Genomic DNA, 72,089 nt, shown 5'->3' on the forward strand with positions numbered 1-72,089 from the left:
AACGAAAGTTTGATTTTGCGTTTGAAATAATAGAATTTGATTTTGATTTTGAAAAGAGTGAAAGAGGGATTACCCTAAGAGGTGCAAGTGTGATTGTGTTTTGATTCAGATATTTTATCTTTGAAGTTAGTAATCTAACGATTCAATTTTAATCTTCGGCATACACGCAATTTTATATGTGCTGGAATTTAAAATGTGGAAATGTAAAATGCGGAAAGTAAATCTACGCTATTACATCGATTTTGCAGGAAACGTAAACTACGCTATTTACATGAATTTGACAACCTATACATTTATCTAGGAATTTAAATTGCAAGAAAATAAAGAAATATTTTTGGATTTTTTGATGATTTATTTTAATTAGAATTAATGCATGATTAATTTAATTAAAATAAGAAAAAGATGGAAATAAAATTTAAACCTAAAAATTAAGTTTAAAATATGTTCAAAATACTTGTTAATTAATCTTAAAACAAAACTAATTTTTTTGGAATTTTTGAAATTGATTTTGAAATTATTAAGTTAATTAATACATAATTATACAAATAATTAAAACTTAAAGAGAAAATTATTCTAAATATGTACAAAATTAGCTTATAATATATAAACTGTATTTAATATAAAGAACAAATTTTTTTATGATTTTTTGATTGGTTGAAAATAATTAAAAGATAAATATATGCATATTATCTAATTAATTATACAAAATATTTAAATTATGAAGAAAAATAAAATATTTTTATATCAGAAAATAAAACATTATTTTATAAACTTAAAAATATTTTTTGGGTATTTTTTGGATTTTTAGAACTATTTAAATTAATTTTGCGAAGAAATTAAAATAAAAATAGAAAATATGAAATAAAATAATCAGGTGTGGTATTTAAATAAGGTCCATGATATGGGGGATGTTCTGATGCGTTGGATGTGCTGAGATCATGATCCAATGGCTTAGATTGTGAGGGAACATGATATGATAGTGGGGGACATGTGCTGAATCCAAGGATGATTCAAACTTCTGACTGGGACCCACAAGTGCACGTGTGGATGGAAGACAAGTTGACCAGCCAATGATAAGAAGCCACGCGAGCGGAGGGAAGAGTCAGCTTTGACTGACGAACCACGCTTGGACGCGTGGTCATCTTCAACCTCCGGCTCCTTCATTTTTTAACATGGATAGCGGCGGTTTTAAACCCCCTCTATTTTTACGATAAAAACACCATTTTTGGTAGCTTCACAAACCTGCAAGAACAAACGTTAGGAAGAATAACAAGTGACCCATATCCCCTAATTAGGATGCTCTGAGTCCAAATATGGTATTAGTTTCACTGTTTGAGTGCTGTAGCCATGGGTTCGATGAAGTTGAAGTTTGAACATGCATGAACACTTGTTAATGGCATAGAGCAATTCTCACGTGGAAGCTAACATGTTAGAGCCCAGATCTACCTTATGGGACCTCATGAACTCATTAGAATGATTAGATTACATTGATATTGATTAGATGTATGAAAACGAAAATCAATTAAGCATGAAAGTGAAGAGTATTATGCATGTGTTACAACCCTCATAGGACCATATTATAAGCTCATTCTTACTCTATGCCATTTCAGAAAATGATTGAAAGTGTTTGTTTGTATTGATAATGATTGGAATATGGAAATTGAAAATTACAAAGTTATGGAATTTTTTAGAGAATTTTGGTGAGTTTCCTTGCTATGCCTTGGCTATATTTTCGTGTGTTTTATTTGTGGAGTATGCTGCTTCATTTATAAGCCAAGAGGTGCTTAGAAACTAAGCTAGAAGCATTGATGAGCTTTGTTGAAACTTTGATTTTTAAATATTAAAAATCTTTGAAACTTTGACTAAGTCTTGCTCTTCTTCACTTCTCTTGCCTTGTACTTCCTCTTGCTGCAGAAAATTGAAGATTCTTTGGTGAGTCATGCTTAGGAATTAAGCTATGCATTATCCTTCCATTTTCCTTTTTCAATTTAATCTTAAATATGATAAAATTAAACCAAAAATGGAACAAAAATGATGTGGGCTTTGTCTTGGTCGTGGGAGGCCCTTTACATCATGGTAGACATTTTTGGATCATGAAAACTTGGCCCCATTTGGAAAAAATACATTTTAGATCAATGTTGGTTTCATGCATTTTCCCAAAATTTAGCCAACTTCAACAAGGTGTAAATCCCTCAATATCTATCATATGAAGGAGATCTTGCACTTTTTGGAAACCTCACAGAGTCCTCTAACCAATGTCTTTTGTCTCATGTCAAAATGATTTTCCATGCTCCTTGTGTGTCCTTTTGAAAAAAGTGTCTTTTTGTTGACTTTGAAAATGACCTGTAATGTCTTGGTTCATATTTTTCAAATGGTGAACCTAATGACCATGGGATCAATTGCATTTGAAAGAGAATTGAATTTCCTTCAAAATGAGCTTTGGTTTGAATTTTTTGGATGAAGGATGAGAGAGTTATGACCAGTCAAAGTTTAGTTGACTTTTTAGGAGAAAACCCTAATTTTGAATCTTAGGGTTTTGTTGATTTTTGATCTTTCCTTGATGAATTATGATCATCCAATGATCAAATGATGAATCCTTTGACAAAATATGGATGTTGACAAAAAATTTCATTTTTGACTGTCTGTTGACTTTTTGGTCAAACGGGTCGTCTGTTGACTGTTTGAGCGGCTGACGGTGCGTCTGAGTGAATTGAAGTTTGAAAATTTGTATGATGGTACTTTGAGATATATGGAGGTCCATGAAATCCATTTGAAGTCTCAAAAACTTGTTCTCCTGAAAAAAAAAACAATAAACCCTAATTAGGGACTGTCTGTGTAGGAGACAGTTAAGCGTACCTGATTTTTGTACAGTGCTGAGTCTCTGCTAATCATGTGATATTCAGAAGACTTCTAGAACAAAAATCTTGGAGTTTTGAATTGCAAAAGATTGATTTGATTGATGGTACATAACACGGAGAATTACACTGTCAGCGGTTTGACTGTCAACTGACTGTTCAGGTATTAATGTAGCAGTTAGAGTGAAAAATCAATAGTCAAAGTTAATTTTCTTTTTTGTTGTTGTTTTTTTTTTGTTTTTGTTAATGTTGAAAATTTATTTACATGACTTGTTAGAAAAACACAGACATAATAAATAAATAATATATACTGTATGCGAGCAAAATTACCGATAATAACCCTGAAAATCATTTAATGCACAGAAAAATAAATATTTAACTGGCAGAAAACACACAACATATCATCTGAATAATTAAGCAACAGTATGAAAAATATTACAACATTTAATACTGACAGTACAAATATTACATACTATAATGAACGACACGACGGGTAAACGGTACATTAAGAAAATAAGAGATACGGCAAACTTTAAGAATGACGATTAATAACCCATGCTACAAATAATAACATGTAGATGATTGGGAGTGTCAACATCCCAGGTCCACATTTTTCAGGGCTATGCAGACAGAAGAAAGACATGATTACCACCACGACGGTGATGATCATAAGAAAACACGTTTCTATCCGCTTCGCCATTTTTGCCGGGGGAAGAAGAGAGAATGAATATGAGGTAGAAATTTGAGAGATGAGTTAGAATTTGATGTGAGATTTTATGGAAAAAATGAGAGGTATTTATAGGATGAAAAGAAGGATAGAGACGTTTGGGAATGAAGTGATTCCGTACAAAAGGAAAATTTGAGTGGAAGTAAGATTTGAAAGAAAGTGTATGATGATGTTGGGAAAAAGAGAGATGTATAGAATAAAGTTAGGATTTGATTTTTGAAAAAGAGATTTGAAAAGAAAGGAAAAGATTTTGAAAATAATGAAATATAGTTCAAAAATTAGTGGGAAACAAAAAATTAATAATAATTTACTTGTTACCAGTACAGTCTGATCCCCGGACTCTGCGCCTGCAAAAGATTTAGTTCTGTACCAATTGCGTCAGTACTATTTATCTGTAAATTAATATCAAATAAATAGCGTGTGTGAAGTAATAAACAGTAATTGGCGTTTGCGTAAGAATAAACTCAACAGCGAGCCAAAATACCGTATAAGAAAAATTCTAAAAACCAAGTATTCATAAATCAGGATATGAAAATCCAAGATTATATGAAACTCTTAATTTTTAGATTGAAGTTTTCTTGAAAAAAGATGCGGGCAAATTTTGGGGTATAACAGTTGCCCCTATTCAATCTTCTTAAACCTGAAGAGATTGTTTGAAATCTGAAGGTAGAAGATGATTGAATATTTTAGATGCCCTGAAAATTTGCACTTACCTTGACCGGAAGTGATGCTGGAATTTGTCTTTGAATGTTGTCTGAGAAATGTTATTGGCAGATTGAAACATTACCTGAGATGGGCTTTCAGATGCCATCTGGCAATTGTGTTGATGGTTTGTTCACCAGAATGAATCCATTGATTATATTTTGATGAAGGATTTGAAAACCTCTGCGTTGACTGTTTCGGAACCGTCCAAGGTTACCGCTTTAAGTCTAGGAGGCTGATCGTTACGGAACTGTCCAAAGTTTTTTCGCTTTAGATTTTGAAAGTTGATCGTCGTGGAACCGTCTGAGGTATCAGCTTTAGATCTTCGATGGTAGATCGTTCTGGAACCGTCTGAGGTATCAGCTTTAGATCTTCGATGGTAGATCGTTCTGGAACCGTCTGAGGTATCAGCTTTAGATCTTCGATGGTAGATCGTTCTGGAACCGTCTGAGGTATCAGCTTTAGATCTTCGATGGTAGATCGTTCTGGAACCGTCTGAGGTATCAGCTTTAGATCTTTGATGGTAGATCGTTCTGGAACCGTCTGAGGTATCAACTTTAGATCTTTGATGGTAGATCATTCTGGAACCGTCTGAGGTATCGACTTTAGATCTGTGTTGCTTGTTTTTTGAGCTTGATAGGTGATTTGGAAAGAGAGATCCCTTGAGAGGACTGCTTATCTGAATAGAGTTCAAGGGGAAAACTGCATGTGATTGAGAACATCTTTGCTGAAGACATCCGTCTGCCTGAAAAAATCAAGTTAGTGATATGCAATGTTTATGATGCATGTAATGTATGATATTCTCGAACTAAAGGAGAAATATGCATGTTATGTTGTGTATGAATATGTGTATGATGTATGATGTCTGATATGTGATGTATAATGCATGATATCGTGTATGATGTGTGATGCATGACATATGATGCATGATGTCTTGAGCGTATCAAGCTTCTGGTTGGGAAAAATAAATCCCGACTAGCCATCTGGAAATGAAGGCATTGTGACCGTTGATGATTTTTGTCTTGTTCGAGTACACCCGGCTGGGGAACTTCTTTTGAGAACCATGGTGCTCTGTTGAGGGATCTTTGACTACCGCTCGGGGATGAAAAGTAATTTGAAAATTCTGATTTTGATACCCTTTAAAGTGGGAATGAGGAAGATGCATAATCCTCCGATGCACTATTTGACCAAGTCCTGGTGTGGAGATCACACCTTCTGGAGATAGTAATCTGGAACAGCCCTGCTGGGGGAACAAGATTTCTCGAATCACTTTGTTTGGAGAGAAAAATCTTATTGAGGAATTTGCCGAGAAATGCATTTCTGTTGGGGATTTTCTTCTGAAGCTGGTTTCAGAATGATGTCCAAATGATTGGGACATTACCTGAATGCTATTCCTATTTTTCCTGGTAAACATCAATCATATTCAAATGCACATGTTTATTTTTAATCAATTTTTAAAATTATTATTTTTTATTTAAGTCTTGATTTCATGCTTTTTAGTAAAAAATCCAAGATAAAAAAAAATATTTGATATGATTTTATTCCATTCTATTTTAGGATAGTTTCTATTTAAATTGATCAAAATAATTATAATTTAGAGATCAAATTAAATGTTGATTTCAAATTTTAATTAGGTGATCAAGTGTGATTTCATTCTTTTTTAAGTTTAACCTAAACTTCTTCAATATAAAAAAGGATCTTAATCCCATCATTCCATTTTTATGATATTTATTTTAAATTTATTCATTTAAATATAAAATAAATTATTAAAAATATGAGATAAAAAAGGAAAAAAAGACTAAATATTTGGTCTTGGCAAGCAAAGGATCGTGAGAAATTGGTTGCAAATCTGACCAAGTCCAAAAACAGCAAGATTCCATATGAACTTAAGAAACAAATCTCAATCATAACAAATTAAAAAAGGATTTGATCCAATTTTGATAAACCTAATTCCTTGTGATATAAGTACAGAACACGTTCATATGCAAGAGAGAGGTTTTTCAGAAGGATTGGCAGCTTGAAAAACTCAAACAAAACTCATAAAATCCGAAGGAAAAACCAGTCTCGTTCTTGAGGTCTTGGACCGATTCAAAGGCTTTTGAAGGTTCTTTCACACTCTCACATAGTCCCTGAAGCGATCCAGATTGTCACTGAGTCGTATAACGCCCGGAATCGTCCCCATTGTTGTCACGGTTTGCTTTTCTTTTTTAATCCTCGATTTCAATGTTTTGATCATTATAAATGAAATTGGATTGCATAAAGTTGTTTGGCATGATGTTTGAAAGCTATTGATACCATTCGACTGAAGTTTGGACGCCGGAACCACCAGATGCCATTGTTAGGGTTCCTTGTTCGTGAAAAGGGGGTTCCCACTTAGGAGTGATTTTAGGCCAAATCAATAAGTCCTTTGAACTCGTGATAACATTTATGCTTGGTCTGTATTATTTTGGTGTCTTGGTTCATGTTAATTTACAGGTTTGCAGGGGGATACCTATGGCCACGGGGTAAAACCGTGGGCTAAAGGTTCAGTGTTTTGAAGAAAAACTCCACGAAGAAGAAGAAGCTATGGCGCATGTTCCTTTTTGAATTCTGCCTAAAATTTAATTTTGGTATATATTTTAACTGAAGGCACATACTATCAGCGTGTACATGCAGCACAGATGGTGGAGGGAAGACGCTAGTGAGCCATGAGTCTTGGGTTCGATTCCTGTGGGTTGTTTCTATTTTTCAACATTTTCTTTGGTTACCTTCACTCACAGATTCAGTGCTCGCCATCAAAGCATGCTTATAATACGCCCTCAGCGCTCCACCGTTTGATGAGTATGTCTCCAGATCAAAAGGGCCAGAGCATGCTAGTCCACCGTGGACCATCACAAGCCATACCACACATGATCCAAGCTGAGTTATCCTAATTTCTTTTAATTTTAATTCTACAAATACTTTTATTTTATTTTCTTCTTTATTGCAATTATTATTATTCGTATTTTTATTTTATCTTAGTAAATTAGCTTGTATATATAATCATTTCATACTTATTTATTTTTTATCGAAAACTCGATTTTCTTTCGTAATAATTGTTTATATATTTAAAATTCAATTTTATTTTCATACATACTTCTAATCAATTAAATAATTAGGATTTACATCCAATAATTATTTAATTATTATTTCAATCGAACTTACGATTTTCTTAACCTTAAATGTTTATTTAAATTATTATTTTTTTACACCTTATGGTTTTAACCCTGGTTTGTCCCGGTAAACCAGGGTTGTAGATCAGTTAATGCACTAAGATTTCTCTTCTTCATGCCTAATTGTCAGGGTTAATCAAAGATCCTCCGACTACGCGCTATACCAATCAAAAAGCTAAGTTTCAATCTTTATTTTATTTATTTATTTAAATATCATTTTACTTTTAATTTATGCTTTATAGATTAAATTAGGATTTATTCTTAAATGCCAATGAATTGTCCATACACTCACTTCCTATTATCTTCCTGCTAATTCCCAGATGTTCAGAGTCAATGCTTCAGGCAACCCCCGACCATCAACCTTCATCAATCGGAACTAAGTGTCTTTACCCTTTTCTTGTATTTTTACTTTTTATTTTTATTTTTTTTAGGGTTAGCTTTGTTTGCCTCCGAACCGATAATGCACTCACCCCTTCTTTTGTTTATTCTTTCTTTTCCAATTTTCAGGGTTTGTCAAATTGCCAAAGCTACGAACATTGGTAACCCTAAACCCTATCCTCAATTATTACTTGTGTTAAACCTTTTGCTTTTAATTATATCCCGCTGGTTTCAATTCCCCTCTCCTCCGCTGGTTACAATTTCCCTTCCCCATTATTACTGTTAATATCTATTGCATGGTTAGTAATCCTAGGGAGTGCAAGTCTTGAATTGAATTAGAATCACCTAATTATAAGATAATATAATGAATTAACCACGTGATTGTTGCACACACGCACACTTTTGGGGTAACCTCTCTGTTGCCTTGTTGCCTGTTGCCTTGTTGCCTGTTGCCTTTGTTTTCTGTAGAATAGCCATGTCCCTTGAATACGAAGATACCTCATCCATGCTGCCTCGATAAATAAAGGTCACACGACCCTAATGATGCTGCCTTCGATACACAGATATGACCTCTACCCTCGGAAGTTGCCTACGAAAAAGGCTGAGGTATCTTCTGGCTGCCTACGAAAAGGCTATTTTGATCCTTCCCTTTAGACTACCTGCCTCTCTATGGCATGGGACAGTTTTAAGGCGAACGATAATTCGATGACCCGTTAACCTCCAAACGAAAGGCTTCCTGCCCTCTTATGGCAAGGATAGACCCTTTCATCCTGAAAGGCTAAAAGAAACCTATCATCTAAGTTTAAGGTAATTGCTCTTAATTGCCTTGCTCTGGCTAAAACTGTTTTTTTTCATATTCTTTCTCATAAACCTTCAAAAGGGCTACGCTCATTTACGAGCTAAAGTCCCTATTCTTTTCTTCTACATTTCTAAAAACAAAACGAGCAAAGCAATTAAGAGCCCATGGAAAACCATGGATGCAAAGGGTGCCTTACACCTTCCCTTTGTATAATTACCCCCGAACTCAAAATTTCTTTAAAAGGTTTTTTCTCTGTTCTTTTAGCCTTTCTAACTTGTTTGGATAAAATAAAAGTCAGTGGTGACTCTTGCTTAACCACGACATTTCGATATAAAAGTCAGTTCACCGTATTACAGAACTGGCGACTCTGCTGGGGATTTAATTTCGATAAAGGAGGGGTTACCTTAAAAGTTTAGGATTCACTTAAATGTCTTCTATTGTTTGCTTTGCTTGTTTTATTTTTTAGGACTCTTTTGGGAAAATTGAAGGACGAATCCTATTCCCGGATTCAAGAACACTTAAGATTAGGAGTGGCATAGTCATGGCGACCTCTTTCACATATGTGGGAGATGAGTCAATATGAAGTTCACACTTGAGTTAGGACTCCATAGCATATGCACACCTTTCTCAAATGAGGGAGGTCTATGTATGTGTCTGTGGGTGCGCCGGAGCTCAAGGACCTTTAGTTACCCTTAACCCATCCTGGCCTTTAGGAACGTAGTGGGGGGACTACTCTTCACAAATGTTAAGAACTAGCCGCTACCCGATGCTACAATTCAGATAGGTTCTTTCTCAAAGTATCATTGCATGGTGCAAATGCATCATGTCCGAGGGTGCTTTAGAAGGGCTGACAATTCTGGATAACTTGTAGAACCCGTTGCTGAAATCTCCTTATCCATAGAAATGCCCTTGGGAAGGACACCTGATCAGACCCCATGCAAGCCTTAAGCCAAAAATTGTGTGACTTGTGTGACTTGCGTGACTTGTTTGTGTTTGCTACTAACCTTCGTTTTCTTGCAGGTTTTGCTCATGGGACTCACTCGTCCTTACTATCTTACGCTTTGCCTGATGCATTGCATAACATCATAACATCATGACATCATAAGCATAACATGATTTAACTAACCCTTTCAATGATCTTAGGAATTTAGGGCGCACAATTTTAGGTGCTCTTATCAAGGAATGAACTCTTATCAAGGGGCAAGAGGATTTAGTTTCCTCTAGCCATGTACCTTCGAATTCAGAAGTCCCCGAATCAGAGGCTATGACCCACTGGATATGGTGAGCTTGATTCCCATAGAAGAACATCCAAAAATCAGAGTTCTTCAAACGAAGAAGCGACCAAATCGTTTTTTGACGTTGCTAACTAAATTTCCAGAGATCCTTGAAAATATTGCATCTGCATTCATAACATTGCATCACAGGTTTCCACCACAGGTTTCTTACCTCCTCGGTGTTTATTTCAGCATCATGAATCTCGAGCAATCAGTCAAAGACCTTCAAGCTCAGAATGCCCAGTTTCAAGATCTGATCCTGAACTTATCCAAGGGGCAAGACGAGCTGAAAACCCTTCTGACTAAGAAGGAGAAAAAGACCAAGAAGCCCAAAGGAGTGATCAACCTGGGAAGAAGATTCAAGGGTCATCCCAAGAAGGCTGCAAAAACTGGAATTCCTAAAGATGAGGAAGAGGAAGAGGAAGGAGATGATCTTAGTGTCAAGAACAATCAGGGAAGCCATGTAGGTTCTGATGGCCAGGAAGAAGAAGAAGAAGAAGATGAGTATCCTCAAGATGAGGATTATGCTGATGAGAAGTATAGACTACTAGAAGAGCGCCTGAGAAGCGTGGAAATTCAGAAGGTACCTGGGCTGGATTTTGAAGAACTAGGACTCGTTCCTGGGGTAGTTATTCCTCCGAAATTCAAAACTCCCGCCTTTGCTAAGTATGATGGAGTCTCTTGTCCCAAGATGCACTTGAGGTCTTATGTAAGAAAGATTCAGCCCCACACTGCTGATAAGAGGCTCCGGATCCATTTCTTCTAAGAGAGTTTATCTGGAACTCAACTCGAATGGTACTATCAACTGGAAAGTACCAACATCCGTACTTGGGAAGATTTGGTTGTTGCTTTCTACCAGCAATACCAATACAATGCTGACCTCGCACCAACTCGCATACAACTACAAAGCATGTCTATGGGCCCCGAGGAAAGTTTCAAGGAGTATGCTCAAAAATGGAGAGATCTAGCTGGAAGAGTCAAACCCTCCTTGACTGACAGAGAATTGGTTGATATGTTCATGAATACACTGACTGGTCCTTTCTACAGCCATTTACTTGGAAGCTCCTCGTTTGGTTTCACCGACCTCATACTGACTGGAGAACGTATTGAAAGTGGTATCCGAAGCAGAAAAATTCAGGTGGCTACTTCTTCTAATACTGTGAAAAAGCCATACAATCAGAAGAATGAATCCAACACTATTGGGGCAGTCCTGGTCTCTAGTCAGGCTCCAACACAACAACAACAAAAAGATCAACGCAAGCAACAAGGTGGCCAACGTACTTGGAAATCAAAACACGAGAGGTCATTTACCCCACTACACATGCCATTGGCTCAAGCTTTACAACACTTGCTCGATCGGAGTCTGATAACTCTACTGCCTCCATACTCAGCTCCTTCTAATCCCGTCCCTGGGTACAAGCATCATGCAAGATGTGCTTACCATTCAAATAGTCCTGGTCACGATACAGAAGAGTGTGGGCCATTGAAACATAAAATTCAAGACTTGATTGAAGAAGGGATCGTTGAATTTGGGCAACCAGAGAAGCCACACAAAGTCTAAAGGATGACTATTTAGATCATTAATTTACTCGCATTCGCAATTTCTTTCCTGTTTGTTTAAACATTCGTCTTATGTTAGACTCTATTTATTTTATCATAATCATTAATGCATTGCATATGTTTGTCTTGATTTATTTCTCTTCCTATTTCTATATTAAACTTTGTTTTTACTTATTTTTCTTTATGATATTTAACTCTCGCTAAAGCGGTAAGCCTTTTGAGGGAGGATGACGAAAACGATACCGCAACCTCATACAGTTTGCTTTTGAGCGGACTATGCTGATGATGTACAGGCATTGTTTCAATTCCTAAAACAGCGGAGATATAAGGATGTTAATCCCTCGTCAACCCCTTTGAGCCTAATAAGTAGGAGTTTCTTTCTTGTACTAATTAAAAACCCTTGATCATAACCTGGGGCAGGGTAGTGCTCAGTTAATTTTGCTGTGCATTCTATTTTAAGAGAATCATTCGGTACACCTTTCAACAAGGGTTTCAATCACCAACGTTCATCCGCACACATCGAAGAAGCGTTGGAGAGGTCAAAAGCCAATAATGGTTCATTAATCATTCAGCAAGGCAGTCAATATCTTCCAAAAAAATGGAAAAAACATATATGCAAAGAAAAGCCTGCTAAGTCAAAAATCAAAAAGAAGACTTAGGCAAAAATCAAGGCGTCCCGCTGACTGTAAGCTCAAAATAGACAGTTCAGGCAAAAGTTAGGGATATCAAAAGATGAAAAGAGAAGTCAATAAATTCCTGAACAACACAGTGTTGTGACTACCAAAAGGAAGAAGTGACTGCCATCTCAAAAGTTCTCTTTGCTTGTGAACCACCATCATTATCAAAAGGTGCAAATCCAAAAGTCTCTTGGAACTTGAATGCATAAGTTTGAATTAACTGAGTTTAGGATCGAAGAACATCACGAAGATTGGGATGGGTACAAATAAACTTTGAGCCTTTATCCTTTGTTTCTTAAACCGTGAACCAAGCCACGTTACAACCCTTGAAAGTCCTAACTGAAGCATGGTTAGTTCAAAAGCGTACTGTCGCAAAAAGGGTATCCTGACTCCTTAAAGTTTACCAAAAATCCTGAGTTGATATCATGTTTTTACAAATATCGCTTTCTTACATATTTTATTCTACTAAAATTGTTTTTAAACTCCAAGACAGACATATACATTGCATTTTAATGAGTGTCATTATAAAACAATTTTGCCTACGTAATTTCAAATGTTTGGCATCTGGAAGAATCTGCATGAGGCATAATTAATGACTAAAAGTCCTCCCGACAAATAAATTTGCAGAGACGTCTCGCATGCATGACTCAATCAGCTAAAAGCTTGTTTACACAAGGGGCATAACAATTCATAGAATCTCTTAGAGGCACTGAAGAAACCAGAGAAGTTAGTGCATCATTGGGGGCATGCCACATCAGTCACAAATCTCAACAAATACTATCTAAGCTATTGGCATCAGATGGTGTCAGTATCTGTCTCTCTTTCGAAGTTCGAATTCGGGTAATCTAAAACATCAAGCATACCAGGATACTGAATCCAGGGGCAGGTATACTCCCGCAAGCTAAAGACCATACATATGGGGCAATGGAAAGTTGAAATCTCGGAGAATATTCCCCACAGAGCAGTTTTCATAGCATATCCCCATATAACAAGTTATCTTCAAGCAATTTCTTCCCAACAGAGACTTGGCTCCCCAATAGAGTTCATACCTTTGATACTATCGTTTCTCTGACACAATCTTCTGCTCTAGCATGGATTATTCCAGCTCGCTGTTTCCATTTAAGCTGAAGCTCAGAAATCTGGTCTCTCTTGTCCCTAGGGTACGTCAGGATCAAATCACTTAAGTCAATCTCATCCCCCAAGCGAAGATCTAAAATCCCCAGCTGGATATCATCGAACAAAAGATAGGAATTCTCTTGTCATTATCTCCAATAGCACACAGAGATTTATTTTCTCAACCCGCAGCTGCTATACAAAAATTATCAATATGCTTCGACTATATAGTCAATCCCTGCATCACTCATAAATGCATAACATACAGTACTCTCGTTTATTTCGAGAATCTCAATACATGCATCATGACATTGCATAAAACTAATCTTTCCTTTTCAGGTCATTTCATAATCAAAAGAATATTACCATCCAAGTATGGTGCAAATACAATCGTATCAACGATTCAATCTCATTCAAGACGAATACAATTCTGATGCTTCATTCCGAGTCTTTCTTCAAAGATAATTCAGACACGATCAAAGAATATCCTGTCCCTTCTTGGAACCTTTCTAGGTAATCTTTTCTAAGATGATTCTTATCCTTTCTAGGAACCTTTCTAGGTAATCTTTTCTAAGATGTTTCACATCCTTTCTAGGAACTTTTCTAGGTAATCTTTTCTAAGATGTTTCATATCCTTTCTAGGAACCTTTATAGGCAATCTTGTTTAAGACGTATCATATCCTTTCTAGGAGCCTTTCTAGGTAGTCTTGTTTAAGACATATCATATCCTTTATAGGAGCCTTTCTAGGTAGCCTCGTTTGAGACATATCTTAACCTCTTTAGGAAATCCTCCTTTAATATTTACCCAACATCTTCTAAAGACATCTACTGCCCTTTCAAGGGGTTTCCCCGTTAATCTTCTACAAGACACTTCTTCTTGAGCTTTGCTTAAAGCCTAAATCTTTTTACATCAGTCAATGATATATCTTATTCGAGCACCTCTTCAGGTAGTCTTCTGTAAGACATTACTTCATTTTAATGAATCTCCTTCAAGTACAATCAATGCATATGATCCAGTCTGAAAAACATCTGCTTTAGACGAACAACTTTTCAAACACCTAAGGGCATCTTCAAGCCCATCTCCGACAAACGTCTCTCAATACTTCAAGCTCGAATATAGTCTAATATACGATTTATTCTGACTTTCGTATATATCCAGACCAGATGGCGTCTTTAAGCCCGTCTCCGGCAAAAGTCCCTGCTTCAGCTAGGGCAAATTCCTGGGTATTCTAGTGTTCAATCCCCTTCTACCTTCAGAATCCGACAAGCACACATGCCAATCTACATCCTCAGGTATAAGAAGATTGAACAGGGGCAGCTGTCATACCCCAAAATTTGCCCTCATATATCCGCGAATCCCACTTTATTATGAATAAAAGTGACTGCGCATTTGGTAAGAGTGTAAGGCTTACGGATACAAGGTCCCTGGTTCGAATCTCACTTTTGATTGTTTTTTATTATCTTTTTATTTTTTGTTACTAACTTTATATAATTTTTTTTATTATTACTCACAAAAATGTCTTTTTTTTATTAATTAAATAGTATTTTCATTTTTATTTTTAATCAATTTTTAAAATTATTATTTTTTATTTAAGTCTTGATTTCATGCTTTTTAGTAAAAAATCCAAGATACAAAAAAATATTTGATATGATTTTATTCCATTCTATTTTAGGATAGTTTCTATTTAAATTGATCAAAATAATTATAATTTAGAGATCAAATTAAATGTTGATTTCAAATTTTAATTAGGTGATCAAGTGTGATTTCATTCTTTTTTAAGTTTAACCTAAACTTCTTCAATATAAAAAAAGGATCTTAATCCCATCATTCCATTTTTATGATATTTATTTTAAATTTATTCATTTAAATATAAAATAAATTATTAAAAATATGAGATAAAAAGGAAAAAAAGACTAAATATTTGGTCTTGGCAAGCAAAGGATCGTGAGAAATTGGTTGCAAATCTGATCAAGTCCAAAAACAACAAGATTCCATATGAACTTAAGAAACAAATCTCAATCATAACAAATTAAAAAAGGATTTGATCCAATTTTGATAAACCTAATTCCTTGTGATATAAGTACAGAACACGTTCATATGCAAGAGAGAGGTTTTTCAGAAGGATTGGCAGCTTGAAAAACTCAAACAAAACTCATAAAATCCGAAGGAAAAACCAGTCTCGTTCTTGAGGTTTTGGACCGATTCAAAGGCTTTTGAAGGTTCTTTCACACTCTCACATAGTCCCTGAAGCGATCCAGATTGTCACTGAGTCGTATAACGCCCGGAATCGTCCCCATTGTTGTCACGGTTTGCTCTTCTTTTTTAATCCTCGATTTCAATGTTTTGATCATTATAAATGAAATTGGATTGCATAAAGTTGTTTGGCATGATGTTTGAAAGCTATTGATACCATTCGATTGAAGTTTGGACGCCGGAACCACCAGATGCCATTGGTAGGGTTCCTTGTTCGTGAAAAGGGGGTTCCCACTTAGGAGTGATTTTAGGCCAAATCAATAGGTCCTTTGAACTCGTGATAACATTTATGCTTGGTCTGTATTATTTTGGTGTCTTGGTTGATGTTAATTTACAGGTTTGCAGGGGGATACCTATGGCCACGGGGTAAAACCGTGGCTAAAGGTTCAGTGTTTTGAAGAAAAACTCCACGAAGAAGAAGAAGCTATGGCGCGTGTTCCTTTTTGAATTCTGCCTAAAATTTAATTTTGGTATATATTTTAATTGAAGGCACATACTATCAGCGTGTACATGCAGCACAGATGGTGGAGGGAAGACGCTAGTGAGCCATGAGTCTTGGGTTCGATTCCTGTGGGTTGTTTCTATTTTTCAACATTTTCTTTGGTTACCTTCACTCACAGATTCAGTGCTCGCCATCAAAGCATGCTTATAATACGCCCTCAGCGCTCCACCGTTTGATGAGTATGTCTCCAGATCAAAAGGGCCAGAGCATGCTAGTCCACCGTGGACCATCACAAGCCATACCACACATGATCCAAGCTGAGTTATCCTAATTTCTTTTAATTTTAATTCTACAAATACTTTTATTTTATTTTCTTCTTTATTACAATTATTATTATTCGTATTTTTATTTTATCTTAGTAAATTAGCTTGTATATATAATCATTTCATACTTATTTATTTTTTATCGAAAACTCGATTTTCTTTCGTAATAATTGTTTATATATTTAAAATTCAATTTTATTTTCATACATACTTCTAATCAATTAAATAATTAGGATTTACATCCAATAATTATTTAATTATTATTTCAATCGAACTTACGATTTTCTTAACCTTAAATGTTTATTTAAATTATTATTTTTTTACACCTTATGGTTTTAACCCTGGTTTGTCCCGGTAAACCAGGGTTGTAGATCAGTTAATGCACTAAGATTTCTCTTCTTCATGCCTAATTGTCAGGGTTAATCAAAGATCCTCCGACTACGCGCTATACCAATCAAAAAGCTAAGTTTCAATCTTTATTTTATTTATTTATTTAAATATCATTTTACTTTTAATTTATGCTTTATAGATTAAATTAGGATTTATTCTTAAATGCCAATGAATTGTCCATACACTCACTTCCTATTATCTTCCTGCTAATTCCCAGATGTTCAGAGTCAATGCTTCAGGCAACCCCCGACCATCAACCTTCGTCAATCGAAGCTAAGTGTCTTTACCCTTTTCTTGTATTTTTACTTTTTTTTTATTTTTTTTAGGGTTAGCTTTGTTTGCCTCCGAACCGATAATGCACTCACCCCTTCTTTTGTTTATTCTTTCTTTTCCAATTTTCAGGGTTTGTCAAATTGCCAAAGCTACGAACATTGGTAACCCTAAACCCTATCCTCAATTATTACTTGTGTTAAACCTTTTGGTTTTAATTATATCCCGCTGGTTTCAATTCCCCTCTCCTCCACTGGTTACAATTTCCCTTCCCCATTATTACTGTTAATATCTATTGCGTGGTTAGTAATCCTAGGGAGTGCAAGTCTTGAATTGAATTAGAATCACCTAATTATAAGATAATATAATGAATTAACCACGTGATTGTTGCACACACGCACACTTTTGGGGTAACCTCTCTGTTGCCTTGTTGCCTGTTGCCTTGTTGCCTGTTGCCTTTGTTTTCTGCAGAAAGGCTTCCTCCGAACGATAATTCGATGACCCATATTTTCTAATTTTAATTTAATCGGAAATTAAATTATTATTTAGAATCATTTGGTATTTTGTTGAATTATTGGAGAATTATGGATTAAGGGCCATTGGGCTGGAATGGTGAGATTAGTAGTATGGGGGTGCTAAGTGAGTAAGCCCGCTACTAATTATTTTATGTTTTCATAAAATAAAGGAAATAAAGAAAATTGGGAAAAAGGAAAAAGGAACGTGAAAAGAAGAGCAAAGGAGATGAGAGATTGGAAAGCTGATACGTGAAAGAGGAATAGAAGAGGAAGAGGGCTAATCAAGATCTTTGGCTAAGGTAAGGGGGGACTCTTCCGGTTAACATCTTTTATCGTATTATAGATGATGGGACTGATTTAGATGCATTGTTTGTGTCAATTGGTTATATGTTAGGTTGGGGTTTTGGGATGATTTTGATGGGAATTGTTTGACGTGATGAATTGTATGATTATATGGTTGTTATGATGATTGAATGATCTTCTTTGTGTGTTATATTTGTGTTATAACATGTATGTGGCTGATATGGTGGTATTTGAGGTTCATGATATAACTTGATTTGGGTTTTGGGGATTTTGGGATGAATCCCGTAATGCTGTCAATCGATGTGAGATCTCTGGTTTTTGCCAGTTCGCGCCGCGAAGGTGGGTGCGCGCCGCGAAGGCGTAACTTTTCTCGTTCCGCGCCGCGAACCTGTGTTTGTGCCGCAAAGGCGTGTTTTCTATTTGTTACGCGCCGCGGACTGTGGGTGGCGCCGTGTGCTGTAGCCATAATTGTTTTCTTTGAAAAATGTAAAGATGTGTAACTTTCAAACCGTAAGTCCGTTTTAGACGCCGTTTTGGACGTTGTTCCTTAAATTGAATGCTCTACCACATGAAATGAGTAAAACAATAATAACATGATTTTATTTTAAAAAGTATCATTTTCTTCAAATGTGGTTTATCCTGGTTTTGCATTGTTGATGAGGTGCAATGGTTGTGGTGTACATAATTGAATATGTGCAATGATGTATGTTATGATAATGTGGTTGCTTCTGTTGATTGTGCAAATGGGTGTTGTTCATGGTAAATATGGTTATCATGTGTTTTGATGAATGATGAGGTAAATACTCTGTCGTTGATGAGTTGCTTTGTCGTACTTGGTACACGATTGTGAGGGGTGTTATTGTTGTTGCACTGTATGATGAATGACTTACCTGTTCTGATGTTGTGGTTGTAATTGGTGTTTGTTATACATATATTGTTGATGTAAAATATGTATTTTATTATGGTTGAGAAATAGCATAACTGTGTGTGGCTATTGATTATTGTGGTGGTTGATGATTATGACATTTGGTTGATTTATGTGGGTGATGAGCATGTTATTGTTGATACATGCATTCATAATCATTATGTGGCTGATCCTTGACGATGGTGGATCAGTGGTAGCTAATTCCCATTGTGTGGAATTAGCGAGTGGGTGTTGGCGTATCCTTGACGATGGTGGATCGGTGAGTTGGGTTATCCCAGATTTTGGTACCACATGCATATAGTTGCATTTGCATTAGGCTACTTGTGTTATTATAACATGAATGGAAGATTGTCCAATGTTATAATATGCGATGATTGTGTAATGGTTATGATTTATTTGGATGAATTATGGTGTTGTCTCTTGGTAGTGTATTCTATTTGTTGTTGTATGTTGATGAGCACTTCCTGACAATCTGAATATAATGAAATTGGATGAATAATGTGACTATGATGTGTTATTGTTTATGATTCGATAACATTTGTTAATTGTGAATGAGACTCACCCTTACTTTGATGATTTCAGATTGGCGAGTTGCGGCTTCTGGCTTTGGTGAGGATAGCTCATAGGCCAGTTTGTTTAAGTATAGTGTCGGTGTCATGCTCTGATATTGTAACACTGGGGGAACGCTAGTTTAGAGTTGATGATGATACTCTATTTTGTTGTTATTGGAGTAATTTTGTGAGATATTGCATAGATGATGTTCTGCTTATCTGTTGATTAATGTTCCGCTGTATAGAAACATGATTTTGTTAAATGGATGATTTGCCCCTAAGTGAAGCATGACAATTGATTTATGATAAATTTGTTATAATTGGAATTGTGGCACCCTTGTTTTCATGTTTTACTCTGAGTTATTTTATTAATTTCCGCGGGGTTTAGAAGGGTGTTACAATAGTGGTATCAGAGCAGGTCGGTCCGTCCGGCCAATTGTCGAGTCAGTTGAGTTGCACGACGGTTGAATACTGTCGGCATATTATCCCTTGGTACGCGACATGTGAGTGAATCACTGTCGGTACTTTGTTGTTTGTTGTGGAAGTTGGTTTGAAACAAGTGGGGGAGAAGTTTCACTTCTCAGTTATGTTTCAGTTGTAAGATGATTGATTCAGTCGGCTGCTGTTGGCAACAGTGCAAGCATTGTTAGAGTTGTTGTTCTCCGAATCGAAGGTGACCTGGAATTAAGACTTGGCTGGCAATTAAGTTGGAGCATCTTGAAGGAGGATGATTATATGAAATTGATGATTATTTGTAGGAGAGGAAAATTAGAAAGTTGCAATGTATCAGCTCTGCTGGTGTGCTGCGAAGTTGTCAGTTGAGTAGCCTTGGGTCTTGGGAGAGGATCAGTTGCAAGTTGCAAAGAGGATTGATGTTGTAATGTTTCAGAAATCGCACTTCGGCGATAGGATGTGTTGCTCAAGTCATAAGAATGTTTGGAAGTAAAGAGATAGGATAAGGGGCTGTTTGGAATGTGATAGAGTTGAAGAGAATGAGTTTTGGAGAGAGATTTTCGTAAGCAAAACGCAGGAAAATTGCTGAATAGCTGCGGAACTTCGAAAATTCATAACTGGAGTTCTGGACATCCGAATTGAGTTCCGTTTGAAGCGTCAGAAAGCTAACGAGATGAAATTTGTTATAAAAATGGTTGCAGCAGCTGTAACATAATTAATTGTGACAGGATGACGTTGGAAGGAGGCGAAGTTACGGTTACTCTTGTTCTTATAACTAGACTTGTTTATTGGTACTGCACGGGATGTCAGTGTCAGTGTTGAATGGATCGAAGGAATAATTAGAAGGTTTGTTGAGCAGTAATTTTAAGAATTGAATTTACCAATTGAGGAGTTTTGGATATATCGTATAGAGTGTCGCTGCATGATGTCAGTGTTGCATTTTCCGGGCAATGATTGGAAAATTCATATCTTGAGTTCCGAGTGTCGGATTAATGTGCCGTTTGAACCTACGAGGAGGAGGGATTGTGTTCTAATTTATGGAAGATTTATAAATACAGTAGAGTGACCCTATGAGGAGAGGTTCTGAAGTCGGTTATGGAAGTGTGAAACTTGTTGAATAAGAATGCCTACTACCGTGATTATTCGAAACGAAGTTGAGTAAGACATGTTGTTGATGAATAAGTCGATGAGATATTCGATAATAAAGATGATTTGAGTACCGATGGATTTTAGTGAGGATTGAATTAGTAGCAAAGATGGAATAAACTTTAGAACTCTTGGAATCGTATTTGTGATGGCAAAGTGACGATAAGTATAAAGGAAGAATTTTAGAGGATTTCTGACACCTATTGAATGTGAGGAAGACTTGTTGAGATTTCGAGTGGAATGATATTGGGATGTGAAAGACGTCACAGGATTGGGAGTAAAACCACGAGTTATGAACGTTGTCTTGGTCTTGCAGGTTAATTGTATTGTTTAAGATTCAAAGTGTTTTGTGATTATAAGAGTTGAAGTACCTCTTTGATCAGAAAGGGCTTAATATGAGGAAGTAGAGATGATTAGAGTATATTTTTTTAGGATTAGGATTCTGGTTTGAATTACCATCCTAATGAGGAAAATGTTGTGCTATTGTGTTGCGTAAGAAGTCTTAAAAATGTCGGTGCTAATGATGAATGAGTTGGATTGAATTGGACAATTTTGAGACTTGAGTTGGTATGTGAAGGCACTTCTAATAGTGTTAGCTTGGGTATGCTAAAGATGACTAGTAGTATTCTTGACGAGATTAGAAAGGTCAGGAAGATGACGTTGAGTTGATCGATAGGTTGACTTTGAATTACCAAGGTAAAGGCGGTGAATTCAGAATCGACGAGAACAGTGTAAGGAGGTTGAGTGATTGGTTTTGTGTAACTGATGTTTTGAGCTTCGGAAGAATATTCTAGAAGAAGGACACTATAGTGAATTATTGAACTATGACGATGTTAATGAGTTTGAGTGCAAACCCGGAAAGGACACTGTTATGTAGTAACAACGGTTTATGCTTAAATATGATTTTTAACTATCTATTGACAAATTGAGGACTTGATCACCCTTAATCTCTTGTTGGTAGTAGACGGAAATCATATAAATGAGATGAACTTGTTTTGTTACCTTAATGGTATAAGATGTGATGAATACTAAGCCGTGAAGAATAATCACTCACTATGTTGTGTGGACTTATGAAGAGGTGAATATGGAAGAGTGCGACATGATGGGCAAATGACTTAAGACGGGTAATCAGATTCGCGCAGCGAAAATACGATGTGGAGTAGTGTTATGAGTACTACTTATGGGAAGTAAGGAATTAATGTGTCGGAAGCCTACATAGAGAATATGTATTGATCTATATGTTGGATTTAGAATCCAGTGGATGTAAGGATGTCGTGTCGAAGAATTATAACTCTTTTGAATAAATTCTGAGATGATGAATATGTCATTACGGTTGTACTTAGTTAACGAGTATGTATTCGGCGAAATTAAAACGAAGGATTGATAATATATGATGCTGTAATAATTTTGTGTTGTTATTGAGGTGATATTGTAAATTCCATATATAATGGGGAATTACACTCTATGAAGGACGGAGTTGATTTGATTCTTAGTAGAGAGCGTGACTTAGTTGAGCTATTTTGTAAGCGATGGTATATTGAGGCTGATGAGTGTGTACTTGTTCTGATGGTTAGGATGTTTAAATAGAGGAAGTAAATCAGGAATTGGTTTTCGTTGGAGGCGAGTAAGGATTGCTAAATGGTAGATTAGTACCATGAATGATGAAGATTGATTCTTGAAACGAATGAGTAAAGAGAGTCGGAATCGGGTAAAACTCAGAAATCTATTTGGTATAGATGATTGTGATGAGTAGTCAGAGTAGCGCGGAAAAAGTGGAATGTAACGTGTTGGATAATTACTGGTGTGACTTAAGAGGAGTCAGATAATTGGGATTCAATGGTATAGGAATATGAGTATTGAGTTTCTTGAAAGAAGCGGTTGGTGAAAAGTGTAAGTATTACCTTATCGCTCAGATGGAAAAGCGTGTCTAAGGTTGGTATGTTCGGTAGAAGGGATCCATTACTGTATTGTTGATCAAGTGTGATCATACTATACATTGTGTAATTGTATTACTCAGTTGTTGAGCGTATTGTATAGGTTGTACCTCAATGTTCTGTTGTTGTTAACCTTTTGGAGATATAGCGAGTGGTATATTTTTGGATAGCCAAATGCGACGTAAGAACTGGGATTTGAATGTATGAAACATGTTTCCTGTTGATTATGTCAGATGGATTTTTGGGGATTGACTGATGGTAATATTAATTGAGAGCTGGAGACTCAGGTAAAGGACTCTTATACGAGCTGGTTACTTGAGGTATGTTTTCGAGGACGAAAATTCTTTTAGTGGGGGAGAGTTGTAACACCCCATATTTTCTAATTTTAATTTAATCGGAAATTAAATTATTATTTAGAATCATTTGGTATTTTGTTGAATTATTGGAGAATTATGGATTAAGGGCCATTGGGCTGGAATGGTGAGATTAGTAGTATGGGGGTGCTAAGTGAGTAAGCCCGCTACTAATTATTTTATGTTTTCATAAAATAAAGGAAATAAAGAAAATTGGGAAAAAGGAAAAAGGAACGTGAAAAGAAGAGCAGAGGAGATGAGAGATTGGAAAGCTGATACGTGAAAGAGGAACAGAAGAGGAAGATGGCTAATCAAGATCTTTGGCTAAGGTAAGGGGGGACTCTTCCGGTTAACATCTTTTATCGTATTATAGATGATGGGACTGATTTAGATGCATTGTTTGTGTCAATTGGTTATATCTTAGGTTGGGGTTTTGGGATGATTTTGATGGGAATTGTTTGACGTGATGAATTGTATGATTATATGGCTGTTATGATGATTGAATGATCTTCTTTGTGTGTTATATTTGTGTTATAACATGTATGTGGCTGATATGATGGTATTTGAGGTTCATGATATAACTTGATTTGGGTTTTGGGGATTTTGGGATGAATCCCGTAATGCTGTCAATCGATGTGAGATCTCTGGTTTTTGCCAGTTCGCGCCGCGAAGGGAGGTGCGCGCCGCGAAGGCGTAACTTTTCTTGTTCCGCGCCGCAAACCTGTGTTTGTGCCGCGAAGGCGTGTTTTCTATTCGTTACGCGCCGCGGACTGTGGATGGCGCCCGTGCTGTAGCCATAATTGTTTTCTTTGAAAAATGTAAAGATGTGTAACTTTCAAACCGTAAGTCCGTTTTAGACGCCGTTTTGGACGTTGTTCCTTAAATTGAATGCTCTACCACATGAAATGAGTAAAACAATAATAACTTGATTTTATTTTAAAAAGTATCATTTTCTTCAAATGTGGTTTATCCTGGTTTTGCATTGTTGATGAGGTGCAATGGTTGTGGTGTACATAATTGAATATGTGCAATGATGTATGTTATGATAATGTGGTTGCTTCTGTTGATTGTGCAAATGGGTGTTGTTCATGGTAAATATGGTTATCATGTGTTTTGATGAATGATGAGGTAAATACTCTGTCGTTGATGAGTTGCTTTGTCGTACTTGGTACACGATTGTGAGGGGTGTTATTGTTGTTGCACTGTATGATGAATGACTTACCTGTTCTGATGTTGTGGTTGTAATTGGTGTTTGTTATACATATATTGTTGATGTAAAATATGTATTTTATTATGGTTGAGAAATAGCATAACTGTGTGTGGCTATTGATTATTGTGGTGGTTGATGATTATGACATTTGGTTGATTTATGTGGGTGATGAGCATGTTATGGTTGATACATGCATTCATAATCATTATGTGGCTGATCCTTGACGATGGTGGATCAGTGGTAGCTAATTCCCATTGTGTGGAATTAGCGAGTGGGTGTTGCCGTATCCTTGACGATGGTGGATCGGTGAGTTGGGTTATCCCAGATTTTGGTACCACATGCATATAGTTGCATTTGCATTAGGCTACTTGTGTTATTATAACATGAATGGAAGATTGTCCAATGTTATAATATGCGATGATTGTGTAATGGTTATGATTTATTTGGATGAATTATGGTGTTGTCTCTTGGTAGTGTATTCTATTTGTTGTTGTGTGTTGATGAGCACTTCCTGACAATCTGAATATAATGAAATTGGATGAATAATGTGACTATGATGTGTTATTGTTTATGATTCGATAACATTTGTTAATTGTGAATGAGACTCACCCTTACTTTGATGATTTCAGATTGGCGAGTTGCGGCTTCTGGCTTTGGTGAGGATAGCTCATAGGCCAGTTTGTTTAAGTATAGTGTCGGTGTCATGCTCTGATATTGTAACACTGGGGGAACGCTAGTTTAGAGTTGATGATGATACTCTATTTTGTTATTATTGGAGTAATTTTGTGAGATATTGCATAGATGATGTTATGCTTATCTGTTGATTAATGTTCCGCTGTATAGAAACATGATTTTGTTAAATGGATGATTTGCCCCTAAGTGAAGCATGACAATTGATTTATGATAAATTTGTTATAATTGGAATTGTGGCACCCTTGTTTTCAAGTTTTACTCTGAGTTATTTTATTAATTTCTGCGGGGTTTAGAAGGGTGTTACACAAATGAAGCTGCCTCTACCCATTTTGTGAAGTAGTCAATAGCGACCAGGATAAAATGATGTCCGTTGGAGGCAGTAGGCTTGATTTCTCCAATCATATCAATACCCCACATTGCAAAAGGCCAAGGAGCCGTCAGAACGTTTAACGGGACTGGAGGTACATGTACCTTGTCAGCATATATCTGGCATTTGTGACAGGTTCTGGAATGATGATGGCAGTTTGTCTCCATAGTAGACCAGTAATAACCTGCTCTTAGGATCTTTTTAGCCATTGTATGTCCACTTGAGTGAGTACCAAAGGCACCATCGTGTATGTCTTCCATAAACTGTTCTGCTTCCTTCTTGTTTACACAACGAAGTAAAGTCGAGTCATGGTTGCGCTTGTATAGGGTTCCATTACTAAGAAAGAATTTGGCAGCAAACCTCCTTAGAAACTTTCTGTCGTTAATGGATGCCCCTTCAGGGTACTCCTGAGCTTCGAGATATCTTTTTACTTCATGGAACAATGGTTACTCCTCCGTTCCTTCGGCATCGACCTCATTGCAATAGGCTGGTTCGTCTTGTCTGTAAATGGTGATCATTGGCGCCTCATTGTTCCACCTGACTTTGAACATGGATGACATGGTAGCTAAGGCATCAGCTAGTTGATTTTCTTCGCGTGGGATGTGTTCAAAAGTGATCTCTTTAAAGTAAGGAATCAAACTTAGCACATATTCTTTGTAAGGAATTAGATTCGGGTGCTTCGTGTCCCATTCCTCTTTGACTTGGTAAATTACCAAGGCCGAGTCTCCGTAGACCTCTAAGAACTTCATTCTTAGATCGATTGCAGCTTTGAGACCCAGAATACATGCTTCGTACTCGACTATATTGTTAGTACAGTTGAAGCATAATCTGGCAGTGAAAGGTGTCTAACCTCCTGCAGGGGAGATGATCACAGCTCCGATACCATTGCCAAGTGCATTAGAAGCTCCATCAAAAACCATAGTCCATCGGGATCCCGGCTCAGGTCCTTCTTTCGGTCCTGGTTGTTTGTAGTCAGTGACTAGCATAATGTCTTCATTTGGGAAGTCAAAGTTTAATGCTTGATAATCATCCACTGCTTGATGAGCCAGATGATCAGCTACCACACTTCCTTTGATTGCTTTTTGTGAAGTGTATTGAATGTCATATTCTGTTAAGATCATTTGCCATCTTGCTATTCTTCCAGAGAGAGCAGGTTTTTCGAACACGTACTTGATAGGATCCATTTTGGAGATTAGGAAAGTGGTGTGATTTAGCATATACTGTCTTAGTCGGCGAGCCGCCCATGCTAAGGCACAGCAAGTTTTTTCGAGTAGTGAGTATCTTGTTTCACAATCGGTAAACTTTTTGCTAAGATAGTAGATTGCATGCTCCTTTCGGCCGGACTCGTCATGTTGCCCCAGTACACACCCCATTGAATCTTCTAACACAGTTAGGTACATTATCAGAGGTCTTCCTTCCACTGGTGGTAACAAGATTGGCGGTTTTTGGAGATACTCTTTGATTTTATCAAAGGCTAACTGGCATTTGTCATTCCACCTTTCCACTTGATCTTTCTTCAACAGTTTGAAGATCGGCACACAAGTAGTAGTCATATAGGCAATAAATCGGGCGATGTAATTCAGACGTCCCAAGAATCCTCTGACATGTTTCTCGGTCTGGGGTATAGGCATTTCTTGAATGGCTTTGACCTTGGCAGGATCAACCTCAATACCTTTGTTGCTGACGATGAAACCTAAAAGTTTGTCGGATCTTACTCCAAAGGTACACTTATTCGGATTCAGTCGCAACCTGTATTTCTTGAGTCTGTCAAACAGCTTGTGTAGATGACCCAGATGTTCCTCTTTGGTGTTGGACTTTTCAATCATATCATCGACATACACCTCTATCTCCTGATGAATCATATCATGGAACAAAGCTACCATTGCACGTTGATATGTAGCTCCTACATTCTTTAAACCGAAGGGCATTACTTTGTAACAAAAGGTTCCCCAGGGTGTTGTGAAAGTTGTTTTTTCCATGTCTTCGGGTGCCATCTTGATTTGATTGTACCCTGAGAATCCATCCATGAAGAAGAATACCTTGCATTGTGCGGTATTGTCAACCAGTATATCGATGTGAGGTAAAGGGAAATCATCTTTGGGGCTTGCCCGATTCAGATCTCTGTAGTCTACACACATTCTGACTTTCCCGTCTTTCTTGGGCACAAGTACTATGTTAGCTATCCAAGGAGGATAACTCACAACTTTCAGAAAACCGGTATTGAATTGCTTTTCAACCTCGTCTTTGATCTTTTTTGACATATCAGGCCTACTCCTCCGTAGTTTCTGCTTGACTGGAGTGCTACCTTCTTTGATTGGCAAGCGATGAACCACAATGTCCGTGTCAAGGCCAGGCATATTTTCATAGGACCAGGCGAATATCTCGACGTAGTCTTGCAACATTTGAATCAGTCTTTGCTTGACACTGTTTTCTAGATCAGCCCCTATCTTGACTTCTTTCTTTTCTTCGTCGCTGCCCAAGTTGATAACCTCAATTGGTTCTTCATGAGGCTGTATAGCCTTCTCTTCTTGTTCTAGCAACTTTGCAAGTTCTCTTGGTACTTCACAATCTTCCTCACTTTCGTCCTCAGTTTGGTAGATCGGATTTTCAAAGTCATGACGGGCAATAGCAGAATCGTTATCGACTGGATCCAAAGTGAATGTGAATCTGCATTTATTTGTGTGGGTGTGTGTGAGAAAACATAGCTATTTGGAAAATGAATAAAGCAAAGGAAGAGAAAAGGATCACAAAATTTGAATATGCAAACGTCCCATGATTTTATTGAATGAACATGATCATGATATGACAAGCCCTTATAAAAGGACCAGTGTGCTTCGGGCAAGGCACACGGCTTTCAAGCTCATGGTTCGATAGTACAGGAACCATTTTTATCTTTGCACAATATAAACAACGAAAACAGGAAATTGCAATTACTCCTGATCAAAGGAGATCACATCCTCAGCTTCCCAGTTGTTCAATCCATTGTTGTGAGCAGGGAGTATCCAACTGTTCCAATTGCAGTTGTCTTTTTCATCTCCCACAGCATTGATTTCTCTGGTGGGGAAATGAGCTGGTGATCTTTCGGGATAAGTGATATACTCTGCTGGATACGAGAGCCCAGGCTGAGATATCTCTGTTGGCTGAGCGAGATGCTCGATAAGGCCGTCCCATCCAGTCGGGATGATGTTTTGGATAGAGACTTGTGCATTCTGGTGAGGGGTGTATTCTGACAGAAAATAACCCTCGTTATTTGGTGTTTCCCTGGCTTTTTCAAGAGTAAAATTGTCGTCGTAATGTTCATCCCATCCAGTTGGGACAATGTCTTCAATGGCGACTTGTGAGCTCTGAGGAGCGGAATATTTCACCATAAAGTCATATTTGCCACTTGGCTCTCCTAGCGTATCCCATACTTCTTTAGGTGGATTTTGATATTGCTCAGTGATGGGACTTATGAGACTTTTGCCATTTTCAAATTGATCATCCCATCCAGTTGGGGTAATGTCTTCCATAGCAATAAAAGAACTCTGAGGTGCGGTATATTGATAATTATACCCGCCGCTTGGTTCTCCCAAAGTATCCCACACTCCCATGGGAAGGGGTGGAATTTCATCTGGATATGGCTGAATGATATGGTTCAAGTACACCCAATCGTCTTCAATAGCATTTACTCCTTGGCTGATGAAATGTGACATTAATCCTCCAGAACAAAGACTTTTATCGTTCTTTTGATTTCCATTAGCATAGCCCAGACCTAGCTTGTCGGACTTGTAAGGTATATCAAGGAGCTGTCCCCATACTGTGCAATCACCTTTTTCGATCACAGCTTTGGCATCTTTGAGAGAAGCCATAGTTGGAGTTACTTCTGTAGTTGGAGTGGCAGAAATATGCTTGGTAGCAGAGACATCTGGAGACACCACCTTAGAAGATTGGCAGGGAGTTTCGATGAATTCGTCATCCAACTCAACATACTTGGAATTGCTCAGGTGACTAACCACATATTCCTCTTCGCCATAAACTGTGACAATCTTTCCTTTTACTGGATACTTCAACTTCTGATGCAGGGTAGAAGTTACAGCATTTGCCCCATGTATCCAAGGGCGTCCTAGTAAGCAGGAATATGCTGGGTGAATTTCCATTACGTAAAAGGTAGAATCAAAGATCTGAGAGCCCACTCTTATTGGGAGATTCACCTTTCCGTACACTGTTCTTGTTGACCCATCAAAGGCTCTTACCACAACATCGCTTGGTTGTAACACAATTCCTTCAAAGTCGAGCTTTTCCAGCACTGTTTTTGGTAACACGTTCAAAGAAGAATCGTTATCTACCAGCACATGAGATAGAGTGGTGCCATTACATTAAATGGAGATGTGTAGGGCTTTATTGTGATTCTTTCCAGCAGGGGTCAGATCAACATGAGAGAAACCGAGGCCATTATTCACTGTTAGATTGGCAACACAATTTTCAAATTGATCGACTGAAATCTCTTGAGGCACATGGCAGCTTTCAGGAACCTCATCAGAGCCTTGGCATGAACTTCGGAATACTTTAGCAGAGACAGCATTGAGATCTTTGAAGTAGTGTGCCCCAGTTGTTCGACAATATTGTAATCACTCTTGCAGATGATTTTCAATATTTCCTCCATTTCTTGCTTTGATGGATCCTCAGCAGTGACCTCCACCGGTATTTGAACTGGTTCGACTTGTGGCTCTTTGCCTCGAGCGCTGATATCTTGATTAGGAACTGGGACCTGGACTGGATTAGTAGCAACATTTGGAGAAATTTCTGGTGAAAAGATCCTTCCACTTCTCGTAATCTTACTGGTACCCACAATATTATCAACAGTTGGAGCAGTAAAATTCAGGGCCTCTTCGGTCAAGGTATCCTGTTTAACTCCATGGACATAAATATTACTGTCATAACTTCACGGGACAGCTTTGTCTGAGGAGTATGGAAATGGAGTTGGACTGGTAATGATTACCGATGCTACTTTGGGTGTAGCAGAAATTTTGAAAGGAGCTTTGGTAGGGATTTTCAATGGTATGTTGGAAACCACTGAGACGTCCTCTATTCTCATCCCGTTTGCAAAGACTTCGCATCAAACGTCCATGGAAGGGAGCCTCTAAAACATAATGATACGGTGATCCATCCACTTTTGAATTCCCATTCTCAGATTTTCACAACCGTTGGGCAGGTATGTGCAATAAAAGCAATCAGGGTCACAACCTGGAAAGTAACCAGCTTGGATTAGCTTTCCTTTGACTTCAAGGAGCGGAGTTGACAATTCAGTCACATCATAGATGTAAACAGTGTCCAGGATAGCATTAACAGTTTTGTCATGCTTCGGCATAGGTGCAGTGATGACATTTGGAGTTTCTAGAGGATCGAACTCAATTTCCCCAGCATCTATCATGTCTTGTATTTTATTTTTTAGGGCCCAACAATGATCTGCGTCATGTCCTGGACAGTTGGAGTGATACGCACATGTTGCATCAGGGTGATAACTCGGAGAGGAAGTGTTGACGTTCTTTGGAGGGTCTTTCAATGTGATCAAATCTGCTTTTAGCAAATGCTGCAATGCTTGAGAGATTGGCATATTGATTCTGGTGAAATTTCTTCTTGGCGCGTTTGGTCGACGCGTATATTTTGGCGGTTGATCTTTTTGAGGCGCAGATGCGGAAATCAGAACTGCCCCTACAGATTGGTGATGCTCATTCTTGCGACCCTTCTGAATTTGCATTGTATTGACCTCATTCCTCCCACTGATGGGCCTTTTTGTAGTACCAGAGGAAGAGCCTATTTGAATTTTTCCACTTTGAATGCCGCTTTCGACACGTTCTTCGGTCAATATCAGGTCAGTGAAACCTGATGATGAGCTTCCCAGCAAATGACTATAGAAAGGGCCAGTTAAAGTGCCCATGAACATGTCATCCAACTCGCGATCAGATAAGGGTGGTTGAACCCTTCCAGCCATATCTCTCCACTTTTGTGCATATCCTTTGAAACTTTCTTTTTGGTGCCATGGACATGCCCCTTAGTTGAGTACGGGTTGGTGCAAGGTCAACATTATATTGATACTGTTTGTAAAAAGCAGCAGCTAACTCTTCCCAGGTATGAACTTTTGTACTTTCCAGTTGGTAGTACCACTCGAGTTGTGTACCCGACAGGCTTTCTTGGAAGAAGTGAATCCACAATTTGTTATCTGCTGTATGAGGTTGTATCTTCCTTACATAGGACCTTAGATGTAGTTTTGGACAGGAAACTCCATCATACTTTGCAAAGACAGGAACTTTGAACTTTGGAGGGATAACAATATCTGATATGAGCCCTAGATCATTGAAATCTAGACCAGGTATTTTTTTGTATCTCCATAGCTTTCATGCGTTCTTCCAACTGCTGGTATTTGTCATCATCCTGTTCGTCTCCAGAATGATAATCTTCTTCATTAGAAGAGAGAGAGAGAGGGTTTGGCAGAACCCTGGTTGCTGTGATTGTCTCCTTGTTCACCATCACCGACTATTTCAGGTATCAGTGGCTTTTTGAACTTTTTGACTGGGATTTTGATCTTCCTTTTCAGGTGACTCAAGCCTACAGACCCTTTGGGATTCTTTTTCTTCTTGATCATCAGGGCTTTCAGTTCTTGTTTCCCCTTTGCCAGTTCCAGAATTGCCACTTGAACTTGGGCGTTCTGTGCTTCGAGATTCTTGATGCTTGTTTCAGATTCCATCTCTTCTAACTGAAATAAACAACGAGGAGATGAGAAATCCGTCATGTGAACCTGTTATGCAATGTGTATGAATGAATGAAATGCATATGCAATGTTTTCAAGGATCTTAGAATTTAGATTTGTTAAAACAAAGGAGAAACAAACATTAGTTAAACAATTTATTTCTTTCTTTTTTTCTTCTTCTTTTCTTTTTTCTTTTTATTTGCCTCATTCAGGCTTACAAAACAGAAATAAATAAAGAAAATGAATGATCCCTCAGGTCTCCCATGGACGTTTTCTCTTTGCACCCAGGAATGTGTTGATCTGCTGCTCTTCTTGGAGTTGTCCGGTGAGCTCCAATAATCTTCTCTCATAGTCTTGACAGTGTGCTTTGAAGGTGTCTCTTTCCTCTTTTAGTTGAACCCAAGATTTCTGCAACTCTTCCAAGTCAGTTGGCATATCCGGATTTAGAATAATTTGAGGTTCGTCTCCTTCGACTTCTGGCTCAATAGTCACAGGTAGAATAGCGGGATATGGCATGATGAGTTTCTGAGCATGAGCCCGCACCCATCTGAGGTAAGGTTCCATAGGAATAGAATTCCATTGCCCCAAAGTTTTGCTTTCTATTTTATAGACACTGCCCCATGCATGTATGAACCTTCGTCGATGTCTGTGGGAATCATCCTCGTAATCAAACGCAATGCCACGGATGATCATGTCATGAGGACCGTTCCTTCGTGCATATCCGAATTGGCGTAAAGCTAAAGAGGGATTGTAAGTGATGCCTCTTTTGATGCCAAGTAGTGGCACATTAGGGTACTCTCCACAATGGTCAATGATAGTAATGTCTCTTTGAAAGAAGTTGTTCCACCGGATATCTGAATGAGACAAAGACATAATCCTGCGAGACCATTGCATCCTTTGTTCATTTATCAACACTGATCGGGGAAGATGAAATGTAAACCATCTAGCTAGTAGTGGTATACAGCACATAAGAGTTCCTCGTTTCTTCATGGTACGACTGTGTAGAGAATGTAGAATGTCTCCCAGCAATGTTGGTACCGGGTTACAGGTTAGGAAAAGGTTGATAATGTGTACATTTATGAACTGGTCGGGATTAGGGAATAAAACCAACCCATAGATCAAAAGAGCCACAACCTCCTCAAAAGCTGGGTAACTTTTGTTTTCTAGTAGTAATCGAGCCTTTTCCATTAAGAACTTAGCAAGCAAACCCTGGATTCCACTCTTTGTTTCCCAATTGGACTCGATTTCTGACTTTCGCAAATGTAAAGCAGCAGCAATGATTTCAGGTTTTGGAATCCTTTCTAAACCAGTGAAAGGTAATTGATCTCGAACAGGTAATCCAATTAGTTCAGAAAACTCTTCCAAGGTGGGCACCAACTGGTAATCCGGGAAGGTAAAGCAATGATGTTCGGGATCAAAGAACTGGAACAGGACCCGTATCATGTCTTCTTCAAATTTTGAGGTAACCAAATGGAGTAGGTGACCGTGCTTTTCGGTGAATTGAGCATTCCTGGGAAATTCTGATACTAAGTCTTTTAGTTCAGATGGCACCGTTGAGATGTTGATTCGGATGTAATCTCTGGTGGCGGGAGCCATTACCTGCAATAACAAAACAAAGGTAAACTCTTTGATCCTTGAAATGATTAGTGAGAAAATGATATGCTTTGATGCTTATGATGTTATGATGTCAAACATGTGGCACACACAAACAAATCAAACAATAGCCTTAGGTTTAAAGGCTTGCATGAAGTCCATAGGTGATACCCTCCCCACTGAAGTTGAGTTGGTTAAAACCTGTCCTAGAAAAGTATTCGGGTTCTATGATCCTTGGAGGTAACATCTCAATACGGCGCTCGGACGACAGATCAAAATATTCCTCGAGGATAACTAACTTCGATCAATTTCAAAGCTAGCCACTTAATAGGCCACAAGTCAAGTTCAACTAAAAGGTTCTAAGACAAATTAGTGTTTAATGACATTTCGGAAGCCTAATATACTCCTTGATCGTTTTCAAGGGACATCAGTATAAACCAAAGTATCGCACTAACGGTGACTACCAGATCAACCGTATCGGTACATGCCGTACAGTTTCCTTGGTCTATTGTCACATACTTAAGGTATCTCGAGATTCGGGTTAGAATCTTTCACACAAGCAAAATACCCAAACAAACCTTTGAAAAATAGAGCAATCAAGTCAAACAATTGAAAACATCGAAGTGATCTATTCTCTAAAGGTAACCCCTTTTGAAAACATTTTATTTTTAGAAATTAGTCCCCAACAGAGTCGCCAGTTCTGTCGACCTCGGTTTTTTACCATACCTCTCGCGGAGAGATACGCGAACTGACTCTTTTTCTCTTTCTGCTTTTGTGTTTTTGAAAATTAGAGAGTCGCCACCGACTTTTATTTTATCCAATTAAGGGAAGGTTTATAAAAGAAACAGGAAAAGACCTTTAAGAAATTCTGGGTAAGGGGGTAGGTTATACAAAGGGAAGGTGTTAGAACCCTTTGTATCCATGGTTATCCATGGGCTTTAATTTTCTTAGCTCACTTGTTTTCAATTACTTTTCTATTGCCTTGAAATGCTCGTATGTGGTTTCAAATACCTTTGTAAATTGAATTTGTAATGATCCTTGTGCGGATGTATACAAAGTGTTTTTATCTTTCAAAAGATGTTTTGAAAAAAAGAACGTTAACTTCGTAATGATCCTTGTTTGGATATATACAAAGTATTGTCTTTTTTGAAAGTTTTATTTTGAAAAACAATGATATATGAGAGATTTGTTTGTTTCGATCTGAGCAAGCAAATTAGGAGGTCTACCCTAAGTTATAAGGTCTTTATCCTATTCCCTTTAGAAAACTATCCTTTCACCGGATGTAAACGAAAGTTTGATTTTGCGTTTGAAATAATAGAATTTGATTTTGATTTTGAAAAGAGTGAAAGAGGGATTACCTAAGAGGTGCAAGTGTGATTGTGTTTTGATTCAGATATTTTATCTTTGAAGTTAGTGATCTAACGATTCAATTTTAATCTTCGGCATACACGCAGTTTTATATGTGCTGAAATTTAAAATGCGGAAATGTAAAATGCGGAAAGTAAATCTACGCTATTACATCGATTTTGCAGGAAATGTAAACTACGCTATTTACATGAATTTGACAACCTATACATTTATCTAGGAATTTAAATTGCAAGAAAATAAAGAAATATTTTTGGATTTTTTGATGATTTATTTTAATTAGAATTAATGCATGATTAATTTAATTAAAATGAGAAAAAGATGGAAATAAAATTTAAACCTAAAAATTAAGTTTAAAATATGTTCAAAATACTTGTTAATTAATTTTAAAACAAAACTAATTTGTTTGGAATTTTTGAAATTGATTTTGAAATTATTAAGTTAATTAATACATAATTATACAAATAATTATACAAATAATTAAAACTTAAAGAGAAAATTATTCTAAATATGTACAAAATTAGCTTATAATATATAAATTGTATTTAATATAAAGATCAAATTTTTTTATGATTTTTTGATTGGTTGAAAATAATTAAAAGATAAATATATGCATATTATCTAATTAATTATACAAAATATTTAAATTATGAAGAAAAATAAAATATTTTTATATCAAAAAATAAAACATTATTTTATAAACTTAAAAATATTTTTTGGGTATTTTTTGGATTTTTAGAACTATTTAAATTAATTTTGCAAAGAAATTAAAATAAAAATAGAAAATATGAAATAAAATAATCAGGTGTGGTATTTAAATAAGGTCCATGATATGGGGGATGTTCTGATGCGTTGGATGTGCTGAGATCATGATCCAATGGCTTAGATTGTGAGGGAACATGATATGATAGTGGGGGACATGTGCTGAATCCAAGGAGGATTCAAACTTCTGACTGGGACCCACAAGTGCACGGGTGGATGGAAGACAAGTTGACCAACCAATGATAAGAAGCCACGCGAGTGGAGGGAAGAGTCAGCTTTGACTGACGAACCACGCTTGGACGCGTGGTCATCTTCAACCTCCGGCTCCTTCATTTTTTAACATGGATAGCGGCGGTTTTAAACCCCCTCTATTTTTACGATAAAAACACCATTTTTGGTAGCTTCATAAACCTGCAAGAACAAACGTTAGGAAGAATAACAAGTGACCCAGATCCCCTAATTAGGATGCTCTGAGTCCAAATATGGTATTAGTTTCACTGTTTGAGTGCTGTAGCCATGGGTTCGATGAAGTTGAAGTTTGAACATGCATGAACACTTGTTAATGGCATAGAGCAATTCTCACGTGGAAGCTAACATGTTAGAGCCCAGATCTACCTTATGGGACCTCATGAACTCATTAGAATGATTAGATTACATTGATATTGATTAGATGTATGAAAATGAAAATCAATTAAGCATGAAAGTGAAGAGTATTATGCATGTGTTACAACCCTCATAGGACCATATTATAAGCTCATTCTTACTCTATGCCACTTCAGAAAATGATTGAAAGTGTTTGTTTGTATTGATAATGATTGGAATATGGAAATTGAAAATTACAAAGTTATGGAATTTTTGAGAGAATTTTGGTGAGTTTCCTTGCTATGCCTTGGCTATATTTTCGTGTGTTTTATTTGTGGAGTATGCTGCTTCATTTATAAGCCAAGAGGTGCTTAGAAACTAAGCTAGAAGCATTGATGATCTTTGTCGAAACTTTGATTTTTAAATATTAAAAATCTTTGAAACTTTGACTAAGTCTTGCTCTTCTTCACTTCTCTTGCCTTGTACTTCCTCTTGCTGCACAAAATTGAAGATTCTTTGGTGAGTCATGCTTAGAAATTAAGCTATGCATTATCCTTCCATTTTCCTTTTTCAATTTAATCTTAAATATGATAAAATTAAACCGAAAATGGAAAAAAAATGATGTGGGCTTTGTCTTGGTCGTGGGAGGCCCTTTACATCATGGTAGACATGTTTGGATCATGAAAACTTGGCCCCATTTGGAAAAAATACATTTTAGATCAATGTTGGTTTCATGCATTTTCCCAAAATTTAGCCAACTTCAACAAGGTGTAAATCCCTCAATATTTATCATATGAAGGAGATCTTGCACTTTTTGGAAACCTCAAAGAGTCCTTTAACCAATGTCTTTGGTCTCATGTCAAAATGATTTTCCATACTCCTTGTGTGTCCTTTTGAAAAAAGTGTCTTTTTGTTGACTTTGAAAATGACCTGTAATGTCTTGGTTCATATTTTTCAAATGGTGAACCTAATGACCATGGGATGAATTTCATTTGAAAGATAATTGAATTTCCTTCAAAATGAGCTTTGGTTTGAATTTTTTGGATGAAGGATGAGAGAGTTATGACCAGTCAAAGTTCAATTGACTTTTTAGGAGAAAACCCTAATTTTGAATCTTAGGGTTTTGTTGATATTTGATCTTTCCTTGATGAATTATGATCATCCAATGATCAAATGATGAATCCTTTGACAAAATATGGATGTTGACAAAAAATTTCATTTTTGACTGTCTGTTGACTTTTTGGTCAAACGGGTCGTCTGTTGACTGTTTGAGCGGCTGACGGTGCGTCTGAGTGAATTGAAGTTTGAAAATTTGTATGATGGTACTTTGAGATATATGGAGGTCCATGAAATCCATTTGAAGTCTCAAAAACTTGTTCTCCTGAAAAAACAATAAACCCTAATTAGGGACTGTCTGTGTAGGAGACAGTTAAGCGTACCTGATTTTTGTACAGTGCTGAGTCTCTGCTAATCATGTGATATTCAGAAGACTTCTAGAAAAAAAATCTTGGATTTTTGAATTGCAAAAGATTGATTTGATTGATGGTACAAAACACGGAGAATTGCACTGTCAGCGGTTTGACAGTCAACTGACTGTTCAGGTATTAATGTAGCAGTTAGAGTGAAAAATCAATAGTCAAAGTTAATTTTCTTTTTTGTTGTTGTTTTTTGTTTTGTTTTCGTTAATTTTGAAAATTTTATTTGCATGACTTGTTAGAAAAACACAGACATAATAAATAAATAATATATACTGTATGCGAGCAAAATTACCGATAATAACCCTGAAAATCATTTAATGCACAGAAAAATAAATATTTAACTGGCAGAAAACACACAACATATCATCTGAATAATTAAGCAACAGTATGACAAATAGTACAACATTTAATACTGACAGTACAAATATTACATACTATAATGAACGGCACGACGAGTAAACGGTACATTAAGAAAATAAGAGATACGACAAACTTTAAGAATGACGATTAATAACCCATGCTACAAATAATAACATGTAGATGATTGGGAGTGTCAACCCCCCAGGTCCACATTTTTCAGGGCTATGTAGACAGAAGAAAGACATGATTACCACCACGACGGTGATGATCATAAGAAAACACGTTTCTATTCGCTTCGCCATTTTTGCCGGGGGAAGAAGAGAGAATGAATATGAGGTAGAAATTTGAGAGATGAGTTAGAATTTGATGTGAGATTTTATGGAAAAAATGAGAGGTATTTATAGGATGAAAAGAAGGATAGAGACGTTGGGGAATGAAGTGATTCCGTACAAAAGGAAAATTTGAGTGGAAGTAAGATTTGAAAGAAAGTGTATGATGATGTTGGGAAAAAGAGAGATGTATAGAATAAAGTTAGGATTTGATTTTTGAAAAAGAGATTTGAAAATAAAGGAAAAGATTTTGAAAATAATGGAATATAGTACAAAAATTAGTGGGAAACAAAAAATTAATAATAATTTACTTGTTACCAGTACAGTCTGATCCCCGGACTCTGCGCCTGCAAAAGATTTAGTTCTGTACCAATTGCGTCAATACAATTTATCTGTAAATTAATATCAAATAAATAGCGTGTGTGAAGTAATAAACAGTAATTGGCGTTTGCGTAAGAATAAACTCAACAGCGAGCCAAAATACCGTATAAGAAAAATTCTAAAAACCAAGTATTCATAAATCAGGATATGAAAATCCAAGATTATATGAAACTCTTAATTTTTAGATTGAATTTTTCTTGAAAAAAGATGCGGGCAAATTTTGGGGTATAACATGTTTCATCTTTATGTTTTAAAAATTTTACCCATGTCCACCTGCTGTAATCATCTACAATGACCAATCCCTGTTTCTTAACTCTTATTGATGCAGTTTTCATTGGACCAATTAAATCAATATGTAGAAGTTCTAAAGGTCTGGAGGAAGAAATAACATTTTTAGATTTGAAAGAGGATTTTGAGAACTTTCCCTTCTGACATGCTTCACAGAGAGCATCTGAATTGAACTTTAGATTGGGGAGTCCTCTTACCAAATTGAGTTTGTTGAGTTGAGATAATCTCCTCAAGCTAACATGTCCCAATCCTCTGTGCCAAACCCATTGCTCATCATTTACAGACAGAAGACATTTTACTTTCTGAGATCAATCTTATAAATGTTATTCTTTCTCTCACCAGTAAAAAGAATTGATCATTCTTTCTGACTTACAGCCTTGCAAGACTTTTGATTAAAGACTATATCATAACCATTACACTTAATTGACTATTAGATAACAAATTATGAGCTAATCCTTCAACTAGTAAAACATTAGTTATATATGGAGAGTTACCATTTCCAATAGTTCCTGATCCAATGATCTTTCCCTTTTGGTTCCCTCTAAATCTAACGTCTCCGCCAGATTTAAGTTCCAAACTTTGGAACATAGACCTTCTTCCCGTCATGTGACGCAAGCATCCAGAGTCTAGGTACCATGATTGGTGTTTTGACTTCACTGCTAAGGGCATCTCCAACATAGATCATTTTCTCCTTAGGTACCCATATCTTTTTGGGTCCTTTGATGTTAGTGTGCATGAAGCTTTGTTTTAGCTTAGGTCTAGCACAATATTTTTCAGAGTAGGATTTAAATTTGATATCATGAGTGTGACCATAGTTAAAATGTGTGTGCAGTGATTTATATTTTAGTTTCATATCATCAACCAGCTTAGGTATATATGGTTCCTTACCCTTAGGTGTTTTATAACCAATTCCTGTTCGATTGTTTCTACTTACACCATAAATCATAGAGGCTATTTTACTTCTGTTTATGCTTTTAGCAAAGAATTTCTGAAAAACTATTGTCATATTCTTTCATAATATCTTTGGTGCTTGAAGAACTTTCTGGCTTAAGGATTTTTTGATTTTTCAGTTCTTCCACAAGTTTCAAATTATTATCTTTAAGCTCACCATTTTCAGTTTTAAGTTTTTTGTTTCATCTACTAAGCTATTTTTTAGCTTCTTATATTTGATTTTTAATCTACTGTGATTCTCTAGAAGTTCTGAAAGACTTTCTGGTAGCTCTTCTCTAGTAAGTTCAGAAAATACCTCATTAGTTTATGTTTCAGAATCTGAACTGTTTTCAACGGTGGCCATGAATGCTATGTTGGCATGTTCATCTTCCGAGTTGTATTCGTCTTCAGGTGATTCAGAGTCATCCCAAGTAGCCATCAGACTTTTCTTCCTTTCAAACCTTTTCTTAGGCCTTTCTTTTTGAAATTTAGGACATTCACTTTTGAAGTGTCCTGGTTCGTTGCATTCATAGCATACATTACATCTTCTGCTTGACCTTCAGTATTCAGAGGATTCTCCTTTGTATTCTGGTCTTCTGAAGTTTCTGAACTTCATTTTCTTGCTCCTCCAGAGTTGATTTACTCTTCTGGAGAGAAGAGACAACTCATCTTCTTTCTCTGATCCGGACTCACTTGAGAATTCTTCCTTAGCCTGCAGAGTATTAGTTTCAAATTTTTAACAGATTTAAGGGCTATAGTTTTACCTTTCTTTTGAGGCTCATTTGCATCGAGCTCAATCTCATGACTTCTTAACGCACTGATAAGTTCTTCAAGGGATACTTCGTCAAAATTCTTTGTGAATTTGAATATTGTAACCATTGGCCCCATCTTCTAGGTAGACTTTTAATTATTTTGTTTACATGATCAACTTTAGTGTATCCCTTGTTTAGAACTCTTAGACCAACAGTCAAGGTCTGAAATCTTGAGAACATGGCTTCAATAGTCTTGTCCTCTTCCATCTTGAAGGCTTCATACTTCTGGATTAAGGCCAGAGCTTTCGTTTCTTTGACTTGAGCATTGCCTTCATGAGTCATCTTGAGTGACTCAAATATATCAATCGATGTATCTCTGTTGGTGATTTTCTCATATTCTGCCTATGAGATAACACTTAGCAAGATAGTTCTGGATATGTGATGACTTTTGAATTCCTATTTTTGTTTATCTGTCATGTTCTTCCTTGCTATATTTTCACCTGCATCTTCTGGATGATTGTAACTATCTACCATAATATCCCATAGGTCAGGATCTTGTCCTAAAAAGAAACTTTCAATCCTATCTTTCCAATAATCAAAATTTTATCCATCGAACACATGAGGTTTAGTGTAGCCATTGTTGTTTAAATCATTCGCCATAGTGTTTTCCTTCTGGATCTTCTTCTGACACAGTTAAGTATTTGTACCCAGAACCAGGCGCTCAGATGTCAATTGAAGGTTGAGAAACACTTAGAAAGGGGGTTGAATAAGTGATTCTTTAAAAAAACTTGATGAAGGAAAGACAGAACACTCTTATTTTTATTCTGGTTCACCTTATCAATAAGGCTACCTCCAGTCCACCCTCAACAAAGTGATTTGCCTCTCTCAACGAGGACTTAATCCACTATAATCAAAACCTGATTACACTTGCGCGACCAACTACCGTGACTCATAATACAGTGCACGAGCAAAACTGCTGGCGACTAACAGTCCTGCACAAACCAACTGTTTGTGACTAACCAACTTTTAAGACTCAACTAGTCCTACACTTGTTGAGACTCCTGACCCAACCGGTCTCTAAGGATTCTGTTACCACGTAACTTCTGATGAAAGTGTATAGAAATGCTTCTAACAAGCTGTAATCACCACTGTGATATTTCACTAAGTTTAAGTACAAAGTTATGAACTCAGAATACGAATAGAGGAGTTTTGCTTCAGAGCGTTTTTCTTCACACTTGATGGTTTTTCAGAGTAGCAATGTTCTCGTGTGAGTTGTTGTGTTTTTGATTCAATAGATCAAGAATATATAGCTTTTAGAATTTTTGCCCGTTATCTTCAACTATTGTACGCAGTATTAAATGATTTGCGTGTTGTTTTAGCTTTTGTTTTCTCCAAAGATTTGCATGTGGATAGCTTCTTCAATCAACCTTGGGAGTTTCACTTTTGGAGTGTTGTAGTCGTTTTGCTAATGATTATGTCTTTAACAGCTTTATTTTGAATCAGTCTTTGTGATCTTCGGATCAGCTATGTATTTCAGCTTTTGTTGTAGATGTGTTCATTGAATTAGTTTTCGTGATCTTCTGGTGAGTTGTGTATTTTAGCTTCTGTTGTAGATGTGTTCTCAGCGGTTTGGTGCAGTATCAGAAGTTGCCTTGAAGACTTGAGTATCTCTTGCATTTATCCAGCTTTACATATATTCCACGTTCTTGATTGTGATGGTACTGGTGCATCTTATGAAATTAGAAATATATAATTAGAGTACCATGTTTGCTTATACAAAATTCATTTGTTTGTTATCATCAAAACACTAAAATATGATTAGAAGCCAAACTATGTTCTAACAAGTGTTTACAATGATTTCTGGTAAACAACCGCTAGTATTCCAAATTCTTATGTATATTTTTGGTAACTCACAGGATCGACTAGATTGATCCTAGGACATGTGCCTAAGTGATTATGTCTTAGTTATTAAACTCATCTTCTTGACTCTATTGAAAAAGATACTCGAATTCATAATTGGTCTAAAGGCAGTAGAATATGTAGTAACAAAATTCAAAGAAAGACTTAAAGAATTTCACTTGTAAATATAAATGACATAAGTTGACGAAAAGTATGTAAATGACTTGTACTAATAAAACGAAAACAATATTATAATGACAATGGTGTTACACGTACATTCTCAGCAAACTCTTTCTCTCACACTTGATACTTGAGCAATTTTGAGTAACTTTGTACAAAATGAACACCCCTTTTAACATAAAAAAAAGACTCCTATCTATACTAATTTGACCCTAACGGTCTTTTTCTAACAAAATGCCACATGGCTTCTACGCGTTCTTTCGGCTAAACGAATTACTTCGAAATTCAAATATTCACGCTCAAAGCCTTCGAAACGCGATCCACGTGACTTATTTAAAATGTTTATGCTCTTCGAAATATTTTGCAAATATCTTCAATCCTCGCTTAAAACATCTTGAAGACTTTCAGTAAAAGCTTCAACTCAATGCAAATAAAATCTCTTATTTGAAGGGACTCTAAGAAATATCTTTTCCTGACTCTTTCTTATTTCCTCTTCAAAACATACAGTCTAACAACTTTATTTTGGTCGTCGAAATCTCCAGCTAACAGATAGTCAATTACACTGCCCGCATGCTCAATGTGTTCATCAGGATCTCCATATTTGTCATACTTTTCTAACTTTGAGGGTTTCTCTAAAGACTTAGGCTCTGTTTGTAAGTTAGGAGGGGAGGGGAAGAGGGCTTCGAAAAAATTAGATTTATATAAATTATAGAGAAATGTTTAATATTTTTTTTTGAAAGAATGATTTTGTATAGATTGATAAATAAATTTTTATCATTAACATATTTTTTTTTTTAGAATATAATAACAACATAGATAATATTTGAACAAATTATCAAAATCCTCTAGATCCCGTATCCAATACAATTTTTTAGTTCTCCAAACTAGGGGAATGTTGTATTATGAAAGAAAATAAACTCCCAAACCCATATCTACCGAAATTCCTCCATTTTTTCACTCATTCCTGCCCCATTTTTCAAAGTTCTCCTCTCTCCCTCTCCAAACTCTCAAACAAAGCCTTATGGATACGACGATCAATGATATGCTTGGTGAATAGATTTCGTCGATAGTGAGCAAAGGCATATCTTAAAGAGCTATGCTTGTGTCCTTTTCGAGAACGATTAAAGTAATATTTCCTTGGGCGATGCTCTTCTATGGGTTTATGGTTGTTGTCTCTGCCCCCCAAGTCATGGGGGAAAGAGTTGTTAATATGGTGACGAGGGTGATGCCTCTTGGGTAAAACTTTAGATCTTGGTGGTTGTGACCTAAAATCGGTGGTGACATACCTCGAGATGGCTCTAGAGTGAATATTTTGCAACACCTTCGGTCACATTTCTATTTGAGCTGGAATCTTTTGTTGGTTTTCTTACACAAGAATTAGCCTTACGCTTTGTTGTTATACTAGATTGAAAATGTTCAACATGATTTTGTTTACATTTAGTGCTCCTAATGAATCTTGTAATTGTTGAAAGTCATGTAACCATGATGGTCCTGAAGATCGAGAAGTAGGAAGATGATGCTCAAATGCATAAATCTGTTGAGAATCTTGAACAGTTAGTTGAGACATTTCTATTGAAGTTTGGAGATCTTGTTGTCGTAGAAGTTCTTCATTTATGGGAGCAAAAATTGGAAAAGCCTTACCTTGGAGAATGTGAATCATTGAATACATATTTGTAGTCACGATGCAATTATGAGTTGGCTTTGAACCGTCCATTGAAAAAGGTAACCGAAACAGAAGTTTTGAAATAGCTACAGTCATCGAAACTGTAACAGGAAAACGGTTGTGGCAGTGTTGTATGATAATGATGATTGTTATGTTGTTAGTTAGTAACATTTTTTATATTCGAATCCGCCATTTTTGAGGATTTGAAGGTTAGGGTTTGATGAAGATCATTGGAGGCATGATGAACAATTGTATTTTTGTGTTTAAGATGATTAATCCATGTTAGAAATAGGTTAATTGACCTTAAATCGCAGGAAATTAATGTTAAAAATCAGTTTTTGGGCAAAAGATTGGGACTGGTTTGATGCAGGTCACGCAGGAATTTTCTGCAGAATCGTAGAGCCCGCATAGCACGGTGGAGCCCGCTTAGAGCACTCTGTGAAATAAAATGGGTCTAATTACAGTAGGTAGCCCGCTTAGCATGGTAGGGCCGTGCTTAGCGCGGTCCCTGAAAACGAAAAATTATTACTTTTGAAAATTGATTTCAGAATATGGTAACTTATATTTTATTAGAATTTCTGGGAATTTTCTGGAATTTACTGTGTACGTTTGGGTACGCTTAGAGGGCATTTTGTATGAAACTTGACTTTGTGAATCCTTGTGTTCTATACTTGATTATAGTGAATGTTGTTGTGTTGATTGATAATATGATTATTTAGTGATTTGTGTGTGGAGTTGAATAAGATGTGTATGATGTGTATGTTGAGTGTTGATGTGACTTGGATGAATACATGAATGATGATGCTATTTTGACTAGTCGTGGTCGTTGATTTTGTGACGTGAGCAACATGCATTCATAGCATAATTGTAGGGCGAAAGTCCAGTAATGTTGTAGGACCTCAGTCCATTGTTGACCTTAATCCCATTGTATGAATTTAGTGCGTTTGGTGTTGAGCTCCGGTTCAAAGCCGAAATCGATCCTATGGTGGGGATCTTTGGAGGACGATGATAGAGTCATCAGTGATGAATTGGTACCACATGCATTATTCCATTATTGTTGCATTGCATTGTTGTGATGATGTGTGATTTGGTGATATTGATTTATTTGTGATGTGGAATACTTAATTGATAAATGTGATTAAATTATAAGGTGATGTTGTGTGTAACACCCCTTTTCTAACCCCAAAATATAAATATAATTCACAGAGTAATCATGCATAAAGGAAAAAGGGCGCTACATGTTGATTTCCATAAAATGAAAATCCCAAAATAACATACAACATTTATAATATGCACCAATCATATTGTAACACAAATTGAAAATCTCATGCTTTCATATTTTATGCATAAACGCTTGCGGAAAACAATAGGATTGCTATCAAACGTTTCAATGAATATATCTCACACTATATTCATCTACCAAATTCAATCAACATCTCCAAACACGCTACTTAAAATTCACAATCTAGGCTACATAGACTTTAAACAACATATCAAAAATATCAAACAAAACATAGAAAATAGCAATATCCAAATATAAGCATAAGTCAATACAAAATCCCCCCAAGTGTTACATGACTAGAGCATACGACTCGCTACATAATCAAATAACAAACTCAGGAGCTCCTCGGCTAAGTCTTCGGACAAGCTACTACTCGTCTGAACCTGCACGTTACCAACAAAGGGCAACATTCAAACAGAAGGGTGAGAATTCGAATTATTATAGAATTCATAATAATGGGAAATGCAGACATAAACAAGCATACATTTAAAAATTCATGACTCTTCTCAAAATAGACAATTCATATACCATATATCAATCATTCTACAAAGAAATATCATAGATACAAAAACAATCACATAGCACACAATGTGACTCGAATGTATAAATGTGACTCAATGCATGTGGTGGTACCATGTGAACTCAAAGTTTCACCGCTTTCCGATTCAATATCTAGAATCCAACCCACACTTCCGATCCGGACAAGATCAAAGCCAATATGCCTATCTCCAATTAAGGATCACGTCTTCTACGCCTATTTCCATTCAAGGATTAACGTCTCTTACCATGTGAACCCAAGTTTCAATGCTTCCACCATAAAGCCGACCATGCTATTAATGTATGTACAAATACCAATATTATATGCAATTAAGATTATCTCATCAATCTTAACTTACCGCATACGACAATAATCCAACTCTATGAATTATCCGCCAATTGTACACAATATTCACAATACAATTAACAATTACAACAAACTACTACTACCATCATATATCCAATCACAATTATCATGAATATATTACCACACATCATACCAACAGTTGTTATTCGCCACATACCAAAAACATAACTCACACAAGACAATTACATGTTATTCCATATAACAACATCATAATTAATCAATCAAGTGCTAATCAAACCTATTCTATCATATAGAACATCACAATAGCTTCCTTCGCCCGATGCTCCAAGGCAGTAGCGTGGCCAAAAAAAGCTCACTCGCCCACTGCTCGCCCGAAGCTTGCTCGGCGGATGACACCGGGCAGCAAAATTCTGTGTGTTTTCAGCACTTTCAACACCAACTCAAATCCGATTTTTGCCAACCAAAATTCATCCAAACCAGAATTTAACACACATAAAAGGTTCCTAAACATGTTTCTAACCATAGGTTCACATACAAACATCATCAAACATAATAATTAATTAAAAAAAATAATTATCAAAACACCAAATAATACTAATTAAATAAATATCTAATAAAATTGGGATGTTACAACTCTCCCCCACTTAAAAGATTTCGGCCTCGAAAATTACCTCAAAAGAATAACTCCGGATACGATTCCTTCATCTTATCCTCGAGTTCTCAAGTGATATTGCCATCCGTCACTCCTCCCCATATCACTTTCACCAAAGCAATTTCCTTACCATGAAGCTTTTTCATCTCTCGATCTTCAATTCGCATAGGTGATGTATCAACCGTCAAATTATCTCTTACTTGAACATCATCTGATTGAACAACATGCGATGGATCCGTAATGTACCTCCTCAATTGAGACACATGGAACACATCATGAAGATTAGAAAGATACGGTGGAAATGCAATCCGATATGCCACTTCACCTACTCTCTCTGAAATCTTATAAGGACCAATGAAATGCAGCGTCAACTTACGCAACTTTAAAGCTCTACCAACACCCGTCATTGGCGCAACTCGAAGAAACACATGTTCATCCTTCTCAAACTCAAGAGCCTTCCTCCTCTTATCATGATAACTCTTTTGAGGACTCTGAGAAGCCTTCATCTTATCTTGAATCATCTTAATCTTATCCGTAGTCTCTTGAATTAACTCGGGTCCAACCACAACACTCTCCCCCAATTCATACCAACACAAAGGAGTTCTACACCTTCTACCATAAAGATCTTCAAAAGGTGTCATTCCAATACTTGAATGGAAACTGTTGTTATACGTAAACTCTGTAACAACCCGAATTTTATTAATTGGATAATTAAATTAAATAAGGATTTATTTACTGACGAAGTTTGATAATTAATTGGATCGTCGGTGTTATTGAGAAACGTGTTCGGATTATTTAGTGAAGTTGGAATTCATTCGGTTAATCGAAGAATTAATAAAGTGGAATATGTAGAGAAATAATATTAGAAATAATATTATTATTGGATTTTTATTTAATTGAGATAAAGTCAGATTTAATTGGATTAATCAGAAAGTAATATTAAGGATAATAATATTATTTGTTGGAGCATAATTATTTAGTTGACTACTCTATTTTATCAATTGGGCCTAACTAGTTAGGAAGTGGAATTATATGGGTTAAGACCAATATGAATAATATAGTAAGGGTTTGGGAAGAGTAGATGTATCATAACTTTGGCTCATTTTAGAGAGGAGGAAGAAGAAGAAAGGGGAAGAACAACAAGGGGCAAAAGCTAGGGTTTGAAGCACATTGAAGAGGTAAGGGGGAGAATCCTTATTATTATGGGTTAGTATGATTGGGTCAATGGGTAGATTAACATGAATTAGGGATTTTGTTCTTCAATTTTAGGTTTTTGACATGTTAGATTTTGTTGAGAATCTATGAAATTCATGTTAAAGACATGTTTTGGTGTTAGTAATTGATAAGTTGGGTGAAAATTGTTGTCATACCGTGTGGTGTCTGTGAATAAACATATAGTTAGCGTTTAATTATATATTCGGAATAACCTGAAATTAGCTGCGTACATGAACTATTATGTTCATACTGTGTGATGGTTGTGTGATGGCTGTTAGAGTTAATATTACAACTACTTGAAATATTGAAGTCATATTTAGAAATTATTTGTCTATATGACAAGTATGTTCCTGTATATCCCATGTGTACCGAATATTGATGTGAAATATTGACCGTAAGTTATTGTATCAGTGTGTGGCTTGGTAAGGTGAGTCCATTAGGAGACTACTTGTTTCATACAATGATGTACTAATGAAGTAGTATGTTTCCATGTGGTAAATAGCAGTGTGATGGTATAAACATGTGATGTTATTATATACACGATCTTGGTGTGAGTGGGTTATCTAGTAAAATGTTATTATACTAATAGGTTCATATATTACTTTGAAGTCATATTTAAATGGCATTTATGGTAAAATAGGCGTGTGTGGATACTGGTGTATAGAAAAAAATATTGTATGTTCTTTTTTTTATAGTTTAAGCTTTCAAAGAATTTTAAAGATTAGTCTATATAAATATTAAGTAATATGACTTTCTAGTGAAGCTAATTATTGTGTCAATTGAGTATTTTAGAGTATCTTAGAGTTGATTTATTATTATTTGAGTCAGACTGTTGGCCAATTAAATTTATACGGGTTATTTTTGTATGTTTAGAGTCGTGAGTTTATAATGTCGGTGTTTACATTTTCGATGAAACTTTACAAATTTATAACTTTTGAACCGTATCTCTGTTTGAGTCCCCGTTCGAAGCGTTAGTAAGCTAACGCCATATTCTTTTCAATAAAAATGGCCTTGTTAGAAATAAGTGAATAGAAATTAATATGGTGTGATTGTTAATTGGATGATTAAATTAATAGTTGAATTAATTTCAATGAGTTCAATTGATTGGAATAAATTTGGAATTAGATCAATTATTCGATTTGTCGGTAAATTACGGTATTTTGAGGATTTGTCCGTAATTGTGTTTTGTCTTGAATAGGTATGTTGAGAAATATATATTTCCATGCCAACGATGTTGTGCTAATATTGATTCTCTATGAGTAGTTGGTTAATATTAATTCTAATGATTAATTGCTTGATGTTGAAAGTGTGTGTTCATATATAATTGGCAAAATGAGAATTAACATGAGATAGTATGGTTACTAGTGTTAATTGGATTGTGTGAATCGTAATTGATTAATTGGTCTCTTATATGTTAATGATGTGTGTGTGTTGTGAGTGTTTTGTACAATTGGTGGATAATTCATAGAGTTGAATTATTGTGATATGCGGACAGTTAAGATGGTAGAGATGATCTTAATTGCATATATTTGTGATATTGTACATACATTCATATCATAGTGTGCCTTGAAACACAGGTGGATTTGCTTTGAAACACAAGCGGGCTTGGATTCTAAAGTGAATCAGAAGCCGTAAACTATATGTTTACATTTGGTGGCTTCGATCTTGTCCGGATCTGAAGCGTGGCTAGATTCTATATGAATCGGAAGCGGTGGAACTTTGGGTCCACATTGGGTACCACATGCATTGAGTCACATGTTTTGCATTGAGTCACATTGAGGTTATGTGATGTTTGAAGATATGCATTTATGTGATTGTTATGTGTACATGAGATGTGATAATTGGATTTGGTGATGTTTGGACACATGACTCGATAAAATATATGATTATGTGATAATTATAGTCATGTGTATTATTTGGGAATATAGTATTGGAATTTAATATTATACTCCTTGAGTTTTGATGTATGCTTGTAACGTGTGAAATAAATGTTGGTTAATATTATTTACATGGTTATATAAGTGTGATGAATTCCTATAACTGTTGATTGAATCATTGTATCTTATGATACTTTCTTCATAATGATTTGTATTCTCACCCTTCTGTTTTAATGTTGCCCTCGTTTGGCGACATGCAGGTTCTGGAGTTAGTAGCTCGCGTGTGATCTTAGTCGGAGTTTCTTCCGAGTTATTTGGAGATTAGGTAGTGAGTCGATGCTCTGGTCATGTAACACTGGGTAGACTAGTTATTTGAACTCATGTTTCTATTCGGTTATGTATTACGTTTGATTTGAGAACCTGTTATGTTACTACTTGTTGTTTGATAGACTCTTAAGCCTAATATTCTGAATTATGTTTTAAGTTATGTTGATATGATTATTGAGACTTGATCATGGTATGGGACATGGATCATTTTATGAAACACATGAGTATTTAGTAGTTTCCGATGTGAATGCATATTCTGGATAAAGTATGATTAATTGAGAAGTGTTATTTGAAATGACCAGGTGTATCATATATTGTAAGTAAATGCTGTTGGTTTTTAAAGGCTTTTAGTTTTTGAAAACATCGATGTGACACCCTTTTGTTATATGCATGCTTATTCTCTGATTATATGCTTATTTATTTTGGGGTATAAAAGGGGTGTTACAAACTCGATCAAAGGCAAGAAACTATCCAATTTCCTCTTTGTTCCAACACACAAGTGTAGCAACCTGCCCTAAAAATTTAGATTTTAGAGTCGCCACCTATTCTACCAGGGCGAATAGGAAACCCTACGCAGTTAAGAGATTCATGGTAAGATATTATATTCAGGTCAAGGGAAGGTGTTAGACACCCTTAACCCTTTCCTAAGGTTTTTTAAGGTTTGTAGCTTAAGAGCATTGTGAGGTTTATGGCTAATAAAAATAATAGTGACATGAAATCCAATTAGGATTAACATTAAGATTCGAACCTGATTAGGATTTTGGGGAAGTGGACTCGCCTTGTTGCCAAGTGCCTACGTACCTCCTTAGGGAGGATCAGAGTCTACGTAGTTCGGGGCAGGGTTGTACGCCTTAGAATTTGATATGAATGTATTTGAAGGTATTTTGAGTTACCTTATCGTAGTTTTGAAATTTGTGGTTTGCAAGGTATTTTGAATTACCTTATCGCAGTGATGAAAATCTGTAGTTTTGGTTTGATGTGTTTTAAAGTTTGGCGTACAACCCTGATTTTTAATATGCACTATTAATCGCAATGATCAATAGGTTTGATCATCATAATTAATAGATTAGTAAAGTATTGCTAACAATTCTAATCGATAGATTCGATTATCACTAATAGCAAATAAGTGTATTTTAAATAAATTAATTGTTTTGGAAATTGATTATCGTTATTTATCGCAATCAATAGATTGATTAAAACCACCAACGAATTAAAAGAGATTGCTAATCATCATAACCAATAGAATGGTTAAAACCTTTTAGCCAAATAAGTGTATTTTAAATAAATGATTTGAACTTAATTAATTAAACAATTGATTAGTACCCACCGTGATCAATTAATTTAATCGAAGCGAATAAAATTCTAAGATTGTTTGGCTAAAACCTAAGTTGGTTAGAAAACCCTAATCCTATTACTTTGGCCAATGGCTAGTGGGATTGAGCAAACCTTAATACCTTGATCACACACTCCTAGGGTTTTTTATGATCCTTACCATTAATGTTGATTAAATTAATTAAATCGAGTAATCAAAATAATCCTAACCCCTAATTATTAGCCTAATCCTAATTTTATTATCCTAACCCTAATTGAATAAATTAATTAAATTAGACCTAATTAACTAATATTTAATCTAAATATTTAAACAATAAAATAAATAAATAAAAAATATAGAAACCTGGGCAGGATCCTGTGTTGCTGGCCTTTGAAGGTCTATGGTACACCTTCATCTTCCCACACATTGGATTTGAATGTTGGCATGATCCTGTGTTGCTGAATTGAAGGCACATGACAAGCTTTATGAGTGAGGCACATGGGATCTGTAGCAGCTATTTGTTGAAAAAAAATAACAACAGGGCCAGGGATCGAACCCTGGACCCTTAGGTGAAACATTAGCGTACTTGCCATTCCCACCAAACGCTGCAACTGTTAAACAAGTGCAAACAAAACATATTATATGAAATACGTTAATTAAAGGAAAAAAGGGCGTACCATTTTGAATGGACGAGTGGCTGATTGACACGTCATCGTCTTCCTCATTTTTTCTGAAAAAACACGAAGACCTATACCCACGGTTTTGTGTTGTTTCCATACCTCTGCAAACATGGAAAATCTCCTACACACAATAGAAATTAGTTCTACAGCCATGGATGAGTTCCTACCGTCATCCTGAGTTCGAATATGGCCCTTTCGTTGGCCAATTGCTCCTGCAAATAAAAACCCTAATATGAAGCTTGTAAACCCTAATAATGGTGATCCTTCATACGTACGCTTGAACAAAAATTAAACCAAACAGAAACGTTCACAACATCAAGGAGAACATGAATATGCAATCGATTTGTACGTAGGATGCAAAAAATATAGCATTCGAATTCAAAATCAAAGAGAACAAACCGTGATTTCTGGGCACGCGTTCTTGGTGATTCAAGACCTGGTAGTGATTGGAATAGCTTCAGGAGATCCTTAGGAACGTATTTGAATCCTTAAAATGCCTTGAATTGAGCCCTATCTCCAAAACCGATTCCATACTTTCCTTGAGTTTTTAAGCTTCGTATGAATGTTTCTGGGCTGCAAAACCTTGTCCAAAATCCCCCTTCTGCATTGGCACGAGTTCTCTATATATATTTGATGGAATTAGGTTAGCAATCTTTGGAAAAATCTCTTTGAATCCTTGATTGAAGTTTGAAAAGATTTGATTCCAAATCTTTCTAAAATTGGTCCTTCTAATTCCAATCTCATGCCAATAATGCCTTATACGAATTTTACATCCAATGTGTGCTATTTGATGAGTGATTCTGATTGGATCCCAAATCATAATCAAATCCTTTTATATTTTTTCCTCCAATTATTTGATTAAAATCATATTTTAATGAATACAAAATCTAATAAAATATAAAATAAAATAAATTAAACATGGGACTGGACTTAGAGATCCTTGATGGCTTTAGGAAAAAAATTGGATCATAAAAAGTCAAGCCCATTTGTAAAAATACCCCTTTTAAACCACTTTTGTTTCACATTTTGCCTTCAAAATTTCCCAACTTTGACAAGGCATATCTCCCTCAATTTTTAAGATATGGAAGAGTTCTAGGACTTTTTGGAAACCTCAGGATGTCTTCTGCAATCCACTTTGGATCATATTTTTCATTTGGGGATTTTATCTTGATGATATGCCCTTTGACAAAAAACTGCTTTTGGTTGACTTTTGAAAGGGACCTATAATCTTTTGTACCATATCTCTCAAATGAGACATTTCTGGCCTTGGCTTGTGAGAGACAAAGTTGTAGAGAATTCAATTTCCTTCATTGCGTCGACTCAATTTGCTCTTGCACTTGAATCACCCAAAAGTTGATGCGTCGACCTGAAGAGTCGGCGTGCGCATACCAGAGATAACACCAATGTTCCATGCGTTGACCTAAAGATATAATGCGTCGACGCATTCAGCCCTTACCTAGAATTTTTCAGAAAATGCTTGCAGTAGGTCGACCTATAGTGTTTATGATCCAACCTATTAGTGTCTTGTAGCCTAAAATACTTGTCTTTGTTGCATTTGCTTGGTTTCTATGATTCCACTTAAGTTGTAGTTGATTCACAATGTTTTGACATCATGAAAACTACACTATTGCCCTCACATATTATAGCCGCTGGACATGGGTAAAGTTCTTGAAACACAAGGTTGAGTCTCATTCAGTGTTCTTTGACTTCTGCACTCAGATTCAATCTGAGAAAGAGTGTAAAATCATAAAGGTCAGAAGTGATCATGGTGGCGAATTTGACAACAGATTCTTTGAGATTTATTTCAAAGAAAATGGTAATTCCCATGATTTCTCTTGCCCTAGAACTCCACAGTAAAATGGAGTTGTAGAGCGAAAGAATAGGACTCTACAAGAAATGGCTAGAACCATGATCAACGAAACTAATATGGCTAAGCATTTATGGGCAGAAGCAATAAATACTGCATGTTATATTCAGAATAAAATCTCTATAAGACCTATTCTTAATAAGACTCCTTATGAATTGTGGAAGAACAGAAAGCCCAACATTTCATATTTTAATCCTTTTGGATTTATTTGCTATATTCTGAACACTAAGGATCATCTGAGTAAGTTTGATTCTAAAGCACAGAAGTGTTTCCTTCTTAGATATTCTGAACGCTCAAAAGGCTACAAAGTATACAATACTGAAACATTGATTGTTGAAGAATCAATCAATATCAGATTTGATGATAAGCTTGGTCTTGAAAAGCCAAAGCAGTTTGAGAATTTTGCAGATATTGAAGTCTCAATCTCAGAAGCTGAAGAACCCAGAAGCAAAGGATCAGAAGATCAAGTTGCTGCGTCTTTAGAGAATCTCAGAATTTCTGAAGAGCCAACTGTCAGAAGATCTTCAAGACTAACTTCTGCTCATTCAGAAGATGTCATTCTTGGGAAGAAAGAAGATCCTATCAGAACCAGATCATTCCTTAAGAACAATGTAGAAGGACAATTAGGTCTTATTTCTTTGATTGAGCCAACTTCTGTTAATCAAGCTCTAGAATATCCAGCCTGGATAATTTCCATGCAAGAAGAACTAAATCAGTTTACAAGGAATGATGTATGGGATCTTGTTCCTAGACCAAAAGGATTCAACATTATTGGAACCGAGTGGGTCTTCAGAAAAAAGTTGAGCGAAAGAGGAGAAGTTGTAAGCAAACAAAGCCAGACTGGTTGCACAGGGCTATAGTCAGCAAGAAGGGATTGACTATACAGAAACCTTTGCACCAGTGGCCAAGTTAGAATCTATCTGCTTATTGACTTCCTTTGCCACTCAACATAACATCACTCTATAACAGATGGATGTTAAGAGTGCTTTCTTAAATGGTTATATAGATGAGGAAGTCTATGTCCACCAACCTCCTGGTTTTGAAGACTCTAAGTCTCCAGAACATGTTTTCAATTTAAATAAATCATTGTATGGATTGAAGCAAGCTCCTAGAACTTGGTATGAAAGATTAAGTTCTTTCCTTCTGAACAATGGTTTCACTAGAGGACAAGTGGATACGACTCTCTTCTGTAAAACCATTAAGAAAGATATTTTAATTTGTCAAATTTATGTTGATGATATTATCTTTGGAACATCTAATGCTACACTTGGAAAGGAGTTTGCTAAGTCTATGCAGGCTGAGTTCGAGATGGGCATGATGGGAGAACTTAAGCATTTTCTTGGGATTCAAATCAATCAAACTTCTTATGGAACATATGTTCATCAAACGAAGTATGTGAAAGAACTTCTGAAGAAGTTTAAACTTTCTAAAAGCAAAGAAGCCAAAACTCCTATGCATCCTACGTGTATACTAGGTAAGGATGAGGTAAGTAAGAAGGTAGATCATAATCTCTACATAGGTATGATTGGTTCTCTTCTATATCTCACTGCTTCTAGACCTGACATTCTGTTTAGTGTTAGTTTGTGTGCAAGATTCCAATCAGATCCTAGAGAATCTCACTTAACAACTATTAAGAGAATTCTGAGGTATCTGAAAGGTACTACTAATGTTGGTTTAGTCTACAGAAGATCTGAAGATCACAACTTAGTAGTGTGAGGGCAAGGTGTAGTTTTCATGCCGTCAAAACATTGTGAAACAACTACAACCCAAATGGAATCTGAGAAACCGAGCAAATGCAACTAAGATAAGTATCTTTGACCACAAGACATTAATAGGTCGACTCATGTATGCAATAGGTCGACCCATTGCAAAGCTGATTCTGAAAGATTCCAAGTAAGGAGTGAATGCGTCGATGCATTACGTGCATAGGTCGACACATGGAACTTTGAACTTTTCTCGGGTATGCGCACGCTGACCCTTCAGGTCGACGCATCTAGCTTTTGAAATCTCAGATGAAAAAGGAAAATGCGTCGACGCATGGATGAAGTAGGTCGACGCACAGAACTTTGGGGAAATCTCGGGAATGCGCACGCCGACCCTTCAGGTCGACGCAAGTGTCACACATTCCTCTTTTCAGGTGCAACAAACTCAATAGGTCAACCTATGCAGAGAGCAAGTCGACCTGTCGCTTCTTAATTTGGTTTTTCTGCTGTGTTCAAATTGGTTATGCATTAAGTGTGGTATAAATACTTGTTGCACCCCAAAATTTGCCCACTTATTTATTTCCCAATTGGCCTTCATATTACATTCATATGCATACCTCATCTAGGCCATTCATCCATTACATTCATCCATATCATGGTTACTATTCAGAATTGATAAGAAAAGAGCTTCTACAGAAGAAATTCCTGATAAAAAATGAGAGAAGATTTGAAGTCTGATTGAAAAGGATCATTTCCATTGAAGTCCTCCTAAAATCAAGGTTTCGGCCTTTCCAAGGCAAAGCTCTGATTAGAAGACGCAATCCTCAGGTTCATCGAGATTTCCAAATCAGGGTTTTGATCAAAGTCAACCTTGTTGACTTTTTGGTCAAAATATAATCAGGAAATAATTCTTTGGATATAAAAATGTGGTTGCTTTGAAGAAATGTTCATTGGAGTTTCTTTGGTTGAGAATTGATTAAGAATTGGGGCAGAAACGGATTAATCGGAAAATTCGTCTGAAATCAGAAAAATCAGGAAATGTTGACTTTTTGGTCAAAGTCAAAGTCAACTGTCAAATGTGGACTTTTGGCGGAAAATTGGTCAAGAAAGTCAGCATAATTAAATAAAACCAAGAAGTTATCAAAATTGCCAAAAATAGATGGTAGTTAAGTTGGGAAATGCCAAAAGTGGAAAGTGAAGAAAGACTTAGAAAATTCTTGGGATATTTTGAGTTTTAATGATGGTTGAATAACTGACTTCAGGCCCAGATTTTGTATGGTTCAAGACATTATTTCAAGTTGAGTTCAAATGCAAAGTTGCTCATATCATGGCAAGGTACAATTGTGTAGTTGGAAGTTTCTCCAAAAGAGGCATGAACTAAAAGATATAGAGTCTTGAAGTTGAAAGATTCAAACTGATGCAAGTCAAGTTTGCTGGCAGATTCCTGGGCATAACGCATGCAATTGATCGAACACGTGATGTGCCATTTCTTAAGCCAATTATAGAGGAATACAAATGTCCTCTTGAATCAACTATGACTCATACATATTCTCCTCCATGCTATCTTTCAATTGGCATCAAAATCATGGCCATTAGATGTATAATTAATGAGTTAGAAGGGCTCAAAGTGGTGATCACGCAAAGGTATTTCGTGGCGCATAGCTGGGCAAGAATCTAAGGCACGCGCGAGGCATTTCTTCAAGCATATGGCGTGCCAATTTAAAGGATGATTATAAGGAATTAGAAGCATCCATTAGACTCAAATTCAACATCATGCCATTCTATTCCATGTCTTCTTTCAAACGGTATAAGAACCAAAGCCATTGGTGGTACATGGATCAAGATACAAAGTCTTAAAGTCACGCCCCTACTGAGTTACATTTTGACACGGGCCAGGGGCATGCTGCACGCGTGTGCCATAGTGAAGCATCTACATGTTTGAGGCCATTTTGCTCATACTTCCAAGTAGTATTTCTTGACACTGCCAACATCAAAAATCTTCTATTCCATGTTACCTTTGCATTGATCATAAGACCGGATCCATTGGTGAGCCATAGCCTGAAATATACAAGCTCAAAGATGATGTCATAGACAGAATTGAAGCTCCAGGTATGGGATTAAATTTGCAGCAGGTACACGTGAAACACACATGGCATTGGCATTTTACTACAAGCTACCATGCATTGCACTGCAACAAGAAAGGCAATAGAAAATTACTGCAAATGAACCATCCTTGCTCATTAAGGTTGGGAAAATATCCACCACACAACACCACACCATAGCAAACCATGCATACCACTCATGCTATATAAATCAGAACCTACACAAATCTCAGGGACTTCATTTTTATTTTCTCATTTTCTCAAAGCTTTCTCTCCTCACTCTCTTCTTCTCTCTCGGTTCTCTCCTTCCATCATTCACCCTCAAGAGTTTGTTACACCTTGTAACAAACTCCAACCATCTTCAACAAACTCTAACCACCTTTTTCACCACAATTGAACCTCCCTCAACTTCATCTTCTTCTCTAACCACCTCAACCTCCATAACCGAAACTCAACAAACTCACAACATTGCCATTATCATCAACCATCACCAAACCACGTTTCAGAGCATCATCTTCAATCACTCAAGCTTCTCTATCAATTAGATTTCCACTGACTTAGCATCGCTACCAGCTCTTGCATTCAATATTCATCACTATTTCCTAATCATCGTCAGTTTTCATTTCAAGCTTCATAATCATCACACTAGCAAGATTCACCCCGTGCCATCATCATCATATTCACGACGAATTTTCAAGAGCTTCAAGCCAAACTGAGTTTATTTCTCAGTCAAAGACTTGCACCAAGGATCTACAGCAACATAAGTGTCATCGCTAGTAGAGGCTCGGATTTGAGAAGTTGTTCCGATTTCAATCCAAGATTTCATTCAGGTAAGATTTCCAATCTGCTCAGCATATCAACAATGTATTAGAGCTCACATAGTTGTAGTTATTCTCGATCTGTATGGTGATGTGTTTATTGCATTGTATTAGTTTGTGTAGATCCTTGAGCGCTTTGAAAATAGTTTATGATGATGAGTTCTTTAAGTTTTGATGTTATAATAATGCTCAGTAAGAGTTAAGGTATAGCTTGATGCGTATGGGATAAGCTTTGATGAGCTTTGTAGAAATTAGAAGCTTGCGTGATGTTTTGGTTATGGGCTTAGAGGCTTCCAATGAAAGAATTAAGATTGGATTCGGATTCTACGAAGAATTCTGAGCGGGATGATATCGGTCTTGTAGTTTTCTGGGCATTTTCGCGTAGCTCCGGCCAAGGAGGTCACCGGAGAAGACGACCGGAGCCCTAGCTCCGGCGTCTGCATGCATGAACACTTTCTCCTCCGTTGCATACGTGGCGTGCACGGACTGGATGAGGTTCCCACTATTTTGGCTGTTGTCTTTTACTTAATGTTGGGAGATGATGTGGCGTTCGCTGGTTGGCTCAGATTTGGTTTTGTTTTTTAGTCACTTAAACTCAGCATTGACCAATTGATAGTTTGTCTACATGTATGTTTATTCATGAACTAGTTCTATGGCCCGTGCGTTGCACGGGTTTGATTGGAATTTTGATCTTAATAATTTATATATATAAATTATATCATATAGTTAAACGTATTTTTAAATTATATTAAATATAAACAAAATTTAAAATATATGAGAATTTCTAATAATTTTATATATATATATATATATATATATATATATATATATATATATATATATATATATATATATATATAATTTCAATTATATTCTATAAATTTGAAAAATTTTAATAATGCAATATTATAAAAAGTGTTATATTAAATTATTTGTAGATAAATATTTATGATTAATCATTAAATTCATAATACATATAAGAGTATATCAATCTAAATTTCAGTTATTCTTTTAGTATTATTCTATAACTTATAAGAGCATTGGTGGTACAACTTATATTTGAGTTCTTTATGGGACCCACTAAGCCACATCATATTAAAAGAATTTATTTAATTTTAACTTTAATAAAAATCTGATATGGGTCTCACAATTTTACCTCATAACTTGATTTGATTGGGTATTACAATCTTTTAGTTGTTGCATTGCAATACAACTCTATTATGACATGACAAATTTTTTAAATATTTAATTATTAAATTAATGATACAGGTGGAGAACTCAATAGAAAAAACTACCATTGGAGATGGTCTAAAACCTAAGATATTTTTATTCAATGTCATGTCCAAAAAAAGTTTTAAATAGTATATTCTATACATATTTTTTAAAAATAAATCATATTATATCTTATCATATTGATTTTTATTTGGTGTTCTTATATTAATCAAGTAACTTCATCCATATTTTTATGATTTTTTTGTTTGTTTATTATAGTGGAAGAGATATGTTCTTACTTGGTTAATGGATTGTTTAAAATAAAACTTTAAAGAGTTTTTTTAAATTTTATAGGCATTAATGATTTTAAAACTTATTAATTTCAGTTATTAATTTTTTAGTGAAGTTTTCTTAGTTTTTTTATTAAATAGTGATATTTTGATTCTTAAATATACTTTTATGATAAAAAAAATGTAGATTAGTCCTCATATTTCTCATTCGTTAAAATAAATAAAGTAATTATTCATAATACATATTATTTATATAGGTATATAATGATATCAAATACTTTATCATTACATAATTTTGAAAGTAATATTCAGAGTTCAGTAAGTGACAACTAAATCGATTATAACTTACAACTACAATTTATTTTGCAATTTTATTTTCCATAAATAATTATGCATTTTAAAAGAATATATAGAGATATAGTTAATAATTATTATGATATTAATAACAATAATTATAATAATTTAATAATAATAATAATAATAATAATGTAATTACTATATTAATATTTTTCTATAATACACTTTTTTTTTTGGAAACACTCTATAATACACTCAGTACAACATGTATCATAACTATATCAAAATATATCATTATTATCATTCTCATTTATTACACAATAAAATATATTGACAAATGAGACACATTTTGTATGCATATATTATTTTTGAAGTCCTTTGAAGATCGTAAAAAATTAAATAAATAAATTAAATCAAACATATATTTCTCTAAAATATTTTGGTTAAAGACATATATTTACATATATTTACATGGGTTTTCATTTTTCACATAATTTTCAAATAGTAAAAATAAATATGTAGCAACAATATAAATTTTCTTTCTTCTTTTCATTCACTAAAAAATTGTTACATTCAAATTAATCAATGTAAAGAAGAGAAAAATGCAGAAATAAATAGCATAATAATATATTTATTCTCAAGAAAGTTATTGCAAAATAATATAACTAAAGTATTTACATAACTAATATAACAGAGTAAAGTTGAGTCTTAAACCTGTCACATAAATCAAAGAACAATTAGCATATATATGTTCAAAAATAACAAAAAAAAATAAAAATATAGATACAAAATATAAAATTAGGTATCTTGTGAACTTTGTTTGAATAAAAGGATAAAGATCTACAATAAAAAATACAAAATAAAGTAGAGTTAAAATATAGATAATTGTTATAATAAAGTAAGTGGAGTCACCTACAATATAAAACAAATCATAGTTAAAACTTAGTGAGAATAAGAAAAATAATCGAAAGTATCAATTGTTTGAAGAGAATGATGAAGACTTAGCCATAATATATAGTATAAATATGTCAAATTCATACACCAAATACACACACACACACACACATATATATATATATATATATATATATATATATATATATATATATATATATATATATATATATATATATATATATATATATATATATATAACATGCAATAATGGTTACTAAAAACAAAATAAATATTATTAAAAATTGTAACTCCAAATTTTACTAATTAAAACTTATTATTCATTAATATTATTTTAATTGAGATTAAAAACTATAACTTACTGTTTAACTAATTATAATTTATCATTAATTAATATTATTGTAAGTGAGTGATAAAGAATGAAAAATATTATAATTTATCATTAATTAATATTATTGTAAGTGAGTAATTTATTTTTTAAACATAGAAATTTGTAAAATAGATGAAAAAAAAGAATGAAAAATATGAAAAAAAAATTTTAAAAGCTGGTGCAATAAAGAATAAAAATTATTATTCATATAAAATTGATATTTGTCTTAAGTGATTATATTTAAAAAATAATTTGGTAACTATAATTTTTTTAATGTTACAAATAGTGAATATTTGTAGAATATATTTTATTTCTATATACAAATTAATATTCCAAAGTAAGGGAAAAATAATAATTGATAGGATTTTTATTTTTAATTAATTTTGATTATCATAATGATTTATTAAAATTTTTGTATAATAACACTTCATAAATGTTGTAACGGATAATTTTAATATATAAACGTTTTTATTGATATAATTGATGAGTTAAAGGTTTAATTTTATTTAGAAAATGAGTGGTTAAAGTTAAATTGAAAAATAATATAAAATATTTTAATTTAAATAAATTTAGTATATATCTAAAGTAATTATAATCAATATGAGAATAAATAATGATTTACAAAATTTTCTTTTTATTTTCATAATGATTATTAAAATTTTAGTACAATCAAACTCAATAATTATTATAACTGATAATTTTTATATTTAAATATTGTAAAATTTTTTATTAATTTTTTACTATAATAAAAATTTGTGTAACTCATTTAGAAAACACATTTTTTTTAAAACGATACTTTTATTTCATCTTTATTTTGATAAGTAAGTTATTTTTTAAACATAATTTTTTGTAAAATGTTGTAACGGATAATTTTAATATATAAACGTTTTTATTGATATAATTGATGAGTTAAAGGTTTAATTTTATTTAGAAAATGAGTGGTTAAAGTTAAATTGAAAAATAATATAAAATATTTTAATTTAAATAAATTTAGTATATATCTAAAGTAATTATAATCAATATGAGAATAAATAATGATTTACAAAATTTTCTTTTTATTTTCATAATGATTATTAAAATTTTAGTACAATCAAACTCAATAATTATTATAACTGATAATTTTTATATTTAAATATTGTAAAATTTTTTATTAATTTTTTACTATAATAAAAATTTGTGTAACTCATTTAGAAAACACATTTTTTTTAAAACGATACTTTTATTTCATCTTTATTTTGATAAGTAAGTTATTTTTTAAACATAATTTTTTGTAAAATAAATGAAAAATAAAAGAAGAAAAATAGAAAAATAAAATTAGAATTTAGCATGAACTAATTTAAGATTATCTATTTTATCGTAAAAATTGATTATCTAAAATATATTTAAAATTTACTTTTATATTTTTTAAACTTGAAATATAGGCTAGATTTCAAGATTTTATAAGTTTGAAAGATTTTTTTAATAATGACTTTTATTTGGATATTTTTAATAGTGGTAATTGAATTTTATATTATTAATATTACTATTATTATTATTATTTTATATTAAGTAGAAGTAGATTATTATTATTATTATTAACTAAATATTATATTATTTATTAATAATAGTGGTGGTTTAATATTATTATATTATTATTATTATTTATTTTAATATAGAGTTTGTAATTAGAATACTTACCAAGGTGACATGTGGCTAGGATTGTTTTGAAAATGACTTATGGCTAGTATTGTTTTCAAAATGACATGTGGCTAGGATTATTTTCAAGAAGACATGTGGCTAGGGTTGCCATCATGACTTCCTTACATTTATATTAAGTAGATAAAGGAATTTTAGGTCATGTAAATAAAATACTGATGGAGTGAATGAATAATTGGTGTCATTTGTTGTTGGGCCTCACACGAAAATTCTAAATCTCACCCCCTGTAGCCCAGCGCACCCCTTGTGTTTTTCTGGATAACAAAGCAACCTCTGGGCCTTCTCTGTTTGGGCCAGGCGCCTATTTTCGGACTGCACCACTATTTTCAGTTTGACACCCCCCTGAGCCCCATGTTTAATTGATAGTTTTTAGGTTTCTACATAGTTTTTTTTAATTTCTTTTTAGGTAATAAAAAAAGACATATAATAAAATCAATAAAACTTGTTAGATTTTTTGGCCACTTTTAGGTTAAATTTTAGTCTTAGAATTCTCTCATAAAAAATATAAAAAAATAGTAGTTAGTTTAGTTTAATTTTGACATAATTGATAGAATTTCCCACATTAAAAAATTCATAAAAATAATAGTATTTTTTGGACTAATTTTGTATTAATGCTTGAATTGCTTTTGTACTATTTCCATGTCATTTTTGTGCAATTGTCATGTGATTTTTGTTACTTGTTTTTGGCCATATTTTTGACCTACTTTGTTAACACCATTTTAATGCTCCCTTTAGAATTTAGTCACCATGTTAACATTAGACTTAGATTTGAATAACAATTAGATTAGAAAATAGGTTAGTTCCCTTTGTTCATTTCTTTTTCTTTTTACAACATTAAAACAGTTAATAAATAGTTGAATAAATTCCCTTAAAAAATACAAAGAAAACACTTAAAAAACATTAATAAAAAAGTGAAAATCATTAAATAGGGGATGGAAGCTTGAATCTCCCTTGCTTAAGGGAATCATTCGAGTGCTTGGATCTCCCTTGCTTAAGGGAACCATCCGAGCGTAAGTTCCCAATTTCTAAAAAACACAAACCAAAGGGTAACTCGAATCTCCCTTGCTTAAGGGATTAATTCGAAACACCCAAACTCTCTTCTGTCTCTCGCCCTCGTGGCATTCTTAAGAACATGTTGAATCCATTCCATAATTAGGCGTGTAAGTCTCCAAAGGTCGAGCATCATGGAGTGCGACTTTAACCTCTGTTCACCTAAAAAACACCAAAACATAGAAAATCTTGAGCCGAACTACAGTCGCTCTGATTCCTTGTAAGGGATACGTAGGCATTGGGTCGTGGGGCCTAAGCTAGCACACTTGTAAATAATTCCTTCTTTTCCCCGTATTTCTTTTGCATTCATTCGCATTTAGGTTTAGACATAGATACACCCTTTAGATAGAAACAAACATAGGTGGATACCATCGAGTACGATGGGCGTGAGGGGTGCTAACACCTTCCCCTTGCGTAACCGACTCCCGTACCCTATTCTCTGGTCGAAAGACCTTGTTCTTGTTCTGAGTTAGGTTTCCTGGTATTCCTTTCCCGCGATGGGATGAATATATTAGTGGCGAATCTGATTCCATTTTTCGCGGTAGCGACAATACTCAAGTGATCATTCAATAGCAAACCAACAAGAAACGTGAAATATAGACTCAGCTTCTTCTCATCTTCAACCTTTCGCTTATTGATCGAGAATCACACATAATCATCTTTCTCGATCGAAGTAAGGAACGTGTGTTGATAAGGTTCAACGGTAGAGTTTGTCTTGTTCGAGATTCGACGGTAGACATTCATCTTGTTCGAGTGAAGATTGTTGAGTGTGTTTCTTGTATAAAACCTTAGGGTTTTTCCTTCCTCATCAAAGATTTTGTGTGAAGGTTTTTGACGATCGATTCGCTTTGGTAATCAATTCAGCCGTGCATAAGGGTTTGAGAGATTGAAGATCTACTCAACAAACTTGCTACAACCGGAGGATTGAGAAAGGAACGATAGGGGTCTTGATCGAGAAGATTTTAGACACTTACTTGATTCAACTTGAATCAAGTTTTTGTTCATATTTTAGTGAAAACGTTCATTGTGAGTAATATACCATATAGTGTGTAATTGAGACAATCGAGATATTAGTTAAAACGTAATTCTTTACTTGTCATTCTCATCCATCTGGTTTATTGCACATATCCGGTCCCCGATAACATAATCAACTTAGACGATTAAGTGATTCAGGGAAGTCACGCTTCAACTAGCTAAAATTTTCTTAGGTCGAAAAAGGTGGTCTATTCACCCCCCTCTAGACCAGTCCTATCGTCTAACAAGTGGTATCAGAGCTCCAGTTCATTCTAGTGCTTGATATAACTTTTTAGAAAATGGAGAACGGTCAAAAAAGGGTGTATACTAAAGCGCCTGTTTTCACTGGAGAAAACTATAGTTATTGGAAAGATTGTATGTGCATTCATATCAACTCCGTTGATAGAAAAATTTGGGATGTCATCGTCAATGGTCCTATGGCTATCACCATAACAACAATGCTGGCATCACAAGACCTAAACCTCAAGCACAATGGGATGAAAAAGATGAAAAGAATTACGGGTATGATTGGAAAGCGAGAAACATGATTATAGCTTCCTTAGGGGTCGATGAGTACTTTCGTGTGTCGCATTGCCAATCAGCTAAGGCAATGTGGGATGCATTACAAGTCGCCCATGAAGGAACTAATGATGTTAAGCTAGCTAGAATCAATACCTTAACGCAAGAGTTTGATCTCTTTCATATGAAGCATGGTGAAACCATTGCGGATATGCAAAAGAGATTTTCTCACATTATAAATCGATTACACACATTGGGACATATTACTCCCAATGCCGTAGCTACTAACAAAGTTTTGAGATGTCTTAGTAGGGAATGGCAACCGAAGGTCACGGCAATCAAAGAAGCCAATGATCTCACTACATTGGATCTCACAGCTCTTTTCGGAAAGCTTGAAGAACATGAGCAAGACCTCATGAACCTAAACAAGCACGAAAAGAAAGAAAAGAAAGAAAAGTCAAAGGACACGGAAAAGAAGTCTATCGCTTTAAAGGCTTCAAGTTCTAAGTCATCCACCAAAGATACATGTGATAGTGAATCTAGTGATGAAGATGAAAGTCCGGATGAAGATATGGGATTATTCGTAAGAAGGTACAACAAGTATCTTCGAAAGAATGAAATTAAGCACTCGGACAACAATCTAGTTGATTATAGACGTCAATCAAAGTCTAACAAGCAGGATGAATACAAGAAGACCAAACCTAGAGGATCTTGTTACAAATGTGGAAAACCCGGTCATTACAAACCAGATTGCCCTTCACTAAAGAAAGATAAGACCAAAAGTAAACCTCAAAAGAAGCAATCAAAAGGAAGAAGAGCCTAAATCGCTTGGGAAAGTGATAGTGACTCATCTAGCAAAGAAAGCTCAAGCGATGAAGAGGAAACCGTCAACCTATGTCTCATGGCACATCAAAAGAAGAAAAAGATTGTAAGTCATGATAAATATAATAATGTTGATGCTATGTCTTATTTTGAATTAAAGCATGTCTTTGATACTTTGCATCATGAAGCTAAGGAAGCATTTCAACGCTTAGCTTCAAATAAAAGAATTTTTAAATACCTTGAGAAGAAAGTTTCCAATTCCGAAAAGGAATTAGAAACTCTCAAGAAATCTATGATCAAAAGTATCAAAGACACAAGCGTTGTTGACAAAGGTCCTTAGTTTAAGTGGGGAGGATGTGAAACTTGTCACATTTGGCAAAAAGAAGTTAAAACTATCAAAGCCAAATTAGACAAGGCCTCACAACCAAAAATCACATATGCTATTGATCGATCACATTTCAAAAATAGTATGATAAATCCATATCAACGATACACTTATGTGATAAAAGATCAATCTAGTAAATGTGATGACTACTCAAACTCAAGATGTCTATATTGTTGCAAAAGGGGACATACCATTAAAAAATGTCGCTTTAGGAGGTTCTTAGTTCCCAAAGGAATTTTCAAATGGACTCCCAAGAGCAACCTTTGTTTCACTCACACACAAGGACCCAATGAAAATTGGGTACCTATTTCCCTTGTTTAAATTTGTAGGTGGAATGTCTTGAGCCATCCGAAAGAAGATGGTTTCTAGATAGCGGATGCTCAAGACATATGACGGGTGACTTATCTTTATTCTATGACTTTGTGGCTAAGAAGAAAGGATTTATGACCTATGGTGATAACAACAAGGGAGCAATACTCGGTAAAGGTAGTGTAGGTAATCCCTCTTCTACTACTATCTCTGACGTCCTTTTAGTTGAGGGCCTTAAACACAATCTTATTAGCATCAGTCAATTATGTGACAAAGGATACTCAGTATCATTTTCTAAAGAAAGTTGCATAATTCGAAATGATGACAAGAAAGATGATGTGTTCAAAGGCCTTAGGGTAAATAATGTATACATGCTTGATCTAAATGATGTATCCTCGATTGAAGCAAAATGTCTAGCAACTATGAGTGAAGACTCATGGCTTTGGCATAGACGTTTGGCTCACGTCAACTTTGATTCGCTAAATAGAATCGTCTCAAAAGACTTAGTGTCCGGCCTACCTAAAATAAAGTTTTCCAAAGATCACTTATGTGATGCGTGCCAAATGGGGAAGCAAACGAGGATCTCTTTTAAATCTAAAAACATTGTTTCAACTACAAGACCTCTTGAACTTCTCCATATGGACCTCTTTGGACCATCTAGAATAAAAAGTCTAGGCGGAAACCTTTATGGGTATGTCATAGTTGATGACTTTTCTAGATATTGTTGGACGATTTTCTTAGCAAATAAAAGTGACACCTTCTCCGCATTTGAGAAATTTGCCAAGTTAATTCAAAATAAATTAAACACTAACATAGTATCCATCCGAAGTGATCATGGAGGTGAGTTTGAAAACCATCTCTTTGAAGAGTTTTGTGGCAATCATGGCATTAATCATAATTTCTCCGCACCACGAACTCCCCAACAAAATGGAGTTGTGGAACGTAAAAATCGGGTGTTGGAAGAACTTGGGAGAATTATGATTAATGAACATGGGCTTCCAAAATATTTTTGGGCCGATGCCATTAATACGGCTTGTTATGTTCTGAATAGGATCCTAATACGTCCTATTCTAAACAAAACACCGTATGAACTCTTAAAAGGGAGAAAACCGAACATTTCTCACCTTCATGTATTTGGATGTAAATGCTTTGTTCTAAACAATGGAAAAGAAAGTCTTGGCAAGTTTGATGCAAAAGCGGATGAGGGTATCTTTCTAGGATATGCTCAATCTAGTAAAGCCCATAGAGTATACAACAAAAGGTTACATATTGTTGAAGAGTCCGTACATGTCTCTTTTGATGAGTCTTGTCCGAAAGTTGTCGGAAAAGGTAGTGTTCTTAATGGTGCAGGTGTCTCAACTGAGAGTTTACTTAATGATCCGGATGCCAAGCTTGAGAAAGATAAAGAATCCCTCTTACCCGAGAATAAAGAAGAGGAAGTGGATCAAACACCTAAAGAGAAAGAAGAAGATCAACCAAGCGAGAAGAATGATCTTCCTCCTGCATGGAAATCTTCTAAGGACCATCCTATGGAGAACATTCTAGGAGACATATCAAAAGGGGTGACAACACGGTCAAGGATAAGTAACTTTTGTTTTTATTATTCTTTCGTCTCTCAAATTGAACCTAAAAACTCAAAAGATGCATTAGTCGGTGAGCATTGGTATTTAGCTATGCAAGAAGAGCTAAACCAATTTAAGAGAAATGAGGTTTGGGACCTTGTCCCTCCTCCGCGAGACCATCGAGTAATTGGCACTAAATGGGTGTTTAAGAACAAACTAGACGAAAATGGTATCATCACTCGCAACAAGGCCTGTCTTGTTGCTCAAGGGTATAGCCAAGAGGAAGGGATAGACTATGAGGAGACATATGCTCCAGTCGCCCGACTTGAGGCAATTCGCTTGTTAATTGCATTTGCATGTTCACAAAACTTTAAGCTTTATCAAATGGATGTTAAGAGTGCTTTTCTAAATGGGTTTATTAATGAAGAAGTTTATGTATCTCAACCTCCCGGATTTGAAAACGTTGATTATCCTGATTATGTTTACAAACTTAAGCGTAGGGATGGCAACGGGTGCCCGCGGGTGCGGGTTTTATACTACCCAAACCCGTACCCTAAATTACCACCCGAACCCAAACCCAAATCCAAAAGCTATTCGGGTAACAAAATAACACCCACGCCCACACCCGTTGGGTTCGGGTTTTTTCACCCAAACCCAAACCCGCAACAAAATACATAAAATATATTTTTCCTACAACTTTCCATGAAATATATATATATATATATATATATTATTATATATATAATAATATATAATATATATATATATATATATATATATATATATATATATATATATATATATATATATATATATATATATTCGAGTGTGATTTCGGGTTTTGGGCGCGGGTTTCACACTACCCAAACCCGCACCCGAAATATCGGGTGGGACCCGAACCCAAACCCAGTCAACTCGGGTTTTCACCCGTTGACTCGGGTTCGGGTGCGGGTGGGCCCCGCGGGTTTGGGTTTGTTTGCCATCCCTACTTAAGCGTGCCTTGTATGGTTTAAAACAAGCTCCTAGAGCTTGGTACGACCGGCTTAGTAATTTTCTAACTAATCAAGGTTTCTCAAGAGGGAAAGTTGATAATACCCTATTCATTAAGAGACATGAAAAGCATTCAATATTAGTTCAAGTGTATGTGGATCGTGGATGATATTATCTTTGGTTCTACTAACATGACTCTTGTAAAGGAGTTTTCTAAGCTTATGCAGGGAGAATTTGAAATGAGCATGATGGGTGAACTAAACTACTTCCTTGGACTTCAAATAAAACAACTAAAAGAAGGAACGTTTGTTAGTCAAACCAAGTATTGTCAAGAACTCATCAAACGGTTTAATATGGCAAAGTCCAAAGCTATTGACACTCCTATGCCTACCGCAGTAAATCTTGATCGGGATGAACATGGTAAGCCGGTTGATGTAAAAAGGTATAGAGGTATGATTGGTTCCCTACTTTACCTTACCGCTTCCCGTCCCGATATTATGTTTAGTGTATGCATGTGTGCAAGATATCAATCATGTTCCAAGGAGTCTCACTTAAAAGCCGTTAAGCGCATACTTAGGTATCTTGTAGGTACAACTAAGCATGGCTTATGGTTCTCCAAAGGTAGTGATTGCTCTTTGGTTGGATATTCCGATTTCGACTTTGCCGGGTGCAAATTGGATAGGAAAAGCACTAGTGGAACATGTCACTTCTTTTCAAATTCCTTAGTTAGTTGGCATAGCAAGAAACAAGTGTCCGTTGCTTTGTCAACCGCCGAGGCGGAATATGTGGCGGCTGGTAATTGTTGTGCTCAAATTCTCTGGCTCAAGCAACAATTACTTGACTTTAATGTCAAGCTTGATCATATTCATATATTTTGCGATAACACTAGTGCTATCAATCTAACCAAAAATCCGGTCTTGCACTCTCGCACCAAACACATAGAAATACGCCATCATTTCCTTAGGGATCATGTTGAGAAGGGTGATGTAGTGTTTGAGCATATTGATAACAAAAATCAACTTGCCGACATATTTACAAAACCACTAGCTACCGAGCCCTTCTTTCACATCCGTAGGGAACTCGGCGTCCTTGATATATCGGATAGGTTGCAACTATGAGTAGTTGCATATGCTTTATTTATTATAATTATCTATGCTCTCACAATGCTTGAAGTGTTCATCAAAAGATATGTGAGGGCTTGTTTCTCATCTTCCGTGTGTAAAGGTAATATCGTTTCAACCTTAAAACTTACTTCATGGTAATGT

Source organism: Vicia villosa, unplaced genomic scaffold (genome assembly GCF_029867415.1).
Source record: "Vicia villosa cultivar HV-30 ecotype Madison, WI unplaced genomic scaffold, Vvil1.0 ctg.002373F_1_1, whole genome shotgun sequence".
In the NCBI taxonomy this organism is placed as follows: domain Eukaryota; kingdom Viridiplantae; phylum Streptophyta; class Magnoliopsida; order Fabales; family Fabaceae; genus Vicia; species Vicia villosa.